Source organism: Thalia democratica, chromosome 4, assembly GCF_965202585.1.
Source record: "Thalia democratica chromosome 4, ktThaDemo2.hap1.1, whole genome shotgun sequence".
NCBI lineage: Eukaryota > Metazoa > Chordata > Thaliacea > Salpida > Salpidae > Thalia > Thalia democratica.
In genome coordinates, this window is record NC_139168.1 from 57120055 (window position 1) to 57181250 (window position 61196).

Here is a 61196-nt window from a genome sequence, read left to right on the forward strand (position 1 = left end):
TTTCCTACTTGTTTTACTGCTTATAACAGAAATTAAAATAATTTCTAAACCTAACAAAAAGTTATTATCAGCATTTGTATGTTAGAACTTGTAACTTATTTTAACTTTATTGGTTCAGATTTGTTTATTTCTTCTTTTAAAAACAATTGATAAGTATTATTTAGTACATTTTTTGTCACAACTACATTGAAATGTAGCAGCTTTTTGTATACTCTGTATTATAAAAAATTACTTTTGACACAATAGTTCTCCATCTCTCTGATGCTTTGGTATTTATCACCATTCCAATTATTATTGGTGGTAGGAGTGATCCAAGTGTTATTCCTAAAATTTTGTTCAAAAATCTTTTAAACCTCTATTTTTCATTTATAATGCTTTTCCTTTTGTAAGTTTTAGAAATCCATTATTAAACATTAATGGAGCTGATATATTAAAGCTGGCATTGAAGTTATTTAAGATATTGACAACTTATTACACCTTTTTTTCAAGGTTAACAATCTATTGAAATTAAAGTTTACTTGCTAAAACTAACTTTAAAGCTATAACATAAAAACTACATACCTAACGTATTGAAAGGAATTAATAGACCTTTTCCTGGATTGCTTACAAATGAAAATAACCACAACCAAAACGGCATGGTCCCTAACGAAAGAATAGTTGTTGTTCCGGTCATAGCAACGCTTTAAAACAATACTCATTAATATATGTAGATATGTACAACAAAAATAGTTTAAGTTAACGAAAAAATGAATATTTACACGATTAGATAAACGAAAATAGTTTTATGATAAATCTATTTATCCATGTTTCAAATACTTTTTTAGTATTTTATTGTTATAAGTATTTATGTAATCCTGACTTTTTACATTTTATTTAATATTTATCTTTTAGTTAATGTACTTTTAATTGTTTAAAACGTTTTTAAAATAGTAACAATAAGGTTTTAAGTTGTTTTATTACCTTTTTGACAAAATTTATATTACAGTTAAAACAAGTTTATATTTTGAAGTTTATTGGATTATTAAAATAAGATAAAAATCTTTTTTTTTTAATTTTATAATACAACTTTAAAAGTTTAATCACTAAGCATTTTTATAAACTAAGTATATTTAAAACTAGAAAACTAAATTAATGGCTAACCTGTATTTTTTTACAATTTTTTCATCAATAAAGCCTCATAAGTTTTGATTAAAAATATATTAAAAGAGTATACTAGTACTAGATTAGTTACTACCAAAACTTCAAATATCTTTAGTGTTATCAGTACTACCTAATAAAGGTTTTTTTTTTACTTATATAAGAAAGTTCTTTAGTAAGCTTCCAGTTCTAATATTTTTTGTGGTAAATGATTTATGTATATATTTTGTTGTTGTCCATTATCAGTACAATTAAAATCATCATATAAGATTTTTTTTAGTATGTATCAATTTATAATTTATGAAGACTTGGTTAATTTGTTTACCAATTGTCCAAAACTCAGTGAAGCTATTTTGTAAGTACACACAGTATTTATTTTAAGTATACTTTTATCTTATTAAAGTAAAGAATAAAACACGAGATAATAAAAAACAAAGCAAAAATATGTTTTATTTGTAAATTTTATCAAAAGCAAGAAAAAATTTTGAAAGCCTACAACTAAACTGCCTATCTAAAATCTTACATGGCAAAAAGTATCGACCCCAGTAATTCAAAAATGATAAGTTTTAGAATATAACTTGTCCAGTACTACCTTTTGAATAATGTAGCTGTACATTTATATTCCTATAAAATCTACCAACAAGTAACTATTTAATAACCAGTGTCATTATATTTTTAAGCTACTGTAACAGCTTATAAAACACGAAAAAATTTAAATTACATAATTAAATCAATTCCATCAAAATTTAGCTTTATAGCTCAGTTACTACGGTGTTAAAACTGTTTATAGAAAGTTAAGACTTTATAAGTCTTTTTTTGAACACTGTAATGTGATTACCTAAGGTCGACGATACCTCCCATCCAAAAAACAACCAAGTTGCTAGTGGATCCACCGGGAGAGCAACCTTGTATCATAAAAGCAAGCTGTCTATACTGGTCTAGCTGGAAAATTTCTGTTAGAGCCCATGCAAGAACTGTAAAAGATTTTCTTAGGACACGTTTATATGTTTAGAATGAAGTTTATACTTAATTTTTGGAACTAACTAAAGCAGTATAAAAAAAAATTGTTTTAATACTTTAAAACTTAAATGCTTAAAACAAGAAAACACAACTTTATAACTTACGTGGAACAAAAATAAGTTGAATAATAATCCCAGTTATATAAGCTGTTGGGTTTTTTAGGTACTTTAAAACTATTTTATAATCAGTAGTCGCACCGATCCCAACCATTCCTACACATGTTACTGCTCTGTTGAAGTTATTATGTTTAAAGCACAAAGTTAAGACTAAACTTTTTTAATAGTTACAATAAAATTAAATATGACGATAAAATAGTTACTTTATTGTTTATATTTAATTTAGTTGTTCTCAAACTATGGAACGTGAAAATATTAGAAGTATGCACAAGCAAGCTAATAAATTTTACAGAACTAAGAAATAAACACGAATGTTAAAAAAAATTCACTAAATAATAACGTAGACATTTATTAAATAAACTATTGCTACTAATTAGTATATTATTATTTTAGTTTTAGGTTAATTTTGTCAATAGTTTAAAAATATTAAGGGTAGACAATTAAAAAACAGCTACTTCCATACGAAACTCAATTGATTTTTTGTTAATAATTTTATTTTATTTAGTAGCACTAAAAACTGTTATAGTTTAATTGTTTAGGTATTTATAAATTAAATAAAAAACACTCGAAATTCAGTATACAAACTTTCAAATGCTTGATTTTCAATCAAACTTACGTAGTGCAACCAAATAATATATCTTCAGTAGTCATTCCTATTTGTATGTTATTAGTCTAGCCTGTTTTAGACAATAATTATTCAGTGTATTTAAAATTGGAACTGTTCAAGTAGAATCAACTTGTAAAAACTATTTAAAAATTAGTATAGGCAGTATTTTGATAGTTTAGAAAACTTATTAAAAGTAATTATTTAACATATTTTTTTTTTATCATTTCAAAATTCTATCTAAAATATAAATCTTAATATATTTACTATAACTTTATCAATTTTTTATAACTAATAGGCATATAAGATTAAGATATTGCTAAGAAATTAATTAAAAATCAAAACCTATATTGATAAAATTATTGATAAGAATAAAACCTTTTTTTTTAGTCCACGAATATATTTTCAATATTAAAAAAAAATTAACAAATTAATAAGCTTTTACCTAATTTTACAAAAACATAAACTTATTTATTCTATAAAAAAAACTATAATGGATTAACACAGGCTTACTTAATTTTCTATATTACTTAACGCTTCTTAAAAAAACTCTTTTATCTAACTTGTTTACTATAAACTACCCCACTTTAAAAATGCCTAGACACGCGCCTGAGTCTTTTTTATTTTTGTATTATGCAACTTAATTACATCAATTTACTTTGCTAGAAACCATCTCCCGTGAACACTAGTTTATGTTTAACTTTTAAAATAAAAATATTTAGATTTTAGAAACTCGTAAGAAAATTATCATGCTTAATTTTTTTTAATGAAGAAATAAAATACTTTTTTTATATCGTAGACTAGCCTAGTATGAATACCTTTAAATAAAAAAGTGTGTTAGATTTCAAAAATCTGTTTTTAAATATTTAAGTTTTTGCATTTAGTAATTTTTAATGTCTATTTAAAGTAATTTAAGCATATTAGAAAAAAAGTATAAAAATTTACACAACACCAAACTAAAAAAATTAGACGTTAGAAAATTAATAACTTACTCTTGTTAATAAACTATTATTTTTCTTATTGTTAAGGTGTTTTTGCTTGAATTCAATATTTTTTTAAACTATACGATACTATTCTACTAGTTTATAAAACAATTTTTTATACATAGCTTTTTGTGATGTATATTACGTTATTAGACAACTTGTAAAAAACATAACTTCATAAAACTTGCAAGCTACTGATCAATTTTTATCGCTTTTACATGTATATCTAAAGGGGACGGATCAAGTATGCACGAAGAGTCAAATATACACGAAGGGACACTTTTGCACGAAGGGTCATTTTTCCACAAGAGTAAAAAAATATATTTAAAATACAAGAAAAAAAGTTAAATAAATTAATAAAAAACAAAATAGAAGGAAAAAAGTTACTGACCAAGGGTAAGGGTTAGAGGTAACAGTGATGGGTAGGATTCTAATATGCACGAATGGACACTTTTGCACGAAGGGTCAAATATGTACGAAGACACATTTGCACGTAGGATCACTTTTGCACGGGTTGAAAAATTTTTTAATTTTTTTTCTTTACTTTATTACTATTTTATTTTTTTACCATTTATTTTTGTTATCACTATTACACTAACCCTTACCCACAAACCTTTTTTTTTTGTTTTTTTATAATCTACTTTTTACTTTTTTTTCTTTCTTTTTTTGATTTTTGATTAATAATTTAATTTTTATTAGTTTTTTTTTTTAATCCTTTTACCCTAACCGTTACCCTCAATCGGTATTTATTTTTTATTATTTTATATTTAACTTTTTTTTGTCAATTTTTATATTTTATTTTACTATTACCCCTAACCCTTGCCTTCAGTCGGTTACTTATTTTTACTAATTCTTTTTTTTGTTTTTTTGTTACATTTTTTTGTTTTATTTTTTACTCTCAGGCAAAAATGACGTTTTGTGCAAATTTGACCCGTTTACAACAGTGATAATAATTAAAGAAAAGAAAAATAAAAGATTCGAATATAATTTTTTTATAAAAACTGAATAAAAAACGAAAAACAAAAAGTACAGTAGACTACCGCTTAAGTACGCTTTTTTTTTTGGTACGCATCCGGCCTTAAGTACGCACTTTTCCAGAAAGACAAAAAAAAATTAACAAAAAAAACTAATAAAAAATGAAAAAATAGGTTTATTCTAAACCGAAACAATTTAGCAAATAACAGAAAAATGGTTTTAAGTAATAAATAAAACTAAATTTAGCTTGACTAGCAATCTATTCAGAATAAAAAAAATCTTGGCTCTACTTCATCATGTCAAAAAGTGTGAGCTGCTTGGTTTTCTTTCTGTGCGAGCCCTGCTCAGATAAGGTTGCTTTGTTTAGCAAACGTTGATATTTTTAATGGGTGCTTTTTAGCTTGTGATAGAGCTCAGGAGCTATACCAAGTGCTGCTTCACTAGAGATTTTATTACAGAGCTTTTTATATCATTGACTGACATTGACTTTCAATATTAAATATATGTACCAATTATGAAGAAACTTTTTGTAGAAAAAATAAACCATTTTAAAATCTATTAAAAAAATTCGCAGATTAAAATCATGTATTAAATGTTATTTAAAATAAAAAGACTTGTTTATTTGGCTTAATTATTTGGTGGTTAGTTGTAAGAAAGAAAACTAACAACTAAATTTCATATTATACTATGTCGTCAAAAAGTACGCAGTACCCGTGCTAAGTACGCACTTTTTGGTCGGGTTTAATTTGCGTACTTAAGCGGTAGTCTACTGTATATATAAAATAAATTAATAAAAAATCTAAACAGAAGTAAATAAATGTATCCAACCGAGGATATGGGTTAGGGGTAACAGTGATAGTAAAAAAAAAATTAAAGTTAGTTAAAAAAATTAAATAAATAAATTTCATACCGTGCAAAAGTGTCTTCGTGTAAAAGTGGCTCTTCGTGCAAAAATTTCCCTTTGTGCATATTTGATAACTTCCTATATTTAAAATATTCACAAGACTCTTTAGTTTAAAATAAAAGAACATTATATGCTATTAGTTTTAAGTTTCTATATGAATGGTATAAGCGGAGAGTTTAAACATAACTTTAGAATAAAATAAAAACAGATTAATTAAAAGTTCTAATTTTGCTTTTTAAAATTTAAAACATATATATAGATAAACTAAGATTGTGACTTATGACTATATATTTTTAATTTTAAGTTTTTAAGCGATTGAATTTGATCAAAATCTATTTAAGAAACATTTTGTTAAACTTTTAAACCAATGTTTAGTACAAAAATGTTTACTAAAACAGCTTTATTAATAAATATATTTAAACCGTTAAAGAAGCGGTTCTTAACTTTTTTAATATTTTAACCTTTTACGAAAAATAACTATCAAAATTACCCGCAATACAAAATATTTTAATAATTTTTAGCATATAGATTTTTTTTAAACCTTAAGTTCAAAGAATTATAAGTTAATAGAATAAAGTACAGTTAAATACTTGCTTATAAATAAAAAAGACAATAAATAAACATAACTTGAATTTAAGAAAATTTAACGAGGGAATTAGGTTAAGAATCGCTGCTTTAAACCTATATAAAAACTTATTATGTGTATTTCTAAGCACAAACTTTTTAAGTTACAATTTTTTATTGCATTACAAAACCTTTACTACTAATATTATTTTTTATAAGAATGGCTTAACAATTATAATAAAATTTTATCATTTTACCTCGTACTTATACCTATAAAAAAACGAAACCTAACTGTATAAAAAAACTTAATGTCTATTCATATTACTACATAACCTTGAGTTTGTTACTAAACAAGTGTAAGATCTAGCTTATACTTATGCGTTTTGAAGAAGAAAAAAAAAAACTAGCTTTTATGAATACGCCGAATTTTTTAAAACCTTGTAAACTTCCTATTCAGAGCATTGTTTTATTGCAAAACAAATAAAGTATTTCATATTTTGATTGTAAAATTTAACAAGTTAATAAATCTACACAGAGTAAACTTACAAAATAAGTCGCTTAGTAAAAATGTAGTGTTGTTGTTAGTACATCGAGTCTAAAACATTACAAATAAACGTTAAGAAAAACCCTTCTTATTTTTACCTAATTAAATTTAGTCTAGGATTTTACGTTTTTTATCGGTATAATAAAATAACTCCAGTCGACTATAGTTTTCTTATTCCAGTTGTATTTGCATCAGTGTGGTAGATTCCAATAATTAAGCCAGATTAGTATTTTAAACATTATAAGAATACTAAAATATTTTACTAAACTCAAGTCTTATTTGAGATAAATATTAAACTTTGTCTTATCAATTGTAATTACTACTGTTCAAACTTAAAACAAATATAACTTAATTTTATCCTTAATTACAATAGATTTATTTTCTTAGTAAGGTAATGTAGAAATTAAAAAATAAGTTTTTGTAAAAATATTCAAACAGTTATTAGATAAATAATTTATTGTTCTCTATATTCATCTCTTATATTGTAATAAAAAAGTGAAATAGGTTTAGTAAATTGTTACTTTTCAAATACTTGGTTAGTTAATAATAGTTTAATTGAATTTAATAGTTTTACTAAGCTTCTATCAAAGTTGGATAAATAAAAAAAAACAGAAATATATAGTACGGTATAGTATTAACACAACAAATCGTACCGAAACAGTGGGTACACTGAGGTTTATGAGCTACTATATTTAAAATTAGAGTTTTTATCGAAAAAGTATGTTTAAAATTCAAATGTACTAAAAATAATTATTAGTACAACAGTTTACACCAGGCGTATAACATGGTTGTAAACTACTGTAGAAGAAATGTATAACCAAGTCTGTGTAAAATTAAAACCACTTAGAATATGTTTAAAAATAAGGAACGTTTATAAGGTTGTATGTACTAGTAAATAATAACTGTAAATTTGAAAACAATTTTAAAAATCAGTAAACTAAAAATTACATAAACTAGACAGAAAATACGTAGAATTAGTCGTAAAAAAAAGGCTTGAATATAAATTAAATAGAATATATTTTTATAAATATAGTTTTCAAACGGTTAACTGTAAAATACCATAAGAAAGCAAGTGGTTGTGTTGCACTATACTAACAAAAATTTGTATAAAAAACTTTGGATTATTTAATCTCACGATTTCTAAACTGTCTAATAATAAATTAAAATAAGAACAGGCCACAACATTTAAAAAATTATTCTAACCAACAAACTGCATTGCACATTATTCAGTAAATAAAATCACAATACAAAATTTAATGTAGACATCAATAAAAAAATATGACTTCATTAAAACTTTTCAACTGTTAAATCTGTCATTTTAGTAAAATTAAAGATCTTTTATATCTTCTTGGGGGACAGGTGAACTTCTTCGAAGTTTCTCGTACCTAAATTTTTAAACAACATATGATGTAAAACTACTAAAAATAAATACTTATTAAAAACAATTTACATTGATTATGACTTTCTGATTTTTTGAAATGTTTTAGTTACTATGGTAAACTTTAAAAGCATACAAGGCTAAATACTTTGAGGTTTCAAATAAACATTTTTCTTATCCAACAACAAAATAATTAGGATGCAATACTTTTAAATATACTCACCTAACAAAGAATTTTCTTAGCAACAACCGTACTTCTTTCACGAAATCGTGCAACATTATATCACACAAGTACGGGTGGACGTCCGTTGAAAGTTGCATAAACTATTTTGGTAAAAAAATAATTGTTTAGAAAGTTAAACAAGTTGTATTTAATTTTTAATATCTTCATAAAATATATAAATACAAAAGATTATGAACATTTCAGAATGCTGGAATTATGAAGCCACAGAAAACTTTCTGCTTATAAAAAGTTTTCTATAATAATTTCAATAGTCCTATTAAAAAAAAAAACTTGTTTTGCTTTTTTTTTACTTGTTGATTATCTTAATTACAATATTAATTTGGTAACACAAAGCAACAAAATTATATTTAAATTTCAAATTAAAAATATAATAAAATGAAAGCCAAAACATTGAAAAAATGCTAACTGACTTTTATTTATAAAAATTTATAGAATTTTCGGTCACTCCTAATGATTATATTCTACTTGACTAGGCCATACAGTTGTTTTTGTACAAAATTAAGTTAGAAAGTGTTAAAATATTTTAAAATTTGTTTCTACTACGTTTTGCAGAATTGGAAAAATTTAAACAAAGTTAAGTTCCTAGTTATCCAAGTTTAAAACTATAGAGCTTTAGATTTGCAAAAAAAAAACTTGATATATTAAGCAAGATCTAAGGTTCTCAAACTCTTTAATTTTTTTAGAAAGTATTTTTAGTAGCTTGAACTGTTTTTACTTAACAACACAAGGTATAATTAAAAGATATTACAAACTGCAGCAAACTTACTTTATCATCAGGCATTCGAACTAGTTTGGCGAGTATAAGTAGTAATATATTACTCCACGACTCTCTGTGTTGTTGTGACTGGATAGTAATATAATAGTTCATTGCTATTCCACATGTTCTATAGTAATAATTGATTTTAAAATAAAACTATCAAGTATGGTAACTAAATTACGACAGAGTTATCACAATTATATTATTTTCTTTTAATAATTATTAAATTTGTATAAACTCTCAAACTAGTCCGAGGGAATTTCCATATTGTTTATAGTAAAATACAAAGGGCTTACTTTGAAAGAACACTGTATAACTTTTCTGTAGACTTAGATGAGTTTTCGTGAAGTCTAAATAATATTCTAAGTGCGCAAGTAAGACTAGTTGTTTCTTGAAGTATCAAGTTCGGCAATGATTTTCCTTTCAAACCTTAAATCATTTTTGTCATACACAATTGTGTCAACAAATAAAATAGTATACTAAAAATGCTTCAATAAATAAATAAAAAAACTCGTAAAAAACCATGCTTCCATAAAATTTCACGCTGGTTAATATTTGAATTGAATCTTTTAGCAAGGTCGTGATTTTTATGAAGACAATGTACCAATAGAAGTAACTGATTTTCACTCAACAGTTTAAACATTTCGTTAGGTTCTCGGGGCTCTTTGCTCACTTCGTTAGTCTAAAATGTATGATTGCAAATGTTTAACAATTTTAGTTATTAAATTTATAAACATAATGCAACATTTCAATTTCAAATTTGAACTGTTTACTTTTATAGGAAGGTTTTAAAATGTATTTATATACCATTTGCAACTTAGTAAATAGTAATTATGTACTCAATTTTTTTTTTCACAAATGTTTTAAAAACTATACAAGTTTCATTCTCAAATTGAACTATGTAAACAAAACGAACTTTACCTAGAATCAAAATTGATAGAGGAAAAACGACTTAAGTTAAATACGCAAATACCATTAAATTGAAAAGAAAAACTATTAACAATTTATCAATTAATATATCTTTACCTAAGTATAACTTGCTAAACTCTTAAGTTTGTATTTACTTGAATTTATTCATACGTCATAATATAAACTTATTTTTAAATTGTCTTTACTAACCTTTTTTTTTTTCAAATTCATTTAACATTTACCACTTGAGAATGAAACTTGTATAGTTTTGAAAACGTTTGTGAAATAAAAAAGGAGTAATTACCATATACTAAGTTTCAAATAATAAATAAATTTCAATTATGCTAACTTTTTGACATCTAATAGGCAAAAAAGTTAAACAAATTATGTAAAATACATAAAAAGTTTTATATGATGATTTTAAATCTGTGTTATATATATTTTTTCTTTATTTTTTAAGTTTATTTTTCCAACTAATTTTCGCTCAAAGAGCTCACCAGTGATTAAATTAATCTAAAAATTAAAAAAAAACATATTTAATGTCACAGAAAGTGGATTGCTAATTCTTTATTATAACAGCTTACAATTAACTTTCAATAAATTTTAAGTAATTTTTTTAGAATTTTTAGTTTAATTAAAGCACAGACGAGCTCTTTGAGCGAAACTTAGTTTGCAAAATAAACATTCAAAAAAAAGAAGATATATTTGTTTTTGTTTTATAAGGTGAAAGACTTTTTAAAACTTTTTAATAATAAAACCTATACTTATAGTATCTGTGTTTATGATAGTCAGTTACTTGAGCTAATCAAAATTTTGCTTAGCTTTGGTGGCATATAACTTAATCTTAAATATTAGGCATACGTCGACAAATAAAAATGACAAGTTACAAGTAGAAAACTATATAATCAGTTTAAGATACAATACATTAAAATAAATTATAAATAACAAACTGCATTTTACATACACAACTAAATTATTTTAATGAAGAATGAGTCATAGTAAACTTTAAAAAAATCTTGACTTGTGTTACCGCTGCCTCTAAAGATATAGCAAAGTACCTTTTCAAAAAAGCAGTTGAGAAAAAACTAAAATGTTGAATAATTTAAACTGACTGTAGCAAGTCTGAGGTTTGCTTCATCTTGAATTTTTGTTGCTTTTGGCATGAAAAGGAAGTTGTCAATACATTCGATCATTTCTGACGTGAGAATGCAAAATAGCTGTAATCTCTTTAATTCTTTTTGATCTGTAAAATTATTTTTATACGAAAGTTAATAAGACCTATTTTTTCATCAAGTTATTCTTACTTAAAAATAAACTTTTAGAACTATATAAAGCGTTTAAGACATGTACTTCTCTAAAGTTTCATTTATTTAATTTTAATATTTTAGTAAAAAAGAACTAAAACATGTTATAATTGTAATAAAAATTCAATAACAAAAATATGAACTATAGAAGTTTTTAATGTATAAAAGAAAAATAGCATACAGTTAAACTAAGATAAAAAGTTTAAAATGAACCAAAATAAAAACATTTATAAAAAAAACCGTGAGAGCGACTGGGGTCCCAGGTAAGCAATTTATTTGGGGACACAATCGTAAAAATTTGAATTGCTTTCTCACAAGTAAGCTCCCATGTGTTGTGATCAAAAAGATGTCCGTTTGAAATTACTAGATTCTCGAAACAATTGACACCTGATCTGGCCAGTTGCTCATTTTCTGTATAAACAATTTATAAAAATATTTGTAATTAAGAGATTAAGTACAAACTAAACTTCAAAATTTATCTTGTGTTATACAAAGATTGTTCTACAGTCTGATTAAAATGAACGATTACCTAACATTAAAATATAAGTAAATTAAATAGGTAGCGTTAAGAACGTTTTTTTAAACAGTGATGTTTAAATCTACAATAGTCGAATATTATTACAAAGAACTACACGTAATTGCTAACAAAATATGTTTTTTTTTGATTTTTTTAATTTTTAGATAAAAAACTACCAAACAATTTTGCTTATTTCACTCTCATAAATTTATCAACCATTATAACTTATTAAATTACACTTTTTCATAGGTTTCTATTTACAATTTTAGAAACAGTTTACTTGACACTAAACAACAAATTGAAAAATTTTAGTGCTGAAGAAAACTTTCTTAGTTGATAATAAACTTATTAATGTGGTTTGATAAATAGGACAAAAATTAACTTCTTATTTAGAGTACAATAAGCCACCAATATCCATTGACAGTAATTAACTTAACTGTCATAATCATTACGTATGTATCAGAATAGCTTTTTACTTAGTACTAAATTTATTACATGTAAAAAAGGTTTTTTCTTTGAAAAAAGCAAAAACTTTAAAACCAACTTAAATATAAAATCATTAAAACCGCAGAAAATATTCCGCCCTTTTCATCAAGTATGCAATTCCATCAATAATTTTTTCACTTTCATTTATTTTCAATTGCTCTTTATAATCAGCTTAAGTACCAAAACAATGGTCAATGTCTTACGTCATTCCAGTCTATAAGAAAGGTAGCAAACACAACGCGTTAAACTAAGGCCATTATCTTTAACTAGAAGCTTTTCTCGAATTTTTAACACATAATATCTATAAAAATTCAAAATTATATTTTTGACTATAATTTATTATCTGATAAACAACTTAGTTTTGTCCCTAACCGCTCGTCAAACGTTCAACTCATAAAATGCTTACATTCTTAGATAGTTCCTTATCTCAAAAACGATAGAATCAAATTAGTTTACAATGATATTACAACAGCTTTCGATTCAGTATCACAAAAACGATTATTAAAAATATTGAGTCAGTACGGACTACATGAATCCTTAGTGAAGTGGTTCAATAATATTTTAATTGGGAGATCACAAAGAGTCGTCATTATTGATACACTGTCAGACCCTTTATCGATATAAGGTGGAGTACCACAAGGTTGTGCAATTGGTCCCCTTATTTTTTATTTTTTACAAAAAAAACTACAAAGTTATAAGTACTCGTTACATTGCCTAAAGTACTTTCAAAAAAATTCGTCCTCAGTAGGCAATTATATTAGAACACTTTTTAATTTACATAAACGATATTATTACAAACATTGATATTGAAAGGTATATGAGTTCATTTGCAGATAAAACAAAAAAAATAGTAATTCAAATATCTGTTTACAATCTACTCTAGATAATATCTACAAATGGCTAAAAACAAGAAGCTTGATTTAAATCCTAAAATATGTAAAATTCTAAAAATTTAGAAAAACAAACGTTTGACCCGATTGACCTTTTAATTAATAACACTAACATATCAACAGTTAAAGTTTTTAAGGATTTAGGAATACATATCTCTGAAAACTTAAAATGGAACGAACAAATAAATTATTTATATAATATTGCACAAGTTTCATCCACTCAAATATAAAAAAAAATTAAAACTAATTTAGCTACTATTCTGAAAAAAAATATTTAAAATATACGTTCGTCCTAAGCTTGAATACAATACACAAACTTAGTCACCCTATTTAAAAAAAGACATTAACAAAATTGAGTCTCTGCAAAAAAACTTTAACCGTTCGTTTTATATGTAACATATCCAATACATCGTATAATGATAGATTGGTTAAACTTGGATTGAACTCTCTAGAATATAGAAGATGTGAATTTGATTTATTTACGCTTTATAATACTATTAATGGCAAATATAAGGTTTTTTTTTGCAGTCAATTTTTCAGTTTTTCCCATGACAAATATCAGTTAAGAGGAAATGATATAAAAATAATATATTAACACAATTTTAACAACAATCAGTGGCAAGGTTAATTTCTTCACAGAGCGAAGACTGTGTGGAACAAGTTACCACAGGATGTTGTATCGTGTGAGAGGGTAGAACATTTTCGCTAAAAACTAAAAAGATTTGATATAAATTGTATTAATATCAGTAAAATTCAGTATTTTTTCACAAAAACAATACAAATAAATATTTTTTTTTTAAAAATATTAACCCCATCTAAATTAGCTAGTTATGTTTTTCATTTTTCTATTTGTAATATTAATTAGTTTTATTTCCCTACTCCTCCCCCCTAACAGACTATTAATTTATTTTTATTAGTTTTGTATGTACTACGTTATCGCCTTTTATATCAAGCAAATAAGTTTAAACTTATTAATGAGTTTTTAATAATTTTAACTTTTTTCAATGTTTTGTTTACATTTATTTTTTGTTGAATATAAACGTATTTTATCTTAATTTTCTCATTGTTTGTCCTGCTTAAGTGGCTTAGGTTTTGATACCTGAGTCAAACATTGCACAATAAACAATATAATAATATGCAAGCAAGGGATTTTATTGAAGCAAGATACAGAAAAAAATTAAATTGTATAAATTATAACTTACAGAGCTTAGAAACAAAAAAATATTAACCTCTGACATCCCTGATAAAAATAATGAACAACTGTTACTTACATTTACACCTACTGTAGAGTAATAAAAAAAACAATTAGAGTAATAATAATAAGTTCATTAAAATTTTTTAATCTATAAAATATTAGACATAGTTTTTACAATGTTGCAGTATTTTATAGAAACGTTAAAAAAAATTACTTTATTTGACAATTGTTTCTATACTTAAAACAGAATTAGTATCTATATATATATGCACAAACCTTTCTCGATACACCACAACAGCTGATCGTAGACACCGTGCAGGAGTGTAGGGGCGAGCGTTGTATAGTACTGAGTAAACACGTCGCATACTGAAAACAAAGCGTGATTGCAAGTCGTAGCGAACCAATCAGTTCGTTCTAATTGTACCTCTGGCATTTTCATTTGGTCGAATATTCTTAAGAATACAACAAAATTAAATCAGTCGTTTTGAAAATGCTTAAATGCATGTACAGCTTGTGCAAAGAATTTTTCAAAAGTAATGCAAATATTTTCAAAGCACTTAATAAATATTCTACTTTGAATGACTTTTAAAAGCTGTTTTGATGGTTATAAACAATTTTTACTATGAACTAAACTTATAAAACAATCATGATAAAAATAAAAGTTAAAAAACTGCACAGATTTTTTTAGTGATCAACTGTGCTTATAAAAAGTTAAAGAACTAATAGCCTAGTGTATTAATTAATTAATTGTTAAGCAACTACTTATTCTAATAAAAGTTAATTTAAACAGTAAAAAATAAGTAAATGAACAGAAAGAATTAAAACAAATAAATGATAATATTAATGTTTACCTAAATATTATTTGAAAAAGATCGTGCCACCAGGACTGATGGAACGTTTCACCATATGTTTTCATGATTTCAAACATCACTGTTAATCCTCTGTTAAAATTAAAGTTGTGCTTCAACAATATAGCCATAAATTTAAAGGTAAATTATAAAGGTATATGAACTTAAAAAATTATAAAGCAAAGAGAAAAATAACGTAATTAAACTACAGTAAAGTTAATTCAGGGTCGCCAAGGGATTTTTGTAAATTTCTTCAAGTTTTTTCTGAATTTCTTCCAGGTTAAAAAAATATTTTTAGTCGGTTTTTAGTAAAAAATTGAACTTATGTTAAAAAACTGTCTTAAGTATTACAACAACATTGAAAACATACTGCGATTTTAAATAAAAAAATTCAAATGATGCACTTTTTTATCTTAATGATAGAATTTTTGTATCTAATCAAAACTTTGTTACTTTACACGTAAAGATAGTTTAAAAATGCAAGTTTTTTGGTGAATTTTGTTCGAACTTCCGTGTTTTTTTTTAATTTTACAAACTTCAGGTTTTTTCAGTTTTTTTTTTTTGCCTAAATTGTCAAATTTAAGGTTTTTTCTAGGATTCCAGTTTTTTTGGCAACCATGTCTAATTTATTTCTTTTAGATAATTTTACTATTACCGTTTGCTTTTGTTTTTTTTAATAAAAATCTAGAACATGCTATCAAAAGATAAGTATATATAAAGAAGGAAACAGTATTTGTACTATGCAACTAAACTACCTAGTCCTGACATCAAGCTTACATCTATTAATAATGCAAGATAGTTCAAAGAAGATAGGAAACCATCCGCGCACCCAAATCTTATCAGCAGCACCAGGTTTATATTGGGACTCATCTCCAGTCAAATCCTCGAAATACTAAAAAAATTGCTTTAGTTTCAGCAGTTAGCAATAAATAACTTACATCATATGATTTCATTTGAAAAACTTACTTTGAGTGTTAATAGAATAAAATAAATTTTCTTCTACCTTACTTTAAAAAAAATCTCAATATAACTAAGCTAAAAAAAAGCTTAAAAACGCTTATTTGTTTATAATTCTAAAAAAAAACACACCTTTGGCTTTTCAGCTACATAATTAGCACATTGTCGAATTAAACGTATTGCTTCCATAGAAGTATCGGGAAACAAGCAGCAAGAAAATTCTCTCAACGCTACAACAGCGTCTTGAAAGCAGTAAATGATAGAGGAAAAATAAAATTCAAAGTGCTGTGCTGTTAAAAATATTTATAAATGATAAAAACCATTATCTACCATATATTTGTTACTTATAAGTAGAAAAAAACAAGCTCATAATATTTCACAAAACAATTTTAGATCATATGTCCAAGTTTATTTCTAGTAGAAGCGTGAGAAAGACATAGCAGAACTTTTTTGTTCACATTAACTCTACTTATTAGGGTGCACCCGGTGCACCGAGGAGTTAATCACTGTATTTTTTTCAGCTAGGGATATCATATAAAAAAGAAGCACATTAATTTTCTTTCTAGATGTTAACAATTTTTATCTAATGACGTTTGAAATTATTACTATAGCGGTAAACTTATTAAAGCAAAAAGTGGGTCAAAAATATTGTTTTTCTCAAGTTAATTTATTTTGTAGATTTTTATCTAAGCTTTAAATTGCTTTTTACAACTATTTTTAAATAAGCTTATTTTCTAAAATATGAACAATCAAAGTTGGGAAGCTCAATAAGTTTTTTATGGAAGAAGAAAACTAAAAGTAAAAAAATATTAATTAATCTAAAATTTATCTTTTACAGTTTTCAAATAATTAAACTAGTTTTTAACTTCTACAGTTTAGCCTTTATATAGTAATAACAGTTTCTTGTCAGAAATAAAATAAAAGTGATAAAATAAAAACAGTTTCTTTTAAATTAAGTCATCAAAGAGGTAAATTTTAAAGATTATAATATTTTGATGAACGTCATAAGCAACGACTAAAATGCAAAACCTCAATCAAACTTCAACCCTTCTAAATTTGTTAAAGCCTTCTAAATTTGCTAACTGCGAATTGTTTGATTTTTTATTGCTAGAGAACCAATAAGTTTATCTAGTAGCAGCTCTATTACACGATGCCTACAGGTACAAGCTAGTCTAAAAACTGGAATATCAAAATATTTTTGAATGCTACAAAAGCACTTATGTGCCCTGTATGTAAGCTTGTAGTGTCAATAACCTTGCTGTAAACTGTTACACTTACTGTAATAAGTTTATCTAGTAGCTCAGTCACACTTTTTCAATGATCTATTACTTCCTCACAAACTCATTTGCTGTAATAAGTGTATAGCAAGTTACTTTTTGACATACCTTATCTTTCCTTGCATACTGTTATCTTGCGTTTTTATTTCTACTGGTGTTGGCTTTGTCTAAGGCAGGGTTTCCCAAAGTGGGCCAAGTAGCCCCCTAGGGGGTCATGACAGATACTCAGGGGGCCATGAGGCCATAACTTGAAACTTACACTAGATATTCTTGAGTTGCAGATGAAGAGCAAAAAAAAAGCTCTTATGTGTATTTTATGGCAGTTTAGAAACTTACACTAGATATTCTTGAGTTCCAGATGAAGAGCAAAAAAAAAAAAAAAAAAGCTCTTATGTGTATTTTATCGTAGTTTTTGAGTAATCTATATGTTGAAGGGGGCCATTACTTTTTCAAACTCTTTAAAGGGGGCCATTAGCAAAAAAGTTTGGGAAACCCTGGTCTAAGGGCTATAAATAGCTATTCTGTCAGTTTTTTTTGCTTTTAAGATATTGCAAGTCAATATTGATTGTGTTTCGTCTTCTTGAGACACAACAAGCTGCAATAACAGACAGACCTCAGGTGCTTGTGTGACAATACAAAAGTGTCTTGGTAAGCCGAAATGTTTGCTATTTTACTTTTAGTTTGCTTTTTCAAAAAGTAACCTAAAAAACTATCCAAATTTGATGGTTACTTTCTTAATAAAATAAGCTTATCAGAAATGACTGTAAAAATGAACTCAAAGCTTAGATAAAATTCTATAAATGCTACTAACTTCAAAAAAACAACTTTTTAACTCCATTTTTGTTTTATTAAAATTACCGATATAATAAAACATTGAATTTAATTAGCTCTAAGTTGTAAAAATAACAACTAGGAAGATATTTTTTGTGCTACGTTTTATATGATTTACCACGCTGAAAAAAAATCTACATAAGTCTACTACAAAATTTTTGAGGGTAACCAGATGTTATATTACTACTGATACACTACTAATCCTTTTTTATTAAAACAAGAAAAACCAAATAAGGAAAAACATACTCATTACAGCGGAAGTTATAGTAAAAGCGAGTTCAACTAGCTCTTCATTACTAAACGAGGCAACGGTAGTGAATACAGAGAATATATTTTTCCAACCAGACTTTATGTTTTTGACCTGGAAATTTGTAATTCATGGTAAAAGTAAGTAAACTTCAGTATTTAATAGAAAAACTAGAAAAATCAAACTAAAAATTAAACATTTAGACATTTTTTTTTAAGTAGAAAAAAAGGTACAAAAAAATTGAACAATAAAAAAGGATATGCAAAAATATCTTTTAAACCTTATGCTAACGGGCATATATTTTAGTGCTTGCTGTAACTTTAATTAAAAACAAAGAATTTTTTATTAAACAACATTTAAAAGATTTATACTCTTGCATTTAAATCATTATGTGAGATACATGACTATCTAAGCCTTAACTTGTTTGACAACCACTACGTAAATAAATAAATACTTAACAGCAGCAATAATCGTATATAAACAATAAACACTTAGAAGTTTAACTTAACTAGCAAAATTAAGTACTACTTTTTTACTTTAGAATACATCGGAAAAAGTCATCAAAGCGAAAGCCTTGACTTTCACTTGCTGTCAGAAAAGCTTAAAATTGTATTTTATAAATGGTTGTCTAAAAACTTATTACTAATTTATTAATTCAAAGATACTAGGGCTTTTTCAAAAAAGTTCTTTGTTGTAGAATTTAAAACAGTATTTTTTAAATACATTTTGTAGCCAATTTGTTAGCTTTTTATACCTGTTGGTGAACCATGCTTTGTATGCATCGAACCACCATATCCTTTATACTGTCTCGAGGGTTGTGTTTGACAATGTGTTCAAAAGGGCGTAAGAAGTCTTTTTGAAAGCTGAAACCAGGCAGCTCTCCTTTCTCTAAAAATTTCATAGATAGTTGACGTAGACTGTCTACAGCAAAAACAGCAACTTCTTCTATTTCACTACATCCAACTACATTGAAATGCTCTCCTGCAAATTTTTTTTTCTGGAAACTAAAATAAACTGTTTAATATAAATTTTTTCGAAAAAGTTGAACTATTTATCATTTAAAACTAAGTTGTATTAAATAGTATTTAAAACTTTATAAACTAAAAGAAACCCGAAGCGTTAGAAAGTATAAAACATTTTAAAAAGTTGTAGAAAAAAACTCTATACAGCTTTATTAAGAATATGTGGAATAAAAATAATTATAATAGTCAGAAATAAGAAGAATTGTACGTATATTTCTATGTAAGTTTACTTAATACCATTAGCAAACGAACCAAGTATTGCCCATATTCTTGACCAATGCAGCCTGACACGACCCATGTTGTAGTATGAAATTTCAACTATTTTCTGCAAAGAGAATTTACGCGGGCGAAGTGGGTTATTTAGCTCACTCAAAGAAACTTCACACAAACAGTCCACAAAATCAACTGTTGTTAGAATATTGTTATGCATAAACTTATACAAGACGATATATAAAATAAAAAAATTTAAACGTTTGTCCAAATTAGTAAAATTTTAGGACTCTGTAAGCAAGTATAAATTTTAAGTATTCAGCTACTTATCAATAACATAAAGAAATGTATTACTATAATTTGAGAAACAAACCAATGGCATCTTCATCAAGTCGTTCTGAACCTGTGAATATTTTATCCACAGCGACAACATAGCTTTGAGAGCTTGTTTCTCCCATGGATTCTTGTATGGTTGCAAGACGTTTTTCCCCTATACCAAACGTCTTAGTTAGAACTGCAAAAAATTAAAAGCACCATTCAAAAAGTGAATCATTTTTTTATACAAAAGTCAAGACAGAGCATGTTGCATAAAAATAATAAATCATAACTAAATCAAAACTAATAAATAGTATATATAGTATTATAAACATTTACGACATGATGTAGTTTAATCGATACACGATTTAAAAGGGAGGGTTTTAAAAAAGAGAAATTTCGATCTCACATTTTAAAAATTAAAGTTTTATGGCTATAATTTTACGAGTGTTATTTCCTTAAAAATCAAGATAAACAGATAACATAAAAAACATACTCTGGTTAGAATCTTGTACTACAGCATTCTTTTTAATAGCAGTTATTTGATGATCATTTACTCCACTTCCAATCGATTGTATAAGATCCAAATGAGATATGCACCTTAAAATCTGAAAAAAAGAAGTAACTATAAAAACAGCAAACTAGTTATATAGAAATATTTAAAAAACTTAAAAACCCAAGTGATAACATTCAACTTTTATAAAAATAAGGTAACAATTGAAATAAGTTTTAAATTCAATTTAACAATTGCTAAAACGATTATTAGAAAAAAAAATTTAAACCATACCTAAAATCTTAAAAGTTTATTTTGGTTTTCTAACTTCCATTGTAAAAAATATTCATAAACAAATAATTCGTGATTTACAAAAACAAATATTTTACATAGTCTTTTTTAGCAATTTTTTCTCAATTTCTTTAAACTACTTGATAATTTAAGTAAAAAGGCAGTACATTAGTCTTTTTATTACGATACTCACCAGTTATTAGCATTAAATTTCACACAAATTAACATAAGACTATACTTTAAAAATTAAGGTTAGTACTAACCTGCTTCCACGATTGTTGCAAGTAGTTGCCGTCAGAACAAGCTACCTGTATTAATGTTTTAATAGCCTCGCGATTCTTCCATTCAAGTTCACGAATTCCAACAGTGTCTTCTAACAAGGAGCATCTCGACAATGTATTGATTAAACTGTCTCGTTCCAACTGATTGGTGTTTTGTTATATTAGTATTGTAAAAATAAGTATTTAAAAAACTATGTTTAGCTTTCGACACATAGTAGTTTAAATGAAAAATTTTGTTCATTTAACAAAATGCAGTGAATACTTTTTTCAAGATATTTTTTTAAAAAACAATAACCATTGCATTTAAATTATTAATTAGAATAACAACTTATTATTTTCTAGAAGAAAAATAAAATAAAGTTTTATATTAAAACTTAGAAAAAGTTATTTTTCAATAATGAAATTTTGAAAAAAAAAAACTAACAGAAAGGCCAAAAATACAAGCAATTCTTATTGAATATTGAAATCCTTTTAAGCACATAAGGGTTGACTCTTTGTCTTCGAACTTATCGTGGAAAGCAATTGAAAATGCTACCATAAATTGATTCCAGTATTTCTAATAACTTTGTAAATTTCTAAATGCACAAATATTTAGAGTATTGTTTTCTTATTACAAGTAGTAACTTGCAAAATATTAGTTTAATATATTCTAAAGTTTGATAAAATATCAATACTTTTATTGAAATAAACTTTGTTTATTTATAAGCTATTCTAAAGAGAAAATATACTGTACTAAACCAGTTTAGACTAAAAATGTTCAAAAGCATATGGATATACTATTAAAAATATATAACTCTACGAAGTATATAAACAAGTTCGAAACAACGGAATTTAAATTTTCTTACAGTTGCTAGGTTAAACAACTTTGTATTTTTAATTTAAATTGTAAAAATATGTTTAGTAAACAAAAAACGGTATTTTCATCGAACAATGTATTTTTTACTTTTATGAATGAAGTTGTAAACTTATTTTATACTTCAAAGTATTTTTACAGATCAACGCCCTTTTAAAACTTTACGGCTAGAAATAGAATACTTAAATAACAATATGTCAACAATATTTAAATTACCAAGTAATATTTCCTAGGAAATAAATCCAATAACAAACGTTCTAAAATGTTACGGTGTCCAATAATGATTTTAATTATATTTTTAAAGTAAAATTTAATATACTTAAACATGCATTTTTATGCTCTTATTAAAATAAGCTCTGAAAAACCTTAAACATTGGGCGAACATGTTCAAGATGCTCAGCAGATATAAACTCTGAGTGGATTTTTGATGCCGCTTCCATTAGCACTTTCGCATTATCAGCCATTTCCTGCATCTCACGCATTCTCTGTGCGGCTGATTTTGAACCTGTTCAAAACTGGTTATTACTTAAAGTCTAACTAGAAACATTCGTAAAAAAGCTTTAGAAAGCAACAATGAAAGAATACTTAAAATCACGTATTGTTATTTATATCAATTTACTACAATTTACTTATTATAAGAAAAATTTAAAAATAATTTTACTTCAGGTCAAAAAAACATTTTTTTGATATATTTTTTTACTGTCTGAACCAAGGTTTTCCAAAGATGGCAATGCCGCCCCTTTTAAAGAAAATTTAGTAAGTCTGGGGTAAATAAATAGTAAGGGGGCGGAAGGGGCACAGTTTTGAAACTTTGGACAACATTTTTTTACTTTAGCTTGCTATTAAGTATTTAATCTTAACTACAAAGGTGGCAAAAAATCAAGTGGGTAATTAACTTAATTACACTAGAGATTCAGTGAATAAATAAAAGTGTCACGTTGTAACTAAACCTAAAACTGCAGTCCGCAAAGATTTTTATCTTTAAAATTTGGTACTCTAACAGCAAATGCTAGCCTTTTGCAATCACTACTTAATTTTCTTTCAAAGGGGCGATAATAACAACGAATTTAAGAAATTCTGGTCTAAACTATATATTATGCTTTAAATAACCCTTAATAATACTGGTAGCATTTTGCTTTGATACAGTGTTTCGTTCGTCTTTTAAGGAAATTCCTTTTTCTTTAATTTGTGAGTATATTCCTTCTAAATATTCTCGGGGTAAGTCTTTACTGTCATTTATTCCTCTGTTCATTTTGATGTAATCATCACTTGTCATTTTACGTTTAACCTGTCATATATTTTTCTAAATTTTAGCATTGGAAACCATACAAACATTTCTTGTCAAAACATATGAACAACTACTTATTTTTGGTTAGTTTGTTTAAAAATTTAGTACATTTGATACAGTGATAAACTTTTATAAAATAAAACTGTAAAATACTGTGCAATTAATAGTATCTAAATAGTTAGTATATTATATTTATCTTCATATATTTTATAACAAATATAGTTTAAAAAAATAGATAAAAATAATACTCTACGTTTATAATATAATCTATATCAACGTAGATGAAGCAATTAAAACACTTCATATGAAAGTAATACGTTATTTTGAAACCTGTGCACTGTGTTGATCTGTAGTAAGCATGATAATGCTGTATGCAAGCACGTAAGCTGCATCTGCAGATGCGAATACTGTCCCACTGTTGGTACAAAAATGATTATAAGTTTTTTTTTAATACATTTTGGTAATCAACACAAATATACGAAAAAAACATAGAAGCAAATTTTTTAAAAGTACTTTAAATTTGCGCAATTTATAATAGGCATTGACTGCTAGGCAAAACAAAACTTTTAGTAGAAATATCTAATTTAAAAACTAATGTAAAATAGATTCCTTCTGTAGTACATTATTTTTATTTTACTGCTTACTGTTTCCTAAAGTTTACACGTACTTAGTAGAACATTTTTAATAACATTAAAATAGTTTGTTTTTCAGACTTACTTTTTCTGTTTGTTTAAATTACATGAAACATAACCTATAACGATTGAAAATACTTAACAATAATAATATATGCTTAAATCAGGGGTCGGCAAACTGCGGCCCGTGGGCCAAATGTAGCCTTCAAAGTCCGAATCTGCGGCCCGCGAGGTGCTTTTTTGCTAAAAACATACTTTTACCAAACTATAAAAATTGAAGGTTTTGTAATAATAACTTAAAAAAGTGCGGCCCGCGAAAAACTACTTCTAGGAAAACTGGCCCACGAGTTACAAATGGCTGCCGATCCCTGGTTTAGATGAATACATGCGAAGAATGTAGTGTGCACAAAACTTTGAGTTCACGATATGCTTTGCAGAGTTTTTAAAAACCTTAAGTTAAGTAACTTAAAACTACTAAATAATTTTCTTTTCAGTTGTTAATTAACTTTTTTATTTTAAACTTAGTAGAATATTTTTAGCAATCAAGTTTAAAATCATTGATATAAACTAATTTAAAAATGATATAAACTAATTTAAAAATGTACTTAGTCTATTACTTTTACTATGGTGATACTGAACTTATATTTTTAAATATCATAAAAACATTTAAATTATACATCAAAATATAACATATGCAGTACAAACAGAAGCTATATAACTACGACCCACAAGTCAAGCAGAGATGTTGACACGCGACTTTTTGTTCTTAAAACAACTTGTGCAAAGCAAACTAAATAAATTGATTTTCGAATAATATTCACCAATATAGTTTTATACTGTTTATTAGTAAACTTTGGTGGTAGTTGCAAAAATATTTACTACTGCTGATGAACAATTATTCATATAAATCCAACTCGTTGTGTATAAAACTATGCCGACCCCTTAAGCAGTTTTTAATACTTTCAACATGTTATTGTATATAAATTAATTTATCGTTTACGAAATCTTGAGTGTCTATAAGTAAAAGCTAATTTTAAAACACATTTTTAAAACAAAAACTTTTGAAATATCACTTACATAATAAACAATAAAACAAGTCATAAATTGTTTCTTAACAAGATAGTTTTGACAAAGTTTTTTGAACTTACTTTCTTAGATCATAAAAAAGTTATGTAAAAATATGAATAAAACATTAACAATAAAAAACTTATATGATATGATCGTAAAATTGTTTGATTAGCTTTGAAGTTTATCGTTTAATGTGTCTAAACAATATGTTTAATAAAGTAAAATATCTTACAAATATTATGTGTGAAAATCAATAAAACTTAATTTTTAGTGAAAATTTAAAATACTTTTTATAATAAACTGACTGTGGGTTGCAATCAAGGTAACGACTTGCAAATTTTTCCATAAGTCTGTCAATTTTTTGGGCTTCTCCTGGTATTCTAAATCCTTCCAAAAACAATCTTATAGAAGATACAAAATCCTTATCCGTGAAGTTCAATGAATCAACGTAAGCATACATGACTTCTTTATTAAAACTGCAACACAAATAAATTTTACTTAGTTAATTGAATGAACGTAATTTTCAGATTATTATTTTTTAAATTATTCAAAAAATTAAGCATTTTTTCATTTATTAAACTTTTTAAAATATTAAGCAAATAATAAACGTTTCATTTTCACCAAGAAATTCTCCGACCATTGTTGGGTCTAATCGGCTTTCAGTTTGCAAAAACTTTGCAACATCCATGGGGGATGCACCTATCATTTGATTATTTTGCAAGAAGATTACACCCTTGGTAGGTTTTGAATTAAATCTGAAAATTCATTCTTGGTAATATATAAATCGATTTTTAAATACTCGTTAGTATGCTTGAAACTTATTTATTATCAAATACTTTAACTTTGTTATATAAATCTATTATATTTAGTTTATCTAATTTTAAGAACAAATTGTATTATTTAAAATCATTTTTATATTTGATATAATAATTGAAGAATACATGAAATATACGAGGTTATTTAATTATATCTAATTCTTCATAAAAAAAAAAATTGAGATTTAATTTAAACTAATTAATTAGGCATTCAATAGTATTGAACACAAACTTAAAATGATATTCAAATATAACAAAAACTAACCGAAGTATGCCTTGTTCAAGTATATCTTTTTGTTGCTTGATATCTTCAAGGACGTCGGGGTTGTGTTGTACACTACTGCTATTCATCGTTGCATCCGAGGAATCACTATGCATGGACATAGTGCTGCTACCATGAAAATTATTACTCGCCAACTGTGATGAAGATTGCTCTCCTAAAGTTGTCTGATGCTCTTTGCCTTTATAAAACACTAGTTTGTTAAATAAGCAACTATTTTACACTAAAATATCTATAACACTGCTTTAGTACGCATAGACTATATTTATTTACGACGCTTCGCTGCTCATAAATCAAGAACAACTCTAGAGGGTTAAGTTTTCAAAGTACACATACTGGTTTTATTTTATTTCAACATAAGGAAAGCACAGTTTTACTCATAAACTTAACTTTTTTACTTATCTTCATTAGTTTTATTTTATTTATTCAATCGATAAACAAACTTATTGATTTTATAAAGCTTTAAAAATTGTCTAGTATAGTGCGCAGCATTTAAAATTTCTTTTAAACTTGTGAAATACGAGTGAAATTAAAACTGAAGAAATATTAAAAAATATAAGTTCTTAATGGGTTTTGGTTCATTAGAGACAAATTTAACGGCCTTTTATAATGAAGTTAATATAATGTAATTTTTGTTATTTTTCACAAGAATACTACTTAAGAGCGTCTTTAAGCGGTTAAACTGTTGGTAAAAATTTGTACATTGTTGCAACAGTATGTTTAAAAAAACTATTTTTCAGTTAATAAATAAGTATAAATTTTAGAAAAAACAGTTTATATGTGCAATTGTGTACGGCAGTGTTTTTAAAATTTTTCATTGATTTTTCTGTCCACATAAAGTTTTCTGGAAAATTAACATTTTAAAAGTAGCTAAATATTATTTTGTACTGTGCACAGAACTTTATATTAAAATATTTACTAAATACTTATTTTAAGTTTAAAAGCTTGAGAGCCGCTTATGTAAGATTTACAGTTGTACTAAATAAGCTGTTTCAGTTTTTCGAGATAAAGATTTTATATCTATAATTTTTATTTAATATTTTATTATAGTGATATGAATTCCGATGACTACTTATATAGCATAAACGTTAATAATTATAACTTAACTTGCTAACATATTTTAAATAGCGTCGTGTTGTGTTAATAATTTAGTTAGGTTTGAAAGTGATTATTTAAAATTATAACACATCAATAAGTATAAAGTAAACTCACAATAGATAATGCATACACATAATATACATCCACTAAATAACATTTAGCTATATAACAAAACATTAGAATCGTTTTTATACCACTTTTTTATGCTGTTAAAAGTACCTAGTAGCTAAGTTTAAAACATACAAAATAGTATAGGCTTATAAAATACAAAACACCTCCTAAGGCTTTAAGTACCAAATTATCTTCACAATTAATAAATAACAAAAATATAAACTTTTATTTTATTGAAAACTTTATAATGATATAATAAATTATTTAGCTTTGAGAATTAAACAATCAAAATTAAATTTATAAAAATAACTGCAAAATAATTACAGTCTTTGTTTTAATTTCATTCTAAAAAAAATTACAATGAAAAACAGCAGTTTAATAAAAATTTAATAACTTTATTTAAATAAAAACATACCTTTCCAATTTACAAATATTTTTTTAATATATTTACTAATGCAGAGCTTTAATATTGTCTGTTTGTGATTTAACTGCAATATCTATTTAGGCCGTAACTGAATTTTAAATTCATATAACTTTAAAATGAAAGATTTTTTTTAATTACACCACTAAAAATTAATAGATGTTATTTATCTCGACCAGGGGTTGGCAGCTTTATGTAACTCGCGGGCCGCACTATTTAGAAGAAAACCATTGAGGGCCGCTATTATTAAAAAAAAAATCTAGTTATTAGATGAATATTTTGAATTTAAGATCAAATAACAATAAATTAAGCAATATTAGAGGACTAATAAAGCTTATAAAGAGTGTTTATTGCATTAAGAGCCTAAGTGTAAGTATTTATCACAAAATCTTAAATTTTTGTTGTTTTTAAAATGTATATTTTTGGCTAAAAAGAAGCTCGCGGTCCGCAAATTTTTAACTTTTAGGGCCGCATTTGGCCCGCGGGCCGTAGTTTGCCGACCCCTGATCTAGACTTTAACAATTATTATCTTACCGAGATTAGTCATAGATTGTGGATTAACATAAAGGTCATTACACCATTCAACCAAACTTCTCACTAATGTTACAAGACATTCCAAACTTTTCTTTCTCATTTTACGTATCTAAAAATATTCATTATTTAAATACACAGTACTAAAAAAAATATAAGAATATAAGTTAAATTAACAGTATTATTACATTCCTGTATACCAAATCAGACTGTTAGCTTAAACATACTTTATAGATAATTGAATATAAAAAAATATACATGACTTGAGCGTTTCTGATTTAAAGATGAATTTTACAACCTCATTAGCTACAGCATTAGATGACACTGGTATATCTTGAATTTGAGCAGTTTTACGCAACAATGATACAAGTTGTTCAAAAATGTTGGCAGCAGACATGTCGCAATCGTAATTCACATATATATCCACTATCGATTGCGCATCTTGGCAAATAGATAACAAGCAGTCCAGCAGCTTAGACTTCAACAATAGTGAACTTGAAGACGCGTCAAGCATGTTTAAAAAGATGTCTTTGAAGAAAACCTGTGAAAAATAGCAAGTTATACGCAAATTCAAACTAAAGATTGTAAAATAAAACTTTTCCTAGTTTTGGTTTATTTTAAGAGCCACAATTACAGTTCTCAACTTGAATTCAAGGAGATAAATACAAACTTAATATTTCAAAAAAAAAATTATTAAACAATTTTCTTACTAAATTTTTATTCAAATAGAACATACTATATAATTTAAATAATAACTGAAAAGCCCTACATAGCGAAACATTGTTCTGTAAAAAAACCTTTGAAATAATAAGGTTGTATCTATCTCCTTGAACACGAGCTGTAATTGCTGCTCTTAAACAAATAAATTTAATTGTTATTTATCAACGAAACTAAGTAAATTTTTGTTGAAAAAAAAAGTAGTTACGTTGAAAAATACTTTGTTGAAAAAAAAGATGCATAAAAAATAAATCATTGCAAGTTCTAAATAAATTTGCTTTTCTTTAGATACATACGAATAATATCATATTGTTAAACACTATATATTTCATTAAAAAATATTAACATTATAAAGAATAAACGGTAGGCAGATAAATTATTTTAATGCCATGTAAGTAAATAAAAACGTTAAAAGCAAAACATAAAAACTTAATTACTTGAATTTGTCCTTTGAGGTGGGTTTTGAAATTCTTAAGAAGTTTAACAAATATTTCCAATGATAACTCAAACACTTGTGGAACGTTTGAAACAGCATTGTTGCTTAGAGCTACGCACAAGTACTGTAAATAATAATATCAGTTAATTTTCTAACATAACAATTATTGAGAAACTACCAAAAAATATAGAAAACCTAAACAGAAATAAAACTGTAATTTAACAATTTAACTACTAATACATAATTTAGCAATTAGTCAGCCTTTAATAACTAAAACTTGTAAAATGTATTAAGTTAAACAGATTAAAGCAAACTTTGATAACTACTTTTAAACGAAACTGTAAGCTCCAAGTTAAAAACACTTAATTTTACAAAGTTTGTAAAAAATACAACTTTTGACTCAAATATAACAAAATACAGTATGAGGGGATGTATGAACTTTTAATAATTGTTTTAAAAAGTTACACATAACAATTTCATAGTCTATTTCAATGTGACAGCGTTTCGACTCTACCTTAGTCATTATCAAAAAACAATTCTGCTGCAAAATAACTGAAATTAATGTCACATTTTAATGTTAACTGTATATATTCTAATAGTTTACCTGTCTTATAGTTTTAGTTGTCTATAAAAGTTCAAACATAATTCCTATAAAAATACATATAACATATATAAAATAATAAAAATACATACAGGTACAATACACGTAACATTATGACATTTAAGTTCTTTTAAAATTGAACAACTAATAAAAAGCAAACTTAGAAACTTGTTAGGCATATAAATTTGAATTTAAAACACATTTTTTATACTAAAGTAAAACATTGTAACTTATTTGTTTATAAAGTAAATTCTTCTAGAACTTTTCATAACTTAAAAGATTAATTGAATCTAGTATATTTTTAATTTTTTTCTTTAAAATATTTCAACGATTTCAAAAAGCTTTTTTAGATTTTATTACACATAGTTTAAACATTAAAAGCCAACATAAAATTAATTAAACATTTATTCGACCGTTATAGAAATCTTTGTCTAAACTTATAGATACGTACTTGTTGAATAGCACTTATGAAAAGTGGGTTTTCCCGAAATACAGGTCCAGCACTTCCAAGAATAGAAGACAAAAGTTCCAATGATAGAATTTTTGATCGTAGTTCATGAGATCTTAAATGATAAAAGAAACACATAATTATAAAAGCATACGTTAGCAAAAACATAACTTAAAATTCATAAAATTTGTTTACTTAAAACGTAAAAACTTATACTTAAATTAAAATATAGTACTGAATAGTGTGATTGAAACAATTTTGTACAAAGCATTCGATCACATTCATAGTTAAAAAAATTGTTTTACACTTCAGTCTACAACAACCAATTTATTAAAACTATGACTCATTACATTAAAATTGCTTTTTAGGAAACAAATACTATATTCGTTGAAGTAAATAAATAGCAGTAATTTTTTGCTTATAAATAAACATTATAAATAAATATTTCAAAAACAATAAAACAACACAGAATACTGTGCTGAAAATGTAGTTTTTTTCTATCAAAATACAAAAAATAAGAACAATCAATAAAAAACACATTTAGCTGACTTATTCTTAATAAAAACTTACTTCGGGTCAGGAGGTCCATCCGACAACTGCTTCATACTCAATTTGCAAAAACTCCTGCAATAAATATGTTACATTTGATACAATAAAATAAAATCAGTACACAAAAGTAAAAGATCTTTTTTAATCAAAAAACTTAAGCCATGGTTTTATTTAAACTTTTTAGAATAAAAACAAGATTTGACACTATTACACTTATAGAAACTTTGCATTTTTGCATAATTTAAAAATTATAATGAATAGATAAAAAATCTAGTTCAAAAATCTCAATATTGCAAAAGTTTTTATTTCACGAAAAAAAAATTCTTCAATTTAAAACAAACATTTATTTTACCAAATTTTACGTATTTTTTAAACTAAATTTAAGAAAAGTTGTTTTTATATACCATATGTCGAATAAATGTTTATTTTGTAACTTTTTTTTACCTGAAAACAAGAAAGGCATCTTTCTGAAGAGCATGCAGTACGCTTAAATTTCTTCGCAGGACATCGTTTTCCTTTCCACTTACTTCCTCTACTTGAGTTTCTTCTTTCACAGAGCCATTCTCCTGGATTTCATCACCATTCGGTAGATCAGGTGTTTCATCTCCATTTAAAGAATGATTTTTGGTTGCTGACAAAAGAAAACTTAATTTAAATAAAACTGTTTTTAAGTATTTTTTATTTTATTTAATTAACTTAGACATAAACAATAAGTATGTAAATATGTCAAGTTGTATTTCAATGAAGTGAGTTTATATTGACCAGAAAGCATTAAAAAGGAATACAAAATATAAAACTGCTTTAAAAAATTGTAAGAATATACATAACAAATAATTTATTTTCTTTGAATTTATTTTAGTGAAACTTCAACTTTATGTATATTGTATGTTCCTTTATAGTTTAAATTATTACTATACCTATTTAGCAATAAATAATCAACTTTACCACACGACCACCAACAACAGTATTCGAGACAATCTATGTAGGTTGTCTCGGATACTAATGCTGAGGGTCGTGTGATAAAATTCATTTTTATTATTGATGGCGCTAAACATCTCAACTTTGTTTGTGATGGCCTTTCAAATAACAAAACAATCTATATGCCAGTTCATAAGTCTATTTATACCTAGTAAAAATTTAAACACTTATAAAATTCTGTAGTTTTAGAAAAGTAATAAAACTTACTTAACTTAATATTCGAATATACTATCAAAATTGTTATGAAGCATCTGAAAACAACAGCTTAGCTTAGAAGTTTCATTTTTAATTTAAGAAAATAAATATCTAATAAAAAAGAAGGCTTCTCTTTTAGAACAGCTTTTTTAGAACTTAAAAAATAATTATCAATTTAATTACTCAGTAACGAGAAGGCTTTGTTTAATTAGAAATTGTTTTTATTTCAAAATTTTTACCTTTTGCTGATTCGTCTCCATGTTCAAAGTTATTTTTTATAGTTTCAAAACTTTGTTCACCTTCATTATTAGTGACGATATTATTGACATTGTTTAGCAAATCGTTCATAATCTCCTCAACAACAGCACTGACGTCGTCAACATCAGTGACGCCATTAACATTGTCATTAGCTTGTTGGAAACCGTTGAAATCAGCAAAACCTTCGTCATCGGCATCTTTATTTTTACAATCATCAGAAACAACTTTTTTTTCTGTTAAAATTTAACATTGACTTATTAATACTTGTTTATCAAGAATAGGAAATTTATATTACAATCAAAAAAAAATTTAAATGCACTGCAAAAAAATTTTGAAAAAAAAACATGCTATTTAAAAACAGTAATAACAACTAAATTGTTATAACTTTTTCTATATACATCAAAATATAACGTCATGTATTTCAATCACAGTTTGAAAACATCGCAACTTAAAACCAAGAAAGAAGACATTAAAAATACTCTGTATTTTATACTTTCACTGTATACTTATCCAAAAACTAACAAGAATTCTTTCTTAGATAGAGCTTAAGTTTAAAACTACTAAATATACAGTTTAAAAATAAGGGTCAAAATTAACAAACAAGTTAATCAATCTAATCTCCTATCCTAATTAAAATGCTTTACCACTGATAGAACCGAATAAATTTAAGTCTTTATTAAGTATACTTAAAATAACTGTTTAACGATAAACAAGTAATAGTTTATAAGTTATTAAACTTTATTTACTTAGTAATGCCTTTCACCTGTTTTATAACAAATACATTAAGTATTGTCAAAAATCAGTTCACACTCTAGTTTTTCTTTTGTTTAATGACGTTGTAATGAAAACTATTAATTACTAAATCAAGAAATACATTAGATTCTGCTTCTTAATTTTTAAACTATGAACATACAAAAAAAAGTAAAATAGAAAATTACTAGTTTTTTTTTTGAATTAAAGTATATGAGGCAATGCAATGCTTTACAATATACAGTTGTGCGCATATCAAAAAAAGTTATAAATGTTCAAAAAAATACGTTAAATGTAAAATTTTATTTTATAATTTTGATCGAGTACAAAAAAACTTAAAATTCATTTACATTAGTTTATAAATTTTAAAATATTTACACAAATTATGATAATTGATAATCAAGTAAACAAGATCTTTTGGTAACTTGTTACAAAACTTCTCGCACTTTTTCTTATTTAATAAAAAACAACTAAAATTGCTATTATAATAGTGTAGTTGGATTTAAATAAAAAACTATACAATTTTAACTTGGTTCACAAGAAAGTCGGTATTTAAATTTTACTCAACAAATTATTTAAAAAAATAAGAATTTGGGTGTTCTAGATATTGTCAGTTATTAATTAATTTTTATTCAAATAGAACATTCTCTTTGAATAAGTCTTAAATAGCAACAGACGAACTCTAGAACGGGAACGAATCACTTTTGCACGAAGCGTCACTTTTTTACTGCATCTTTTTTGCACGAGTTAAGGGTCAGGACTAGAGTTAAGGTTAGGTTCAGGGTTAAGATCCGGATGAATACGTGAAAAGTAACGCAGTGAAAAAGTGACAACAACCCCTCTAGAACACCTCTAGAGTGAAATATTGTCTCGTATTGATAACATGTTGAATATAATTTTGACAACTTGTTACCTTTAATGTATATAAAATGAGAACTTGTTATTGTTCATTTAAGAAATTAATTAACAATTTATTAAACCTTTATTTATGGTTTAAAGGAAATATTAAGGGCATAAGGGGGGGGGGGGGGGGGGGTAAACACCTTTTTTTGGTTTTTGATCTTATTTTATATAGTTTTTACTAAGCTACAAGATGCTTTTTACAGATTTTTAAAATTCAAAATAATTTTTGAGATATAGCCGGTCAAAGTCGGAGCCAACAATAGGATCCTTTTGGGAGGTGCAAACTAAAACGGCAAAAATGGACTATTTCACTAAAAATCTATCTTCTCCTACGTTTTTTGAGATAACTACCTCAAACTTTTAGGAAATGTTCCTTGATATATTCAGAAAATTCTGTCGGAAGGAATTTAAAAAAAAATAAAAAATAAAAAAATTATACAAAAAATAAACAAAAAAAAACAATTTTTTTTTTGTTTTTTTGTTATAATTTTTTTATTTTTTTAAATTTCGTTCTGACAGAATTTTCTAAATACTGCAAGGAACATTTCCTAAAAATTTGAGGTAGTTATCTCAAAAAACGTAGGAGGAGATAGATTTTTAGTGATTTCTAGTTATTTGCCGTTTTAGTTTGCGCCTCCCATAAGGTACCTATTGTTGCCTCTGACTTTGACCGGCTATATCTCAAAAATTATTTTGATTTTTTTAAATCTGTAAAAATTGTCTTGTAGCTTAGTAAAAACTATATAAAATAAGATCAAAAACCAAAAAAGGGTGTTTACCTCCCCCCCTATGCCCTTAACTTAACTTTCATTCAAAAAAAAAAGTATGAGTGTAAAAGATAATTTGTAAATAAAACAACAATCTTGAACTACATAAAAACACAATACAAACCTGAAAGAGTTTCAACGTCACTACAGGAAGATTGTTCTTCAGCGTTTCTTTCTTTTTGCTGAATGGTAATTATCAACTTTTATGTTTAAGTTTTAATTATCAAATAACATTGACTGAAATACTTTTTCAAGTACTTGTAGTACCAAAAACACATTAGTTTAATCGCAAAACTTTGTAGAATCACTACTCATATCAACTTACTAAGGTATTTTCCAACTCTAGTTTTTCTTTTAGCTTTTTATCATGTTCCTGTAAAAATAAATAAATAAAGTGTCTAAAACTAAATAATATGATATTTTTGCCACTTACCGCCTGAGCTTCCATTCTTGAAAATATTACATTGAGCATTTGAGTTAACGTTGTCTTGGCTGTAGTCTGAGAAAAAAGGTACGTTAGAAACATTTTGAACATTATTTAGCTTTTTCAAGGTAAAAACATGTTTTAAAAAAACCTGATTAATTACGTTCCGCGATGCCAGATAAATATTGTAGCATGTCCTGACGGCTTGTAGCAAAATAGCATCATGAACCTCACAGTTATTACTTGTAACGGCAGTAAGAAGTACCTTTATGTTATATTTATTATCTTAAACTCAGTAAAAAATACTTGTAAGTAAAAAAACGTCGTGAATTGTTCTTTGTAAAGCTTGTTACAACTTAAACAAAAATCGTAAAAATACAAAAATAAAAATAATTCAAAATATGACAAGTTATAAAAGATGTAATAAATTTAGAAATAGATATGCCTTGCGAACGGTGAAACTTAAAATTTCCGTATTTAACTTCCATTTTGCTGTTAAATAGTCTGATAATTTGACTTGATAGTTCTAGAGGGTTTTTTTATTACTTTAGGGCAGTTTATAAACCTGAGTTTATAAAGTCCTCAATATTGATGGTGAAAATATTAGCTAAAGTATAGGCGGAAAACATATGGCCCGTGATGTAATTTTTCGCTGTGAAAATCAGATGAAATTAAGCTTTTATGTATATTTTGAAATATGTTATCAATTTGATTTTTAGTACACAGTAAAGAATATTTTTAAACAATTTTTGTAAAAAGATTAATTTTAACTTTTGTAGGCCGTCGGCTGAGACTTCATCTTTCTATACTAAATAAATATAAACTAATGTTTAAGCTACTAAGACTATGTACAACAATTTTGAACTTTCTCTTAAGCACTTTTTATACTTTACTCAAGCAAATAGATTGTTTTTGTTTATATATTACCTCAAGGTCAAATACTAAATAGCAAACTAAAATAAGTAAAAAACAAAATAAAAGCAAAAATTCTATAAGTGCCCAAAATTTTATAATTTACTTAATAAAATAGCTAAAAAGTAGGCGGTACCGCTCTATTTTGGAAACTTTGGTGTAAATGAAAAACTGTATACCTTTAGTGCAACTTATTAAGATTAAGCCGTTGAATAATAGCATATCATTGCAGAAATGTTAAGTCGAAACACTGACAGAAGGATACTTTAAATATAAGAGTTAAAATAAAAAATAAAGTAATACTTGATGAATTTTTTAAAGAATGTTTTATGAAAATATTAAGTTGAAAATGCATTATTGCTTGTATTCACAATTTTAAACTGAAATTGTCAAATAACTGAGCATTTGTTTTAGAAATCTGAAATAACTGGTTAAGAAGTTAGCATTAGTAATTACATAAAAAAGTACATGTATAAGAATTGTTTATTAAGATAGAATAAAGGTCTCTCGTACTCATTTAGAAAAGCTTAGCCTACAGTGGTCAGTTAATTGGTAGACAGGAAAAAAATGAATAAAAAGTTTAATATATTATAAGAATTAAAATTAATTTATAAAACGCTGTTTCACTCAAAAACAAAATCAATGAGATCATAATTCACAATAAGTTTATGGAAATCAAATTAAACATTTATGGGAAACATTAAGGTTTAGCTTAAATTTACAAACTGTATTTACTGTTCAAAACATAGATTTCTCGTTTGCTAACAAAAGATCCTAGTAAAACAAGTTCACTGGAATATACATAAAAACTGTAAGCAAACTGTATTTAATCACATAACAAAAAACTAATGGAAGCTGGTAAAAAACTCAGGGTTAATATGAACAAAACGGCTCAAAAATTTTGCTCAAATTATATTAAAGGTAATTACAGGGTTGCCAACGGTTTCTTTTTTTTTAATTTCAGAGTTTACAGGTTTGAATTTTTTCTAGATTTTTGAAAGTACTTATTTATTAATCCATTTTTAGTATAAAACTAAACTTTATAAAGTTAAAACTGTCATTAACAATATAATAATATTGAAAAGATACTGTAATGCTAATTTAAATGTGTTAAAAAAACATACAAACCAAACGATACAAATGATAAGACTGATTTTTTGTATCTACTCTAAATTTCATTATTTTACATGTAAAAGTTGATTAAAATTCAAGGATTTTTATCGTTTTTTTTTTTTCAAGATTCTTATGGCAATAAATAAGGATTGTTAATAAACACTTAAGAAACATAAAACCTATTGAATAAAATTATAAATAATAATTTTGTATTTAAAAAAAGCGTTAATCTAAATTTACAAAACTGTATTTAAAACTGTGGAAAAATCAGAAATCAGTCGATACTTTGACTAAATAAATAAACGTATGTGTAGCACTTACTTTAACAAAAATGTAAAAGCTATTAGAACAGAAGTGGGTAAAGCACAACACTTAAACCAGCGTTGTTTTTTAAGTTATAGGGTTATTTCCCTTGAATTTCGCAACGAGTAAAAACATTTTTTTAAACATGTCCAGCCAATAAAATATCATTATTAGTAATTTGGTCCGCCAATATTTTTATAACATCATCAAAATACTTTTGAAACGGTTTATTTTAAACTTCTCTAAAAACTTTAAATAAATCACACAACTGTTGTACCTTACTTGGTTATTTAACTAAAAATAATATGACTAAAAAATGTTTAATTTAATAATTTTTTACTTATATACATTTTTAAATACTCAAAAGTCTGTTTTTATATAAAACTATAAACTTTAATTACTAAAAATAAAAAAACTAAACAATAAAAGTCCTTCAAACTTTTTTTAGTAATTCTAAGTTCAAAATAAAAATAACCTTAATAATTTGTAACTGGACATCTTCATTAGTATTGACACCGGTAAAACACTCACAAATTGCTTCAATAACTCTATTAATAATGGGCTTCTGATCCGTGACAACGTCATCAGGCAAATTACCAACAAGCATTCCATACACAATCATTTTCTTAATATAGTATTGAATTAATATATACTTACTTAAAAACAACATAGAAGTTAAAAGTTTATAAACAATTTATAGCATTATAAAACATAACTCACTTGTAAGCAGTCTAATGAATCACGAACTATACTGGGTGATCTAGACTTACAAGCTAACTCAAATACTGGAAAATATGAATCAGCCTCGATAGGTGTAAATTGTGAATGTATAGAGTCTTCTGAAACTCTGCATAGGAAACATATATAACAATAGTAATACTTTTGTTTTAAAACAAACAATTATTAATGATATAATAAACGTGTTTTAATATTGCAACTATGGAACGAAAAGTTGTAAAGGAGTTGCTTTATATTCTTTTAAATCAGTTTTATTGTTTTCTGAAACTTTTCACATGAGAAATAAAAAAGGTTTTCTTTCCAGAAAGAATAGTATGAAAAATTTTTAAGGGAAAAATTAAAAAGGTAGCAGTAACTATTAATAATTACCAGTAAACTATTTAAAATTTAAATTTAATCTTACAAAACCTGTTAACAAAGTATAAAACCATGTTTCAAAACCTATACACAGGGTTGCTAAATATTTTTAGCAAATTATCTCCAGGTTTTTAAAAGTACACATTTTGAGGTCTATTTTTAGTTTAAAGTTAATTTTAACGTAAAAAACTGTGTCAAATAGTATAAAAACATTGAAAAGATAATATAAAGCTACTTTAAACGTGTTTTTTGTTAAAAAAGTTTTTGATAATAACATAAAAAAATTATCTATATGATACATTTTAGTGTCGAATCGAATTTTTACTACTTAATATGTAAGAATTGTTTAAAATTCCAGTTTTTCAAGTTTTTTTTTTCTAAATTTCTCAAATTCCAGGTTTTGAGCTTTTTGGCAACCCTGCTAAACAGTATCGCTATGATAAATTTTGGTTTATTTTTAAAAATTGTTTGTTTCTGTTTGCAGATAGCTCTTTTTAGCATTAGATTATTAAAGTAACAAAGTTCATAGCTCCCAAATATGAATAACACTTCAACTCAAAAAGTCAAACATAGAAAAAAAAGCTAAATGTTTAAATATTTTCAATAATTTATTTAAAAAGCAATAGATTCAAAAAGTTCCCAGGTTTTATTTCATATAAGAATTCCATGATTATGCAGGTTTATCTAAGATTCCGGGCTAATTAGCATGATTTTCATAGATACTTTTGTTTTTGATAAAATAGCACAATGTTAATACCTAGTTAAACTTTTAAAAATAAGTAGTTTCCCAGAAACAACAAAAAACCATTTGATATGTGTAAACAAAACTGTGAGCAGTTCTTTAAAAATTAAAAATATATATAAGTGGGAGCTTTTCTGGGCAAATGTTATTATATTTAAACAACTATAAAAAATATACTTTATTAACATAGAGGCATTAAGAAAGTCTTGGTATTTTTTACAGAATAAAAGTTTAAAGCATCAGTCACTTTTTACAGATGAAAAAAAGTTTAATAACCTCAAAAAACAGAGATAAAATGAAAAATTACCAACAATCTATCTATTTTATTACTTTTTAAACGATCTTTTTTTCCTACAATCCAGGAAATTTCAAAATAAATTCTTCTAATAGTTTGAAAGAAAAAATGTTTGCAATTTTTTTTAATAAAACCAAAAATTAAACTAGAGTTTTGCCACAAAAATTCTTAGTCGTATAACTGTGAAATAAAATCAAAATATAGTGAAGCTTAACAAGTTGATAACAAATGTATATAATAAAGATTACTTTAAAAAATGCTATAAAAAGTAAAATTCTCTTCAATGAAAAAGTAATACAAAATATATTTGGATTTGAACAAAATGTTCAACTACTTAACAACTTAAAAACAAAAATATAAAAGCTATTTTAACTAATTTATACAACGAAAAAAATGTTTGAAAAACTTAAATACTCACCCTGATGCTTGAAGTTCATTCTTTAGTTTTTCTGTAATACAAATTAAGTTTATTAATAAAGATTCAAAATACCAACTCAAGATAGTACCTTATTTGAAAACAAATTACTATGGTTCTATTACTTAAATAAAGTAATAAACAAAACAATAAATATAAATAATAATATAATAATATAATAATTACTAATTATAAAATTAATAATATAATAATATTACTAAATAATAATAAAATAAATAATAAATAAACAAAATATGTTTTTAAGTAAAAACACATACATTTATATGCAATAAAAATATAACCATTTTTTATTGTCAGATTTATATTTCTTAATAAAATTATTTTTAAATTAATAAAAGTGAAAAATTGTATAAATATAGAAGTAGTCAATAGATTCTATTTGATTAATAATTTAGGTAAAACTAAAAAAATTTAATAAGGTGAAACACTGTTTTTTTTTAAACTTCTTTGAAATATTACATTTAAGGTTAAAGGGAGCTGCAAAATTTTTTTACAAAATTAACATTGACTTTTATTTGAAAATTTAGAGTATATACTATAGAATATTTTTCATAGAATAAAAAAAAATTTAATTAACTTTTGAGATGTTACTAGTTTTACATTTAAACAGTTAAACAAACATATGAAATAAAAATAACTATGACTATTTATTTTATATTGAATTTAACGATGTAAACAAAGCGAACTCTACAGCCTGGAATCAATATTGATTGAGGAAGAACGACCTAAGTTAAATACGCAATTAGCATTAAATGGAAAAGCAAAATTATTAAAACAATTTATTAATTAAAATCTCTTTTTTTCAGCTATACTTGCCAAACTCTAAAGTTTGTATTTATTTAAATTTATTCATACATCATAATTTAAACTTATTTTTTAAACTGTTTTACTAACTTATATAAATACGTTTAAAAACCTTCCTATAGTAGTACATAATTAGGATCATCTTTCTTAGAATTAGAAAAACTTACCAAAAACCCATCTCCTCTTTCAATTTTAAATCAACTTATTTAAAATTTTTAGAAAATGTTCTCTACAATATTGAAAACAACTTTTAAGAACAGATTTTTCAAAAAAGTAATTATGAACAAAATTGAAAAAAATATATAATAATAATATTTTATTAGTTTATATTTGATTTTTTAAATTTTAGAAAAACTTAAAAGTCTGTTTCTACAACTTGACCAAAATCTTTTAAAGATTAGGCTGAGAAAGTTTAAAAACAAATGCTCAAAAACTGGAGGAGGAGATAATTGTTTTGTGAAATAGTCTACTTTTGCCTTTTTAACTTGTGCCTCCCATAAAGAACCTATTGAACTCTATCTTTGATCGCTTATATCTCAAAAGTTACTTTGAATTTTTTTGAAACGGTAAAAAACAACTGATAGCTTAGCTTTGTGAAATAACTTCAAATTTCAAATAAAGTGCATTACTCCCTACTGCTTTAATACTTTTATTTTAAAACTCTGCAACATTAAGTAATTTACCTAATGTTTTCTTACACTCTTGTCTTAATTCTGAATTGTATGATCGTTTTATTTCTCTATCTTCTAGTATTCTTTGTAACGCACGTGTTAAAAACATATCACGTGTCTGTTTTGAGCCCTGCATCCTGTAAAGTTAATTTGCTTTTAAAACTTTAATCTTAAAATTTAATAAAATAAAGAAGTTTGTTTATCAGTATAGAAATATTTCGTAGTGTTAAAAATCTAAATAAATTTAAAAACATAACTGATTTTATTTTTTACTAGCAAACTTACTTTACTATATACTTAATAATACAAAGTAATTTTTCTTAGTTATTTAGTACTTGTTTTATTGTAACAACGCCTTAAAATTTTATAATATTTAAATACTTCTAAAAAAAATGAAAAGTTATTACACTTTTAGCAAGACTCTAGTATTCAAAAAAGGCTTGAACTATAAACCTTTTACTGTAACGAAAAGTTACAAATAAAACCGTGGTGATAAAACAAAAACGTTTATTCATGCACAATTAACAATTTATTTATTTCAACAAATTAATTAGCAACTTAACCAAACATCTTTTATAAATAACTTTTTTCATTTACAACAAATTTTTTTTAATTTAAACCATAGCTTTTTTTGAAACTAAACAGCTACTCTTTAGTAAAAATAAAACATACATTCAATATCAAAATTATTTTTAACGGAATTTAAAAAAACGTAGTTTGTTAAAAAGGTCTAACATTGAATCTGATTAGTAATAGTTTTATTAAAGGTTATCTTATTGCTATATTAATTGTGCAGGTTATCATAATAAAAACCTAAAAACAATTAATTAGAAAATAATTAAACTGAACTTTAGAATGAGAAAAAAATACTACTATAAACATTTTACTATGAAGCACTTTTATAAAAAAAATAATTGACTTTATTTAAAAAACCTCTATCAGCTTATTATTTTAAGAGAAATAAAAGTAAGTAGTACCTCAAGCTAACCTCAGTCAGCATCAACTTATGAACAATTTCAAGCTAGCCTCAGTAATCTTAGTAAATGGCAACACTGACAATTTCTTTAGCAAAAGAAAAAAAATAGATATAGATTTTTTTATATTTTTAACTTATTTAATTTAAAATATTGTTATCCGCCTTAGTACACCAAAGCAAAAAAAAAACATTTTTTAAATGCTTTCTGATATCTCTAATTTAATTTAAGTCACATGCATTTAGTATGTACTAAGTATTAATATCATTTTTTGTCAGTAATTTTTTGTTGTTAAGCAATTACTTAACAAATTCTTACCCCATTGCGCTTGTAGTTCTAAAATGTTTAAACTAATTAGTAAGTTTAAAACATTAATAATAATACATCAATCTACATAATTTTACAAGAACTTCTTTAATTTATCAAAAATCCATTGCATCAGTTTAAATTCAATAAATGTAAGGACAATTTTTACAGGGTTGCATTCCAGTAGTCAAAAACCTATTCTGAGTGACCTTAAACTGTCCTGAGTCATAATAAGTGTTTTTTTAATTTTAAAAAAAATCAATTTTAAAAATACAAAAAATCAAGTTTTTAAACACTATTGGATATAAAATCAAAAATATTGCAACTAGCTTGACTAAATCTTATTCGAATTCAATAAAGAAAATGCCTTGATATTTGTTTTTTATTTTTAACTATCTCAAGTTTAAAAAAAAAAAAAACTATTTTGAGTCAGCTTAAATTTAAAAACAAATTCAAAGTATCCTAAATTATCCTGAGATTTAAAAAATTCAAAACATAAGTTCTTCTGAGAGAGTGGCAACCCTGTTTTTAGGTCTACTTTAAACAAAAACTAGTTTATTTGTTCAAACTAGTATTTAATACCAAAATATAGCCTTTTAGGTAGTTTAATTAATATACTCAAAAGATTTTAAATATCAGAATATAACTCAATAATAAACTTATAAATAAATAATAAAAGTCAGATAAAACTTTATTGATCTACCATAATAGATCAGAGTTGGCAAACTGCAAGCCACTAGCAAGATTGCACCTGCTAAGCAGAAATAGTTGGTATGAAATATATTTTTAACTAAAAATAACTTAGGACATTGGGTGGTCCAACATGTGTTATACAAAAAATAACATTGGTCTTTATAAAAAATCTTTAAGTATAAAATACAAGCCAGCTTTTACACAACTTGAAAACTTTTGATACATTATAACTTATTAAAAATGTCCTGATACAAAAGTATGGACCACCAATCTTCCTTGTCAGTTTTCTCATAAATTTAAAAAATCATAAAAATTGATCTTATCCTTCTTTTTTGAGCTAAAGATGTCAGATTTCCAGGCAACATTTTGTAGAATTATTAAGATTTAGCTCATTTTAATTAGTATGTTTGTACTTATTTTTACATTGTTATTAAATTATTCTTTAAATAAGTTAAGGAGTTATTCTTCATGTGTAATATCTTATTATGGTTTTGATAAAGTGCTCATTTCAAGAATGCAGCTACCAAACGCCAGATGAATCATGTGAGTTAGTTTGCAGGCTTCTGGATCTACATTAAGTTGACTACAAATAGAATTCTGGTTCATCAAAAAGTGTATTAATGCTAAATGAACCTAAACTGATTTGGCCAAAAGAGTGGACCGTGGGATCAACCAAGAAACGCGGCTTGCATTCATACAAGGTCGGAGGCATTCAAAATTGGTTCAAACATAAGCAGCCAGAATGCAAGCATACAACTGTTTCAATGTGCTTGTGACAAACTTGGTGATCTCATGTTGGCAAATGATCCTAGGTTGATAGCTAAATCAGGAGAGTATGTAGCTAAATTGATGGAGTCGGTAGCAGTCATAAAAGTTGCAGTTGGTGTCAAAAGAGCAGAACTGGTAAGATTACATCAAGACCAAGATTAACCTTTCAGAACATTTGGAAACACTGTTTCAAGTACAGTAACCTCTCGCTTATTTACGCACATTGTGTCCACAGAAAAAGTGCGTAAAGATACAAGAGATCATAAAGATACAAGAGGTACCAAATATACTTATTATAATAGCTGTTTTTTTAATATCTCTTCTAGTTAAAAGCAGACTGGGATCTTTCCCACTTTTAACAATTTGTTAACTTTTTTTAAAAATATGAAGCAAAAAATAAAACTATACATATTTTTAAAATAAAAAGGATTTAAGTTTATAAAAAATGATAATAATTGTAGAATTTTTTTAAAAGATTTAAAAATAAGCAGATTTCATCTTTATCTTTATTTATATGTGACTTATTTCATACTTAACATTTATATTCTACTCTACTTAGCAAACTTAAATTATAATTTAGCACTTGTTTAAAACTAAGAAATGGTGTGATGTTTACATCAATATTTGTTTCTATAGCCTTTTACAAAAATATGCATTTGGTGCTGTAATGGATTTCTTCTTTTAAACAAAAATATATAAAATAAAGGAAATATGTTTAGGATAAGATATTAAATTTTAAGAAAAGATATAGAGAAGTGAATTAGCATTTTGAAACATATTTTAAATCAAAAATATACATAAACCTGTTTTGTGCAATATTAACAAAAATAAAAATTTTTATATTTTTTATTTTTTATTCTAAAATGCGTAACTAAATGAGAGTGCGTAACGTCACGAGTGCGTAAAGATGTGAGAGGTTACTGTAAGGCAGAAACTTGTAATTTCCTGACAGTTAGTGAATGTGGATGTGGAAAGAAAATGTTACAAGTTATACAGAAGAAGCAATTAAAGACATGATGCTTGTAGGTGTAGATGACAAATATATTAGAAGAGAAGTTTTAAGCACTGAAGATAACTTGACCAGGTCATCGTTTGAGATAATTTCCTTTATTGAAAGTAAGGAAATAGGCAAACATGCAACAGAGAACTCTCGGAATGTATCAGTGGTATCTGTGTTTGTAAGAACAGAAAACAAAACTATTTAATGTAGGGGATAAGTCCCAATATGTACCTTTCCAACTCTGTAAAAAATTATTTTATCCATTCAAAAGGAAAATAACTCAGAGTATAAACCTTTCAGATATTGTTTTTCTTGTTGGGGTAGCCAGTTAAAGAAGGTTAATGCTGTTCAAATCCATGATGATAGTTCCTGTTTAATGCTATAGAATACACAAGTAATGTCATTAAACACTGATAAACGAATTATGTTGAACAACATAATTTTTACAAGAAAAATTTGCGTAGAGCCAAGACATTCGACCATCCACGTGCATCAATTTGCATCAATTAAAATCACTAAATACGGCACAAAAAAGCTTTTTATGGTTAGTGTGTTAGCTGATACTGGGGCACATTCAATCGTTGGTGATGGAAAGACTTTGTTGATGCTGGTTTTGGTAAAAATGACCTACTTCCTGTATCAATCAAAATTTAGGCTAGTCAGCTGCAATAGTATTATTTATGTCAGTGACTAAGTGACTGATTTTTTTTTGCTTGTATAAAACAATGGTTAAACTTCTAATCATAAATAAAGATTTTCCCACTATTGGTTCTCAGCTGCCTCATCAGCAATCTTAAGTTGTTGCAAATTTGAATTAAAAAGATCAAAGTAAATTCTAGTCACACAAGGTAACCTGCAGTTGCCCAACCAGAAGCTAAGTTCCAGATAAACCATGCAAGCTTCCATTCAAGGCTAAAAGTGAAAATGTGAATAAAATGCATGAGTGGATTCTGCAAAGATATGCAGTTTCTACGTTTAATATATGTCCGCATAAAACACTTAATCAAATGAGTGGGCCCCCACTTAAAATCCATTTTGAGGATAATGCTAATCTTGTACTTTACATACTCCGCCACACGTACCAATTCATTGGCAAAAGCAGGTTGAAGAGGATCTCATAAGGGATGAGAAGTTAGGTGTTTTTGGAAGGTGTCCCATTTGGTGAACCTGTAATCTGGTGTCATTTTATGTTTATCACAAGGAAACAGGATGGGTCACCTAAAAGAACTGTAGATCTCTCACCTCTTAACAAGTATTGCAAGAGAGAGACATGTGCTTCAGAAAGTCTGTTTAAGTTGGCACAAAGATTTCAAAAGGAACATTCAAGACTTTAACAGATGCTTGGACCGGGTATCATGGAGCTCCTTCGAGAGAAAGTGATAAGCATCTCACAATATTTATCACTGCATTTGGTAGGTTTCATTAAACTAGAGCACCTAAAGGCTTTGTTTCGTCTGGTGATGGTTACAATTGTCGTTTTTCAGCTATCTTGTCTGATTTTGATAGAAAGAAAAGGTGTATAGATGATACTGTGTTGTGTCATTGGTGGAGAACAATATATTTTAAGTATTAAGTTAGAGAAGCAGGCATAATCCTTAATCCAAAGAAGTTCCATTTCTGAAGAAGTCAGTTGATTTTGCAGGTTACAGAATTTTAAATGAATGCATAGAACCTTTACCAAAGTACTTGGTCTCAATTTGGAAATTCCCAACACCAAAGTCTGCCACAGATATACAAAGCTGGTTAGGCCTAATAGATCAAATATCCAACTATTCCAAACTCCATAAAGTTATGGCACCTTTTTAAGACTTTTTCAGCCCAAAACACAAATTCATTTAAACTGAAAATTTGAACCAAGCATTTAATGAATCAAATCAAATGATTGTTGATGCAATAAGAAGCAGTGTACAAATTTTTGATCTTGGAAAGTTGACATACTTAAGACCTAACTGGTCAAAGCAAGGCTTAGGCTAATTTCTCATGCATAAAACTTCAATTGCAATAGCCAATTACCAGACTGCTGCACCACTGGTTGGAAGGTTACACTTGCAGGTTTAAGGTTTTTGCATGGACCAGAGGAGAATTATGCTGCCATTGAAGGAGAGTCGCTTGACATTGCTTGGTCGTTAGAGCAGACAAAGTATTTTACTAAGGGCTGCAAAGACCTTGTGGTTGTTACAGATCATAAACCACTAGTAAAGATTTTTGGTGATCGTGCTTTAAACAAAATTCAGAACAAACAAGTATATAGACTGAAACAACGCACACTACCATAGCTTTTTGAAGTACAGTACACTCCTGGTAAAACCAATTTAGCTGCAGACGCTGCATCACGATATCCTACCTTTTCAAGTGAAATGAATTTGCATGATGGTGACTTGACTAATGAATCAATTCTTATTGCTTTATTAAGTAATGAAGTACACCTTTTAATCAAAATCATTTAGGAAGAAATTGTAAAAGAAACATTAAATGACAAACTACTTTCAAGAGTTTTTAGGTGCATCAAAAAAGGTTGAAGTTTAAAACAATATGAATCTTTGTCAGTGTACCTAAGATACAATAGTTCTTTGTACGTGATGGAGTTATACTTTACAAGGACAGAGTAGTGTTGCCTTTAAGTTTATGACCTCGTGTTCTCAAAAAGTTACATTCAGCACACCAAGGAGTAACATTAATGCATGCTTGTGCCCAACAGATTGTCTTCTGGCCTGGGATTACACAAGACATTGAATAAATTCAAGAAAAGTGTCGAGCCGCAACCAAAACTTTCCTTCTCAACCATCTTTACCACAACAGTTATCTGACCCTCCTACAAGTCCTTTTGTGAAGATATTTGCAGATTTTTTCCAGTTTGCTGGAAACAATTTTATAGCAGTAGGCGACAGATTGTCAGGTTGGAGAAATATATTTTCAACACCCAGCGGAACATCTCAAGCAGGTGTTGTGTAGTTTTATTAAGTGCCAACAAGACTTATTTTCTATATTTGAAGTACCTGAGGAAATACTAAGTGATGGTGGACAAGAATTTTTTCTAGTTCAACAAAGGAATTTTCTTAAAACCTGGGATGTTACACATCAAGTAGCTTCAGCATACTATCCAAGGTCAAATGGAAGAGCAGAAGTTGCTGCATAGAAAAAAAAGACTCCTAAGGTCCAATGTTACTAAATCAAGTAGCATAAATAGCAATAGATTTTCAAGTGCGATGCTTCAGTTGAGGAATCTGACAGCAACTGTAAAGTATCCCCAGCTGGGAAATGGTATTGCTTTTTTAAACAAGCTGGACAATTTTTAAAATCCTGTGGTGCAATCTGTATGGAGAGAAACATGGAAATTAAAAGTAGAAGCACTGTGTACAAGATTCATCAAAAATGCAGAAGCTATCAACCACTATTTAGAATAAAGTTGCAACTTTTGTACGTTGGCAATAGGTGTTTACTGCAGAACCAGAGCGGCAAGCATTAATGTAAATGGAACAGGAGTGGAGTTGTAATAAATCAATTTGTGGTGAAAACTGATAGCTCACCAAGATTGACGCAAAGGAATAGAAGGTTTTTGAGGTTGTACAACCCAATCTCAACAAGTATTGATGCAAGGGCATTCTATGGTTGGCTCGAGATCAACCTAGCTCACAAAAGGACAATGTAAGTCATCAATCTCCTGATTCACCTTCAATGTTTTCAGATGATTTGAATTATGCTAGAACTAATGAGACAAATGAAGCTGATGGGGATCATAAGAATGTTGAGGAAGAGCACACTACTGCTCCTATGGTTCCCACAAAAAATAAAGTACCACTTGCTCTGCGTAGGTTAAAAGACTTTAATGTCCAAGGTCCAAATTGGTGACATTAACAAAGACACAATGGATCAACAATAAATTTAAGGGCATAGGGGGGGTAAACACCCTTTTTTGGTTTTTTATCTTATTTTATATAGTTTTTACTTAGCTACAAGATGTTTTTTACAGATTTTAAAAATTCAAAATAATTTTTGAGATATAGCCGGTCAAAGTCGGAGGCAACAATAGAAACCTTATGGGAGGCGCAAACTAAAACGGCAAAAATAGACTATTTCACTAAAAATCTATCTTCTCCTAAGTTTTTTGAGATAACTACCTCAAATTTTCAGGAGATGTTCCTTAATATATTTAGAAAATTCTGTCGGAAGGATTTTTTTAAAAATTTAAAAATAAAAATTTTATATAAAAAATAAACAAAAAAAACTATTTTTTTTTAGTTTTTTTGTCATAAAATTTTTATTTTTTAATTTTTTTAATTTCTGTTCCAACAGAATTTTCTAAATATTGCAAGGAACATTTCCTAAAAATTTGAGGTAGTTATCTCAAAAAACGTAGGAGGAGATAGATTTTTAGTGATTTCTAGTTATTTGCCGTTTTAGTTTGCGCCTCCTATAAGGTTCCTATTGTTGCCTCCAACTTTGACCGGCTATATCTCAAAAATTATTTTGAATTTTAAAATCTGTAAAAAGCATCTTGTAGCTTAGTAAAAACTATATAAAATAAGATAAAAAACCAAAAAAGGGTGTTTACCCCCCCTATGCCCTTAATATATTTACTTGTGTAGAATTTAGTTGTAATGTTTTTTTTGTTGTATTACAGTTATATTATTTATTTGTTAATCGTTAATTTGTTAAAGGGTTTTCTCTGATTAAAACCAATTGAATTTTATTAGTATGTCCAATTTAATTAAATTTTTAATAAATGATTTTTGATACTTATCTAGATTCCCTCATTTGAGCTTTGTTTTACCTTGAGCTTATTTATCCTTAAATGAGCTGAAAGGTATATAGAATTATTAAGATTTAGCTCATTAAATTTATATGTTTATACTTGTTTCAGATATTTTACATTGTTATTAAATTCACTTAATTCAACAAGGAGTTATTCTTCACATTTCATAAATAGTTTTAAAAACTTTGAATGTTGGAATTTGAAAAATATTAAAAATTGATCAAAAACAATAAAAAAAGTGTTTTTATTTAATAAAAGTTTTTTTTTAAATACAAAAATCATATATTGATAATATAAATACTAGTGGTGGACTTATGAGAAAAACTTGAATAAGATTAGTTTAAAAGTTAAAACAGAATTTAAGTAAATTTTCAAGCTTTAGATAAAATTGACAATGAAAAGTTCAAGGAGTTTTTAAGGATTAGGATAATTAATCTACATTGAGGCCCAACAGGAACCAGATAAGACCATTTTTCAAAATCAAGATTTAGCCCTGATCAAAATCAAATCTATAAACATAAATATCTTAGATCCAAATCTCAGCAAGCTATGACCATATCTAGCTTTTGGATCCAGTAGAACTTTATATCACATATTTGTTTTAGAAATCAAATTTATTTAAAAAAACATTAAATACGATTCATTTAATCTCAGGAAGTTTAATGCTAATTTATAAATTGACATTAAAAACCAAAGATTGTTTTTGTAAAACTATAAGGAATAACTGATTAAATACTTAAAGTTTTAGAATCTGTATTTTTTATGGGTTTAGAATTCTAGTAATTAGATATTAAACAAATTTCATCTATTTATTAAAGGGTAATTAAACATTCACATAAAATTCTATACTTTGAATAAAATAACAAATTTAGAATTTTTTTAAATTTAAACCACAAGCTTTAGACATCAAAATTAGTTCCATTTTGTTTAGTTAAAATAAACATACCCTTTTAAAAAATCACTTTTGCATCACTTAGTTCACTTTCTGGGTTAAATAGTTTTATAAATCCACTACACAAGTTTCTGTTGAAAAGTTTTATATACTAAAACTTAAAAATAGTCCTCACAACAATCTAATAAGTTAAATATATATTTCTTAATAATAATAATTTTATTATGTGTAGATTCAAAGCAAAATTAGAAGAATAAAAAAAGTATAATCTAATTTAATTTTAAAACTTAATTTAACTACACACAGAAGATCATTAAAAGCTACAGCAAACTTTAAGTGATTAAGGTCTTTTAAAAAATATAACTTATAAGTATTTTATCAAGAAGTAAATATAGCCAAATTTCAAGATACAATAAAGATAAGGGAGTTTTGCCACTCATTGAGTCAATAAAACTGTCCTGAGTGACCTTAAACTGTCCTGAGTCATCCTGAATTTTTTCAATTCTCAATTAAGGTTTTTATAACTTTTGAAAATCAATAAAAATCTGTTTTTTCAACAAAACTGGTTATAAAATAACAAAAAATTACAACCTATATCAACTAAATCTCATTCAAAATCTATAAAAAAATGTCCTGAATTTTAAAAAAAATCTTAAAACTAATCAAAGCCTTTCAAAATAAAGTACTATTCAGAGTCAGCCTGAATTTAAAAAAAAATCTTAAATTTGAGTTATTTTGAGCTTTCCTAAGTCATCCAGAGTAGGTGGCAACCCTAATAAGGGTTCTACAGCATATTTTTCAAAGACTCTATACTAATAAAAAAAGATTACTTTATCTATAGATATAACCATTCTATGTTATTTCTAGTTTTAAAATTAAAAACGTATTTTTGAGACAACAAATTACTTTGACAGACAAATATTATACCGTCATCAAATAATATTTTTATATTTACTTATATTAAAAACATGTAATTACATAAGCAAGGGATTTTAATCAACTTCTAAACGAACCTAAACAAATACAACATTTGATTTTAGTAAATTTTTTATATAACACTATTACTAAATAATTTAAGTTGTATCTTTATGACAAAAAGTCAGTTTTTTTGAAGACTACTTTAAGTCTACAAAATTTATATTTTAATCATCTATCAATGTTTTGGATTTTATTTTAGAACTTTAATTAAATTATAAATTTATTTTAAACAATATTAGATTTTTTAAATGTGATATTTTTCTCAGGCTACTATACAGAGAATATATGGCAGTAAAAACTTAATGAAGGAGATAATTATTTTAAGAATTTTTACAAATTCTAGACTCTTATAGGAAGGCATTACATTTGACAAAAATTACGCAGCATGTAATTTTAAGTTAAAACAAACTAACACCTAAAAAGTATTCATTGTCAGTTAAACATAGCAACTCATTAACAGTCTAGCAACGCTGCTTCTACCTAGGTATTTCATGATTTATATTAAAAACTATTGGTTTTTTTTTTAAGTATAAAATTGAAAGTTTTTCCAAGTTACTTTAGCCTAACTTTTTAAATTCTATGTTCCAAATAATTAATCACTATATAAAAAATTAATTTATTTTTTTATTTTTTCTGTAAATTTGAGATTTTCAAAGCTTTTCAATATAGAGGATCCTTGTTGAACTTGTGCATAAAAATCATACATTTACCCATGAAGTTGCAAAGTAAAAAAGCTTGAGTGACTAAAAACTAATCCCAGTTTTTTTAACAACAACCCTGAGTTCCCAATATAAATTAGAGAGTTAAAACTATGTGATTATTTAATATTTTTTAACTAACTTAAGTGTGCTGCAATCCTGTTGAAATTAAAGCTATTAAAACTTACTATTACTATCAATTAAGGGATAACAGACAAAAAAAAAACATAAATAAAGCAAATGGTGCTGACAATATCTCTGTTAAAATGTTAAAACTGATGAACTCTCATATAGCTCCAATAATTAGTAAACTAATAAATTTGGTATTTTAATAAGGTGTATATCCTAGTTGTTTACAATTGGCCAAAGTATTACCAATATTTATATCAGGTGTAAAAACAGTTCCAGGTAATTACAGGCCAATTTCACTCCTGTCAATTATCAATAAGGTCATTGAAAAGGCTATATATAGTTGTTTATATAGTTTTTTTTAGTAAATTTAATATACTTAATACAGTAGTTCCCAAACTTTTTGATGCCCGCACCCCTAAAACATTTTTATTTGCTCTCGCACCCCATCTTGCTTTTTTTTATAGTGGTCTATATTAACATAAATTAAATATATGTAAATACAAAATACAAAATCTGCATAAGTTTTGTTTCTAAGGTAAAAAACAGCAGAACTCACACTTCTTCTGCAACCATAAACATTTTCTGAAGGTCAAGCAACTGAGTTTTAAGCTCATTTTTTGTTATTCTACCTGCCCTATCTTTAAATAAGTTAAAAAACAATTAACTTTTAATCAAACAAAATAAATATGAATCTATGTTTCAACACAAAAAAAATCTTTTATTTTTAACTAACAAAAGTAAAAACAAAAAACTAATCCTACTTCTTCAATAAAACTCCTATTGACACGTCGTTTGGCAAATACTCACAACGTATTTAACGGAAAATTTTTATTCATGCTAGATTTTCTTGAAAAAATTTAGAATTCAACAAAATATCCACTTTAAATTTAATGACCATTTTTCCTACTTATTACTAAACTGGAAATAAATGTTATTCTCTACTACTAAATTAGAAATAAATTTGAAAGCTTAGGTTAAAATTATTCAATTATACTATTGCGTAATTATCTTTTTTTTTAATGATTTGAATTGCTTGTTAGCTTTAAAAATCAATAGTTATGTTTAGTGAACAAAGTTTTAGCTTACAGTCACCCAAGTTAAAGAAAAACTTCCTTATTTATCAAACAAAATTTAAAAGCTATCTTGCACCCCTTTGAATTCTGCCTCGCACCACCACCAGTTTGTTTTCAAAGGACATTCTTAAACTCTAGCTTTATCAGAGTTTGTGGAGAGTACACTAACTTTTTTTGATAAAGGTAATGCTGTTTGTGCAGTGTTGTTAGATTTAAGTAAGGCATTTGACTGTGTAGACAGAAAAATTTTATTAAACAAGTTAGAATATTATGGAATTGGGGTAGAAATGCTTAAATTTTTGGATCGTATCTCACTGAAAGAAAACAGTTTGTAGATTTTGCAGGATAAACATCAATTTGTGAAAGCATCAAGGCAAGAGTGCCACAAGGCTTGGTTTTTGGACTCTTGTTCTTTTTTGTGTATTTGAATAACTTACAAAATAACATAACATTAAAAGTCATAAACTTTGCTGATGATACACTATTACATACAACAATTAAGAAAAACACCTATAAAAAAGACAATGAATACCTAAACTCCCAATCAAAAACTGTATCAAGATGGTTAATGGACAACAGGCTTAGACTAAACTTAAATAAAACAAGATACATACTCTTCCACTCTGGAAAAATTGATATTTGGAAAAACATAAATTTTGATATAAAAATTGGTAATTCAACTATATAGTTATAAATATTTGGGTGTTACAATTGACAGTAATCTTAATTGGTCTAACCATACTGAAACATTAAAAACAAAATTATTAAAGGTATTTTATACAAAACACAGTACTATTTAAATCAAAACTTTTTGTATTAAATTTTAATTAAATTCCTATCAGTCATGTTAGATATGGATTACTTTGTTGGGGTAGAGCAAGTAGAACTAAAATTACTGAGATCAATAAACTTATAAATAGAGCAATAAGGTGCATGCAGTTTGAAAGTTGGAATGAAAATGTTAGCAGTATAAAATATCAAAAAAAAAGACCTTGAAAACATGTTTTGGTATGTGTTAAGAGTCTTTATGAATCAATTCAAAAAAGGTATATTGCCAGTTAATTTCTATCCTTACTTTACAAGTATAAACAAAGTTCACAATCATTCAACGAGATTTTCAGAGACAAATTATTTTTTCCTAGGGTAATTAGTCTTTACAGTTCTAAAACCATATCCTATCTTGGATGTAAGGTATGAGAGGAAATTCCAAAAAGCTTGAAAGAACAGAACTATCTTATAGCATTTCAAAATGGACTAAAAAATGTATTACTCAAAAATCAATCAGACAAAAGCCAATCTTAATTTTCTGTTTTATATAGTATTACATAAAATTATTTTTTGGTTATAAGGTTTTTACTCTATATTTTTCTTTTCAAGACTAATCAATGGCAGTTGTGTTGGCTGGGTGTGAGTGGAGTTGATTATGTCTTGGTTATAGTTTTTGAACATGAAGTTTTCATTTACTAACTTAATTTACTTTTTTCTTTTTTTTTTAAGTGAGTTTTGTAATTAAGTATGATTATTATTTTTATCTAATATTACTTTTTTATTTTTTTAAATAATTGTTTAGTTTATTTTTAAGTAACAAAGTTTTTGAACATGTATAGTTGAAACTTATTTTATTTATTTTTATTTTCAACAGAATACAAAATAATGTGAAATTTTACTTAAATCAATTCCTTCTTGCACAATATTTTTGTATTTGATTTCTTTTACTTCGTTGTATTAAAATCTTATTTTTAAGTGAGATTTATTGACTACTTTTTTATTTACTTAAGTATTTGCTAAATTTTTTTATTATATTTATTTTATTTTTTTAAACATTTAGTTGTACATTTATAGGTGTGATTTATTTGTTTTTATTTTCTTTGTATCTGGTATTTATTAGTGTGAGGAATAGTTATTGTAACTGAGTAATTTACATATTAAAAAGTATAAGAAAATACTGAATATTTTTGCTTTTTCGTACTATCACATAGATCTGTTGATCTTATTAGAATAGGTTATGCTCTACAGTTAATGCTTATACTCATGTTTGTTTTTACATATATAAAAGGAAAATATGTTAGTTATAGCATTTTCACCACTTCTCCCTTTTTGTTTTATTATTGACCTTTTTATAGCATTTTTCAGGATTGTTATTGTAGAGAGGGCAACAAGAAAAATGTGCACATACATGATCATAAAAATCAAATCTTTGGGAGGAAACAGTGTGGTGTCCATGGTAGACTATGGTCTTCATTGTTAATATTAGTAGTAATGGGTTTAAAAAAAGTGCATACCATTTTTTTTCTTTTAGAATATATTTATTTAGTTTAAGTAAAAAAATAATTTACATTAAATAAAGTTATACAATAAAGTAAAAATCTTTTTAAGTTCTTAATAAAACTTATCGAAGTTATTTACAAACATATGATGTGAGGCTTGATAACCGGAAGGTCTTTCTCCACACCAATCCATTGACCATAGTTGTGAGCTTTCACATTTTTTTTTTTTAAAGGCTCAAATTTATTCACAAAAAAAAATTTAAAGGCAGAAATATTTTGGTCAACTTAAAATTCAAAGTCAATTCTAAATGACATTTTCATTAAGATGGTTGAAAAATAAGGTAATTACCTGGAATGATATCTCACCAATATCAAAATGAAATTACACTATTTTTGATCTCTTTTTAACCATAATTTCAGGCAAAAAATCTTTGTTTAAAGCCTAATATGTTTATTCTAAAAAGATAATTTGTTTTAAAAAAGCTTTATAAATACATAAACAAAATTAAACTTATTTATTATAAACTAATCAAACTTTAATATTTAATGGCATTTATTTTATAGATTTGTAGTCGATATAAAAAAAAGTATAGATAAAATTGATTTATATTGTAAAATAAAAGCAATTAAATATTCAAATTTTATTGCTTTATAATGAATAAGTTTGATTTTATTATTTAAGTATCCATAAAATGTCATTTTTAGCCTAAAATTATGTCTAAAAAAGACCGCTAATATAATATATTCAATTTGATATTGGTGGTACATCATGCTAGGTAATAACCAAAAAAAAAAAACATTTTATCAATAAGTGTCTCCGTGAATCTTTCTTTATATTGTGTTAAACTTTCTTATCCTGTGTTTTAAAAAATACTTTTAACTTTTTTTTTTATAGTAAAAAAATATCAGTCTCAAACTCTACTACCCCTTCAACGATTAATTTATACAAAATCTGTTCAGTACAAATAAAATAAATATATGAATTTCTTATTGTAGTTCAAGATTGCAAGCTAATGTGTTCTATATATACAATACACAAGTGTTACCTTGGCTAGAATAGAATTTTTTGCAATTTTTTTTTTAACCAAATTTCAAAACCAGATATTTCCAATTTCTTTAATGCTACAGGGTTACCACACACTCAGGGTACTCAGGGAGTTTTCAAGTTGTAGAAAATCTCAGGGAAACTCAGGGAGACTCTAGAAAACTCAGTGAATTTTGAATTTCTTTTTTTAATTCAGGGAAACTCAGGGCAGATTTGGTTTTTTCTAGAAATTTCAGGGAAACTTTAAGATTTTTTTTTCTAGATCTAGAATGAGATTTAGTTAATCCAGTTTTAATATTTTGTTCAAAAAAGTTAAATTTATTAATCTTTAAGTGATTATTTTGAAATTTTTAAGCCTTGTGGCTAGTTTTTCAATATTTTTAGAATTATTATGGTAATTTTTTGATATATAAAAAATAATTTAAGGATTTGAAAAAAACTCAGGGAAACTTTGGTGTTCTGGTCACTCAGGGAAGATTTTTTGACTTAAAGAGTGGCAACCCTGATGCTAACTTGGAACTTTTTTTTTATTCTAACAAACGCTTCACAATAATTTCCTTCAAATTGGGGTTTCACTTTTGTAGTAGGGCCTCTTTAAAAATTTAACTTATTTTTGCATTTTTTTACTTTACAACGTTTTTCTCTTTTTTTCAAATTTTTTTTAAGCATACTTCTTAAACTGAGTTTGATAACTTTATTAATTTTTGTTTTTTAATTTTATGTTTTTTTATAACATATGCCTTAATCAATTTTTCAGAAAAAATTACAATTTTGCAGTAGTTCAGGATTGTAAGCAAATATGTTGTATATATATAATACTATCCTATATTCCTATCACATTAAAGTTAAAAATTCACAACCAGAAACTAGAAACATGATAGGCAACTATTACTATACTATGTATTATGTAATGTAAATCTAAAAAAAAAAAGTTTTACCTAACAAACGTTTATCCATTTTATTGTAAATATTAAAACATTTATAACTTTAAAGTACTATCAAACTAAACTTTTTTTATAAAATAAGACCTTTAAAAGTATAGAAATTACTACTTCTACAAAAAAAAAACTTTTATAAATACCATCAAGTCATTGTTTAACTAAATAAGTAATATTGGTTTAAGTGTTTTAGTTGTTTAAATTATTTTATAAGTAGACTTTGGAAGTATTTTTTGATTAATTTTTCTTCTTTTACATTAATTTTTTTAATGACTTAAGGTCCTGATCAAGGGTCCATCCTAACTCCAAGATCCTTCGTCCAAGGTCCTTGACAATCGTCAAGAGTTACCCAAATAGTGTCCGTTGCGACTCGATAACCGAAAGGTTTTTTCGTACACCAGGTCCTTGTACCAACCTTTTTTAGCGCTTTTTTTGTCGTTCAATAAACAATATTAATAAACTTCAAAGTTATGCTTACCATACACATTTTCGTAGCATAGTTGCCAGAAATCTTTAAAAAAAAAATCTGAGTATGTACTAAATAAATTTTATGTTATTAAGTGACGATCTGCTAACTTAAATCTGAAAGGTTTGCCTATTAATTGTTTTTTTACGAGAAATGACTTAATCTAATTAAAAAAAGCAACTTTAATTAATTTAAATGTTAAAGTTTCTAGTTTTATTTAAAATATTTATAAAAAACTAAGGTTTAGATAAGTTGCAAAGAATACATGACTTGATTAAGTTTTTATAAAAGCATTTTAAGTCGTTATGAAAGTTTTTATCAACAGTTTAACGTATTTTATGTAAGTAAATAATATAATACACTTAATATTAGAAAAAACAAACGTTATTTTAACAAACACTTAAAAAGTTTGATCTTTCTTATTATGCGCTTAAACATATCAGTATGAATTTTTATAATTAAACTTTTAGAAAATACAACCTTTCTTTGAGTTTGTCTAAAATATATATTCTATTTAATTATTCTTTACGAATTTATTTTACAAACTAAGTTTCGGTCAAAGACCTCGTCAGTGCTTAAATAAATCATATTTAAATAGAAAATATATAATAAAGAAAATAAAAAACACATTATATTTTATTAAACATAGCGTATAACCAAATTTTATTGACAAAGTTTTTTTCAGTTAATAACAAAAAAAAAAAACGTAGTTAATTAATTGAGTATAGTTTATATTTATACTTATTTCAAGGTAAAATAAGATTTTTTAGTTATTATCTTATATTAGTTTATTAACCTTGTATTTTTGGAAAGTAAAAATTGTTTTACTACAAAATACTTATAACAGTAAGGGTGCTAAATAACTATTTAGAAAAATAAATTTAAAGCATTTTAATAAAACAACAACTTTTTAAGTTAAAAACTTTAGATGATTAAGATGCATAATTTTATTGTAAAAGATAGACACTTTTTTTTACTAGATGACCAATTTTCTTTCATACAATAGGTATAATTTATACAATAGGTATTCTTTTACAACATTTACTTGAGTCGATTTTGTAATTTAAAATATATAGTTTACACTTTACAGTACTTTAGCGCTACAAGTTTTGATGTTTATCCAACGAACAAAATATTTGAAAAGTATATAAATAGGATAATAATAGAACTTTATAATACCAACCAAACGTGTATGTCCTGTTTAAAATTTGATATGTACAATATTTGGTAACCAATGTAAATAAAAAAGTTTGCACACAATAATTTATTTTATATTCATGGTTTTTATATCAATTTTATATATTTTAGTTTATATATAGCACACTCATTTTCTAGGTTAAATGCAATGTGGCTTGATGTAGAGGTTCTGTAAAAATTTCTTTAAAATTCTCCTCTGAGTTGAATGCTGCAAGATCAAAACTCAAAGGACCTATGCAAAAAAAAAAAAACACTAAATTTTTGTAGTTAAAAAAAACACATATTTCCTTTTATTGCCTAGAGTTGGATATCTTTTTAGTGGGTAGGTGTCAAATATTATTAAGGTAATTTGTTACACAAGTAGATTTTTTTCATTAATTTTTATTTTTACTATCACTCTTAACCCTTACCCTTGGTAGGAAACTTTTTCTTGTCTCCTTATTTATACTTAAACATTTTTCAACTATCACTGTTACCCCAACCCTTGGTCATTAAGTTTGTTTTCTTAACATTAATTAATTTATTTAAATTTGTTTCCTTATTTTAACTACCACTGTTACCCCTTTCCCTTGGTTGTTAATATTTTTATAATAAATATACTTTTTTATTTACTAACTGTAACCCTTAACCTTTACCCTTGGTCAGTTTTTTTTTTCAATTATTTTCATAGATTTTTTTACAACTTTTTTTTATTACACTTGTACAAAAGTGATTCTTTGTGCATATTTGAACAATCCCCATTTTGTGTTATATACACAACTGTTTTTTTTGAAATAAAGTACAATTATTTATATGTTACTATTTATAATCCAAAAGAGACAGTCAGACTAAATCTGAATAAAATTGTTTTTATTGCAGTTTTTTTTCTATTGCAGCATTGACAGCAACTTGCTTAAAGATTTGAACTTCTTAGTTTTCCACACTTACTTGTCTTTAATGCTGAGATCTTGATCTTCTTAGTATTTGTGAATGAATAAGTTATCAAAGGTTTTTTCAGTTAAAAAGATTTTTTTTAATTTTTGGTTAGTTAAATTTAATTTTAAAAAAGGGCATGTAGAATTAAATATGATATAATTTACTTGATTGAACTTCAAAATAGAAATATCATTGTATAAGGAAAAGTAAGACTATTTTTTTCTAAAAATAAATAATAAGGGTTACAATATTTTGTTTTTAGAGTTTAACATAGTATCAAATTTCATTACCAAGGGCTTATCAGTTTG

General features: G+C 26.0%; 2 protein-coding genes across 4 annotated transcripts in view; both read right to left on the reverse strand.

The window, feature by feature from the left end:
- LOC145833460 (ileal sodium/bile acid cotransporter-like) overlaps positions 1-2367 on the reverse strand; it is a 3818-nt gene extending 1451 nt beyond the window's left edge. The window contains exons 1-4 of the mRNA XM_082940636.1: positions 2262-2367; positions 1976-2111; positions 562-680; positions 233-324 (exon numbers count right to left, since the gene is read on the reverse strand). Coding sequence (XP_082796762.1) covers positions 233-324; positions 562-680; positions 1976-2111; positions 2262-2367 — 453 coding nt within the window. The remainder of the gene's footprint in view (positions 1-232; positions 325-561; positions 681-1975; positions 2112-2261) is intronic.
- Positions 2368-7313: 4946 nt separating this feature from the next.
- Positions 7314-51312, reverse strand: LOC145834775 (brefeldin A-inhibited guanine nucleotide-exchange protein 1-like). 3 transcript variants are annotated; one of them, XM_082942289.1, is made up of 41 exons: positions 51234-51312; positions 43086-43103; positions 41806-41930; positions 40301-40331; positions 38471-38597; positions 38226-38375; positions 35574-35687; positions 35432-35497; positions 35324-35371; positions 35123-35180; positions 32620-32811; positions 31592-31778; positions 31169-31222; positions 30602-30713; positions 29551-29673; positions 28695-28937; positions 28400-28508; positions 26221-26416; positions 25749-25895; positions 25446-25616; positions 23771-23855; positions 23263-23440; positions 22518-22657; positions 21724-21855; positions 21282-21440; positions 20731-20842; positions 20293-20433; positions 19962-20114; positions 19442-19668; positions 18687-18801; positions 16465-16622; positions 16131-16267; positions 15379-15468; positions 14804-14979; positions 11680-11850; positions 11248-11378; positions 9749-9908; positions 9523-9655; positions 9236-9353; positions 8449-8549; positions 7314-8232 (listed from the first exon to the last, which is right to left on the reverse strand). In XM_082942289.1, exons 2-41 carry the CDS (start codon positions 43088-43090, stop codon positions 8175-8177), a joined length of 5133 nt encoding a protein of 1710 aa, XP_082798415.1. In that variant the 5' UTR covers positions 43091-43103; positions 51234-51312; the 3' UTR covers positions 7314-8174. The 3 variants fall into 3 exon arrangements, with proteins under 3 accessions (XP_082798415.1, XP_082798413.1, XP_082798414.1); XM_082942287.1 differs by having other exon boundaries at positions 32560-32811; XM_082942288.1 differs by lacking the exon at positions 43086-43103 and having other exon boundaries at positions 32560-32811.
- Positions 51313-61196: the final 9884 nt, after the last annotated feature.

Bases quoted from the DNA above. Each gene is read 5' to 3' on its own strand.
- LOC145834775 (XM_082942287.1), bottom strand. The intron at 20,843-21,281 runs GTTAGTACTAAC...TCTTTTTTTCAG, and splicing joins TGCAACAATCGTGGAAGCAG to ATTTTAAGGTGCATATCTCA. The intron at 16,268-16,464 runs GTGTGTTTTTTT...CAATTTTTTTAG, and splicing joins ATGTAGCTGAAAAGCCAAAG to TATTTCGAGGATTTGACTGG.